The sequence below is a fragment of the Pseudochaenichthys georgianus genome, chromosome 19, assembly GCF_902827115.2.
Source record: "Pseudochaenichthys georgianus chromosome 19, fPseGeo1.2, whole genome shotgun sequence".
Lineage (NCBI taxonomy): Eukaryota > Metazoa > Chordata > Actinopteri > Perciformes > Channichthyidae > Pseudochaenichthys > Pseudochaenichthys georgianus.
Window position 1 is genome coordinate 13,815,701 of NC_047521.1, and position 72,089 is coordinate 13,887,789.

At 40.6% G+C, this 72,089-nt stretch overlaps 1 protein-coding gene and 3 long non-coding RNA genes across 12 annotated transcripts in view; 1 reads left to right on the forward strand and 3 right to left on the reverse strand.

The window, feature by feature from the left end:
- Positions 1-1,575: 1,575 nt before the first annotated feature.
- LOC117465188 (beta-1,4-galactosyltransferase 6-like) lies at positions 1,576-20,639 on the forward strand. The gene is made up of 11 exons (XM_071206731.1): positions 1,576-1,634; positions 2,877-3,022; positions 3,109-3,182; positions 15,616-15,787; positions 17,660-17,773; positions 18,541-18,665; positions 18,821-18,937; positions 19,027-19,214; positions 19,382-19,504; positions 20,367-20,421; positions 20,583-20,639. The coding sequence occupies exons 1-11, from the start codon at positions 1,576-1,578 to the stop codon at positions 20,583-20,585; spliced, it is 1,176 nt and encodes a 391-aa protein (XP_071062832.1). The 3' UTR covers positions 20,586-20,639.
- Positions 20,640-39,203: 18,564 nt separating this feature from the next.
- Positions 39,204-40,059, reverse strand: LOC139435835 (uncharacterized). The gene is made up of 3 exons (XR_011645037.1): positions 39,898-40,059; positions 39,448-39,508; positions 39,204-39,335 (listed from the first exon to the last, which is right to left on the reverse strand). It is a non-coding gene; the product is annotated as an uncharacterized lncRNA (long non-coding RNA).
- A 6,732-nt stretch (positions 40,060-46,791) lies between these two features.
- LOC117465222 (uncharacterized) lies at positions 46,792-50,025 on the reverse strand. 7 transcript variants are annotated; one of them, XR_004554156.2, is made up of 6 exons: positions 49,841-50,025; positions 49,545-49,697; positions 49,117-49,253; positions 48,509-48,612; positions 47,786-48,347; positions 46,792-46,901 (listed from the first exon to the last, which is right to left on the reverse strand). It is a non-coding gene; the product is annotated as an uncharacterized lncRNA (long non-coding RNA). The 7 variants fall into 7 exon arrangements; XR_011645001.1 differs by lacking the exon at positions 46,792-46,901 and having other exon boundaries at positions 47,239-48,070; positions 48,234-48,347; XR_011645002.1 differs by lacking the exon at positions 46,792-46,901 and having other exon boundaries at positions 47,239-48,347; positions 49,883-50,024.
- A 19,725-nt stretch (positions 50,026-69,750) lies between these two features.
- Positions 69,751-72,089, reverse strand: part of LOC117465223 (uncharacterized) — a 2,398-nt gene continuing 59 nt past the window's right edge. The window contains exons 1-6 of one of the 3 annotated variants that reach the window (XR_011644997.1): positions 71,592-72,089; positions 71,395-71,467; positions 70,861-70,997; positions 70,239-70,342; positions 69,964-70,077; positions 69,751-69,800 (exon numbers count right to left, since the gene is read on the reverse strand). The exon at positions 71,592-72,089 is cut by the window's right edge and continues 59 nt beyond it. This is a non-coding gene — a long non-coding RNA (uncharacterized lncRNA). Of the gene's footprint in view, positions 69,801-69,963; positions 70,078-70,238; positions 70,343-70,860; positions 70,998-71,394 lie in introns of all 3 variants that reach the window. The other 2 variants (XR_004554160.2, XR_004554159.2) reach the window with 2 other exon arrangements.

A 72,089-nucleotide genomic window follows, 5' to 3' on the forward strand; every position in this document is an offset into this window, starting at 1 on the left:
CACACACACACACACACACACACACACACACACACACACGAACGATGCTGGCAGTGGCTTTGACAGGTGATGACTATAAGAAAGAATGTGGGCCATACTCTAGTTGTGTCAAAGTGATGTGTGTGAAGTGAAACATCACTCAAACCATGTTCATCCCTCTTTCTACTAGGATCATAGCGATGTCTTGCCTGCTTCTCCTACTGCTCTTAAGGCCAGACTCAATGAAGCTTTAGCAAGAGTGGAGAGTGGAGAGCGAGAGAGGAAGAATGCCATGGCTAGAGAAAAGAGGGCAGAGACCACAGTGAGGAGTCTTTTGGGGGATTTGAGGGAAAAGAGCCTCTTTAATGAAGAACTCAAAGAGAGGCTTGATTTCTACTTAGGTAAGATGAAAGTAGCACTTTGAAATGCATGTACATCTTACTCTTACACTCTTTATTAAACTCCTTTGTTATTATATGAAGGGGACTTATACATTTGTTCTCATACAATTTCAGACTTCAAATAGACTTCAAGGCAAAGCAGGGCCATGAGTACTCAAAGGCCCACAGAGAGCTTGCCCTCACACTCCATCTACATGGTCCAAAGGCATACAAATACCGAGAGACTACAGATCTTCCCCTCCCTCATCCACATACATTACAAAGGTAGTCTTAATGTTGTTCAATTTCATTTTTGGAAATTACGGTTGCAAATACGTTAAATAGCTACTTCTCATTTTTTTTTTTACAGGTGGCTGTGTTCGGTGGATGGCAAGCCTGGCCTGAACAAGATGATGCTGCTGGATATGCTGGAGAGAAGATGCCAGGAAGACCAGGCTGAATATGGATGTGTTGCACTCATGTTGGATGCCATGGCCATCAGAAAACATGTGCAATATAATCCACATAACCAGTCAATGTCCGGTTTTGTAGACATGGGTGATGGAAACAATGAGACCGATGTTGCTACTGAGGCTCTGGTGTTCATGGTGGTTGGCCTACAAGGACATTGGAAGGCTCCCATTGCATATTACCTGACGAAGTCTTTGTCACCTGAAACACAAAGGGTCCTTCTCAGTCATGCTTTGGAGGAGCTGCATGCACGGGGCATTCGGGCGGTATCTGTCACGATGGATGCCTCCAACGTCAGCATGTGCAGCCAACTTGGGTGTGAGCTGAAGGGAAACCCACAGGAGCCACTTCAAACCAGTTTCCCGCATCCCTCGACTGGTGACAAAGTATTTGTAATGACGGATGCATGCCACATGCTGAAGTTGGCATGTAATATGTTGCAGGTAAATGATGATTGTTTTAGACCTATTTGTATAAGTTATGTCTCTGCTGCTAAAAGTTGTATCTAAATATTGTTGTCTGTTCATTTGCACGTTATGGCTGGACGTGATGATCAACATGTTGCTGTTTGTACTTGTTTGAGCAGTGACTGAATCTTTCTCTGCAGGCATACAGTCCAATTGCAACGACCACCGGACAGATCAAGTGAAGGTTCATCAATCATCTCAATGTTGTGCAAAAAAAAGACGGACTGCATGCTGCCAATAAAATCACAGACAAACAAGTCTACTTTGAGAACCACAAGATGAGGGTGTCCCTGAGTCGCTCCGTGTCAGTCGCTCTCCGCACAGTGAGGGATCTTAGGTACTCTCAGTTTAAAGGCTGTGAGGCAACGGCAGAATTCACTGAGGTAAACGGTTAGTGATTATAGAACCAAGTACGTGTTTGTTTTTAAATAATTGATCAAAATGTGATTTGAGCATCAGGAACAATTTGTTGATAATTCTCTAAGTTCAACATGCAAATATTTTCATGAACCGTGATATTGCATATTCATAAATACAAAAGTTTGTATATAACCTTACACAAACCTTCACACATGTTAGAGTGGTAAAGCTCTGCGTGAAATGTGCTGTAGCACAAAGCAGCCTATGGAGAGAAGGAAGTCAAGCAAATACTAAGTTTGCATGTTGCACGTTGAACATACAGTTTAGAAATAAGTACTTTGTTCTCTTTATATCGTGAATAGATGAGTATTGATTACAACTATCTGATACCTAATGAAACACTGTAATGATAGTGATTTAGATGCCGATATTTCTTTATAGATTATTGACAGGCTGTTTGACACAATGAATGGATGCCATCCGTGCCAAAGGATTCAAATCTCCCTTGGGTGCTTTGAAGTGGAGAGAGAGGAAAGCATTTTTGTCAAGAGCCAGGGAGTACTTGCTCACTTTGGTGACAAAAGATGGAGCACCACTTCACCGATCTAAGAGGTCTATTCAAATAGTGCTTGTTATTCATGCAGGAAAAGTTCACGACATGAGTTCAACGATACTCTGTCCGTTATGCATCGAGTTCATAAGATGCTCTGTTCTCTACATCAGGTTCATATGATGCTACCGTTACAACGTGTTTTCCTTTAGTTTGGTCTGCCAACATGATGCTCTTTTATTTCAATGTTTTTCTGTGTTCACTTTTGTTTGTTGGAATGATCTTGTCTTCAGTGTTTTTGAGGTCCCAGATGCTTCTAAATAGTATGTATTACACAACATCAAGTTTTGCAGGTGTCAGAAGGAGGGTATGTATGTTGAAATGATGTTCTCTTGTCTCAATGTTTTTCAATCTGCAGTTTTGTTTCTATTTGAATGATCTTGTATTCAGTGTTTTTGAGGTCCCAGATGCTTCTAATGGTACGTATTACACAACATCAAGCACATGTAGGTGTCAAAATGGTATGTATTGCATGTGTTCTTGCATGTGTTCTTGTTCTCAAGTTATCCCAGTTCTGCAATTACATTGTTCCTAGTTAGATAAGTGTCCTACAAGTATACTGTATATGTTTTGCCATGATCAGAGTAATAACATGTTTTTCTTTTGCAGGTACTTGTCCGTCATCGGATTTGTCATTAACATCGACACGTTGATGCTGATGATTCCTGAACTGCTCCAAGTTCAGCGGTATGTCCTCACCTACAGGTTCAGCCAGGATCACTTGGAGCTCCCATTTAATTCCATCAGAGCGTCAGGTAGGGTTGATGTTCTTTTAATTGCAATCCATTCTGAAAATGACTTATGAGTAATGTATGTATTGTGTGCCTGTTTTCCATACAAGGTGGCTGGAATAACAATCCATCTGCACGCCAGTTCCAGGCCATCTTCCGCCGTCTGATGGTTGGGTGTTTCATAGTGAGACAGGCAACGTGGCAGCCCAAGATCACACTGTGTCCCTGTCTGCGGTCGAGATGTCCTCTGCTGAAACTGCTGAAGAGCACCCATCTCCATTCGCCAACATTTCGGCTGTTGTGACTTGTGAGTGACCACAGCTATCTTCCCACTCGGTTTGGTGGTCTGGTGGAAAATGCGCTGGTCTACATCGCAGGATTTGTAGTCTGGCAGATTCTGCGAAAGCTGTCCTGTGATGTGTGCCGTGCAAGCTTGGTCAGAGATGCTGTACGTTCATCATTTGATGAGAGCTACCACCTTCTAGCCCTGAAAAACAACGGTGGCCTAGTGATTCCATCACCAGGCACAGTGAAGGTGCTGAGAGCTGCAGAGAGGGGGATTCGCCAAGCTTCAACAAGGCAAACTCCAAAGGTGTCGACAGTCACCTTCATCGTCCGGGAGGAGATTGGAACGGAGGATGTTTTTCAGCTTGGGGAACACATTGAGGAGACGCAGTTTGGCATCGACAACCATTATTCCGACTTGTTGTCATTGGTTGTGTCTGTGTTTCTGAAAATAAGACTACACCACATTGCCAGACTGTAAAGAAATATTTGTATGTATTCAGGTTAGTAAACTATCAAGATGCTTAAAAAGGGAAAATGATTTGTGTAGAAAACTGGGCTGGTTTTGGGCCTGCTAACATGTGGTTTTGTGAGGACAAAGGAAGAGGGGGAAGGTGTGGAGTTGACATAGTCATCTCAGATCCCTGTGATAAGGAAGCTGAGCCACTGGGATCGGGGACTTAAGATGTGGGGTGTTGATGATAATTTGGGCAGCCAATCACTGGTCTGGAAGGGAGGCGCAGATAACTCCTCCTTGGGTCAGCGAGGGATATAGACAGAAACCCCGCTGTGTTCGGTCTCTTTCTCCTCTGGCTGGCTGGCTGGCTGGCTGGCTGGCTGGCTGGCTGGCTGGCTCACGTGAGTATCAGGTAAATGTGGGATCCCACAGAACTGTATGTAATTTGTACTGTATTGATTGTACTTGATTGTATTGCATTGTATATTACCATTAAAGTGGATTATTGTTAAACGGTTAAGTGTATGCTCTGGATTCCCTTCATGTAAGATAACAGCTTGTAGGAACGCGAGGAGATTTAAGCCCAAATCTCCTAACAAATGGTGACCCGACGTTTCCGTGTAGACAGGGCTGTGGAAGGTTTCAGAGTGTTTTTGAAGTTTGAATGGAGTATACAATGCATATTTTATACCATGTTAGGAAAGTTATATATAACACGTGAACGTTGATCGTCAGGTATAGAGAGTCCTGCGTAACAAGAAATTAGAGCAGTTTGCGTGGATCTTCAGGTAGTTTAGTCCTGAAGTGGCGTAGGAGCGGTGCAGTTCGTGAGTTTTGGGTGCAAGTCCCAGACGGCGAAACCTGGATGGTCGATATTTGAGATCGGTCCGCCGTTTATAACTGGGGGTAAAATAGCAGTCTGAGATCGAATAAGCGAAAGTATCAATGGACTGCTATTCTGTTAAATCCTTGGGAGAGAGCGCTAACGTCACCTACATTGTGACGAGACCGGCTCCCGTTTCCCTTGTCTGTAAAAATTAATTTGAAAGGCTGACGTAAACATAACGTTGATCGCAAGGTAGGCAGAGAGTCCTGCGTGACGACATATGTAACACGTTATCAGGCCGGACAAACTGTACGGGGAATAAATCTGTGTGATTTTTACCTAAATAACCTGTGTGAGCGATTGTCTGTGGTAATCAGGCATTCGCTCAGAAGAGTGAAGCTCATTTGTGCTCTGCTGCTGCCATCTAGTGGCTGAAAGGGGGGGAAGCACGTTAATTAAGTCAGATAAATAAAAGCGAAGTCAATATATTGCGTCAGAATAGTAAAGACAATTCTGAAATTCCAGGGAGTTATCGGGAGCAATGGGAACAGATTAAGAGATTGATTTTAAGTGGAATCAAAAAGGGGGATAAAGAAAAGGCTTGTATATTTAAATAAATAAGCTGTCTGTAGGTTGTCATTGTTGATGAGTAAAGACCTTGTTTTATGTTGGTAAATGTAATGGTACAAAAGACAGGGGTACTTATGCCCGTTTAGGTTTTCAATGTGCGCCATCACGTTAGAACAGGATTGGTGGCATTTTCAGTTCATTGCTTACTTCCACACGCCTTCCCCCTCCTTGTCTCTTTCACGACTATAGTTAATGCATTAGAACGATTGTCAATTTGCCGTGTTTCTAGGAACACGGCTGTTCCGGAACGGCCTTTCAAAATAAAAGCCAAAGGCCGCTGTTCGCCAGAGATGCCTTCACAATAAAACAGTAATTACCTTAACAATATATTTAACTTATATTGCGTCTTTAAATATTGATTTTAATTCATTACAGATCTAACCTGCTTGTAACACAACTTTGATCAAAATAATAGGATAAGCAAGTGGTTAAAGGGGGTTTCCTGTCTGGCTCATTTGATTTAGAACTGAAGTAAGGGAAAATAGTGTTTTATGAGTCATTCCTCATGGTTTCTGAAGATAAATCATCAGTTTGTCTGAACTTTGATATAGAGATAGGATCATGGTGACCTTTTTTGGTTTCAAATTAAAGTAGAGTTTAAGGATGAAGTAAGCAGGACTTCAACTGGCCAAAAGACATTTTAAAGTTTAATATTCTTGGTTAGCAAACAAGACATCTGATTATTATGTCACACGTGATAATCTTGTTATAGAAACTAGCTTAAAATATTGGAGAAAATATGTAGATGTTCTTTCGTGGTGTGTGGAATATGTGATGCTGGAAACATGTACGTTTTTCAATGTATAGGAGAAAATGTTTTCCTGAAAGAGTTATGTTGGGTACATATGTAGCAATGGATGAAACAATTTTTAGAGTGGGTTTTTGTAATATCATTTGTAGACATCAATTAGGTTGTTTAGATGGCATTTAACAATTAAGACAGATAGTATGATTACAAAGAGTCAGAGTGGAAAGGGTTGGATTTATTTAACCTCAGTGTGCTAGATTTTTATAGGTAATGCGTCCCGAGACCTGGACTCCCCCTCTGAGTTAGAAAAGGCTAAGATCCCGACCCTCCAAGCAGACAAAACACCTAACCCAACAGGAGACTCCTCCTTCTCCATCGAACAGACAGAGAACCAGAGCTGAAACAACAACTGCAGCCAGAACTATCTCCACCTGTGGCATCCAGAACCAAACAGCATGCTGACGGGCAGAAATCTACGCTCATCGGTCCCTCAGATGGGACCATGAAGTTCCAAGCTGAGCACAAGAGCAAAGGGTGGGAGATGAGCAGAATCCGCCCTCCATAAAAACAGCAGGGAGACTGTAAAGGAGGAGATGAAATGTAAAGCAGTGCAAGAACATTGGCATGAGGGTGCATGCAGATGTAACTGGGCCAATGGCTGACAGCGGATGAAGTTACAGCGGATGGACTGAAGAGAACACAGAATCAGAGGAGTTGGCATGGTCGATTAGAAGTGAGGAGGCCGGGGTCACGGCTTGAGAAAACCAGAGGAGGAGAAAAGGAAAACGGGAATGAGTGAGTTTGCACATAAACACACTTATTCACAAAAAGCACATTTAAAGCATAAATACGTAAAGACAGAAAGATTTATTAAATTAAAAATAGCAGTAAACTATTAGAGTAGAATGAGAACACACTGAGGGTTCAGAATACAACCATATTCTTCAATCTTTTCATCAGGTTAACAGAATATTCTTTGACATTTTTATTCACGTGTGAATAAAGTAGTGGGATAGTTTTAGGAACCACTCTATAAGACAAATCTTTATCTGTATGGATAATGTTAAAGGGAGAGCTGGTGCCAAGCCAGATATAGTATTCCAATCTAAATAATTGATTTCACCATTGTAGCATAGTTATTACCATGGGAAATATGAAATGACTTCTGTTTTTAAATCCTTGATAAAGGAGGGAGGAATGGTTGCATGTTCGGACATCCAGGGTTCCACACACTGCTAAAGAGTTTAACATTGGTTTTTAGGTGGACCAGAATTGATGACATGTGGTTGTTATACCATTGTTATCGTGAACAAAACATAAATAAGGACATAGTATCTGCTTGAAGATGAATGGATTTCATATCCTAGAGGGGATTTAGTTATTGTGAAGACTCCACAAGGTATCTACTAATGTATTGTAAAGAACTTGAATTGACTTGATAAATAAGTGAAGATAAGAAGATGTATGGCCCATAAATTAGTCAAGTGGTAAATAAAAATAGCGGAAAAGAGGGGAACTATTAAAGGGAAGTGGAAAATCAGTCTAATACACACTGATTAAAAAAAAGGGGGGGGGCATGAAGGAAGTATGCACTGGATTTTTTATTCGTGTGTGAATTTGGTAGTGTTTTAATTTGTTACAGTATTGATCAGTTCAAAGGGAGAGTTTTAGTAACAGCTCTATAAGATCAGATAAATATGTATTTATATAGGTCATGTTGAAGGGAAAGCTGGTTCTAAACAAAATATAGTATTTCAATTTGAGGTACTGGTTTCATGTTCAGACACCCAGAGTTCCACGCACTGTGAAAGAGGGTAACATTGTTCTTTAAGTGCACCAGAATTGAAGATAAATTGATAGAATGAGTTATGGAATAAATAGCAGAGCTTTACAGATCCTAGTAATGTTTTGACACAAGATAGTGATGTACACATGTTTCTGAAATAGATCTATTAGTCATTTTAATACTAATTAGGTGTAAATGAATTGCAGTAATAGTAATAGTACAATAAGGAAGTGACCTTTTTTTGGCTAGACACTTTTCAGGGAATGTGGGAAACAGCAAGGAGGGGTTGGAGATATCTTGAACATTATAGTTGTAATTGTGAATTAATAAATGATGGCGCTCCATATATACAGATTTGTATAGACGGAGGATGCTGGCCTGTGCTGGAACATCAAAGTCTCTGCAGAGCACAACACATGGCCAAAAAGACTGAGACCAACTGACCGACAGGGTAACTTGGGAAGGCACTGTCAATGACTGACTCTGCGGTGAACCTGACCAAACCTGACTTTACAACCTGACAGTGTGAGTGTGAGTGTGTGTATGTCTGCACCTGATCAGTGCAACTGCGTGATTTGAAACGATGACTAATCAAGCATGTTTTGGACTAACACATTATTTTTGTGTGATAATAATGTGTGAAATGAGAGCTTTCCTAACATTGCACAAAAGGGGAAACCGTATCTAATCTGCTTCATGATGTTTCACTCCCACAGGAGGTGGCTGTTTGCAGAATGTGAAACTCAAACTAGGAAATTTGGAATTCTGTTTCTTTTAGGACTGAATGATGGAGAGAAACACTCTCAAGGGTTTACTGGGAAAAATGTTTGGTATTGTCTTATAATCCATTATGACCTGAAGGTTTTCTTCCCATACAGGTTTTTGTTTACACATGAGAGAATGTGTAAAAAAGGGGGAGTGTAAACTTTACAATGTACATTTTTCATTTAGGGACTGAAAGGAACCTGCTGCCCAACTCCATTGTTCAATCTGACCATTGATTGACAGTTTTAGAATTGACCTGCTCCATATTTGGGGATAGGAGGCTGTTTGGGGAATGTTGACATGTCTCTAGTATTGATTGAGTTATAGCAGGTAACACAGGTAGAGAATCAGAGGCCAAGGGGCTACTGGGAGAGATGTAAGTCCAGAATGAAATACTGGAGAGGCTGACCGGTGAGTAATGTGTCAACTAATGTTTCAACAGGTATTAAAGTAACTGAGGTTTGAAATGTAGAAAGAACATATTTACAGTTAAGCTAAAACATAGTAATGTAATGAGACACAATGTGATTTGGACAACATCATGTAACTAGTCTGGTAAAGAAGTAAAAGCCATAGACTTTATTGTTTAGGTCATTATGGGGATATACATTTCATCTACATTTAGAAAGACATTTGATGACAGTTGGTGGGAATTCTGTATTCATTTTTTCAGTGGGATAATATCTAAGCACTGACGGGTAGAAGCAGTATCACCAGGAAGCCATTCACTTTGTTAGTATTGTGATTTTGGTTGTTTTTGAATCCATAAGATTAGTGTGTTTCTTTACCAGAAACATTAGCAGTTCAAATCATATTTTTAGATTTTTAATGGGATCTCAGGGATTTCATTTAAAAATAAATACAGATGCTTGTCAGAAATTCAGAGCTATTGAAATATGTTATTTAGTTTACCTAAAGATGTTGGGGTTCTTATTTAGTGGGCACAGTCCAAGATTCTGAAGCAGCACAATTAATTTAGAAAACCTGTGCACACACGTCTGTTGTTTTAAGACACCCCACCAACAGGCTCCAAGTTGCCACGCACTGGTGGGTTAAACAGCCGAGGGCCCCAGAGCCCGGAGCGTAGGCTTGAGGGATTTGTATCAGATTTCTCCACACAGGTTGTTGATGCCAAAAGGGGGACAACTGGTACCACTGTGCGGAGCCAGTGTGCGGCGGGGGAAAACACCTGCGAGGACCCTAGACGACATCAGGACGGATCGGGCTCTCATCAGGGAGGTCGACTCGGAGGCTGTCATCAGCGGATTGGAGGAGAAGGACATCCATCATCCATCCAGCAGTCGTCCCGAGAGGCATCATCATCGGACCGGAGAAGGAAGATCGGGAGGACATCTATTCAGCATCGACTCGGAAGCCGCCATCAGCGGATCAGAGGGGACAAAGACACGGCAAGCCAGGACGGCACAGGGGACTCCACTCTCCGCTGAAACAGGAGTGTGGGTTAAGTGCAACAAGACGGTGTATGGAGCCAGCCAGGCCTGCCAAGCTATGGGCAGCCTCTACCATGACAGCTGCTTCACCTGCAGCGCCTGTAGTCGAAGGCTGAGAGGGAAGGCGTTCTACTATGACGCAGGAAGGGTTTTCTGTGAAGAGGAATTTCTGTACTCTGGGTTCCAGCAGTCTGCAGACAAGTGCAACGCAGGTGGACATCTAATCATGGACATGCAGGCCGGCAGGCCCTGGGGAAGTCTTACCGCCCCGGTTGCTTCCGCTGCGTCATCTGCAATGAGAGCCTGGACGGAGTGCCCTTCACTGTGGACACTGAGAATAAAAAGTATGGAGACTCAGCAGACAAGGATGCAGTTTTTGTGCCTTGTGTAAATTGCACTCTCTTTTTTAAGAGTGCAAAAGAGGGAATTGTAAAGAAATATTTGTATGTATTCAGGTTAGTAAACTATCAAGATGCTTAAAAAGGGAAAATGATTTGTGTAGAAAACTGGGCTGGTTTTGGGCCTGCTAACATGTGGTTTTGTGAGGACAAAGGAAGAGGGGGAAGGTGTGGAGTTGACATAGTCATCTCAGATCCCTGTGATAAGGAAGCTGAGCCACTGGGATCGGGGACTTAAGATGTGGGGTGTTGATGATAATTTGGGCAGCCAATCACTGGTCTGGAAGGGAGGCGCAGATAACTCCTCCTTGGGTCAGCGAGGGATATAGACAGAAACCCCGCTGTGTTCGGTCTCTTTCTCCTCTGGCTGGCTGGCTGGCTGGCTGGCTGGCTGGCTGGCTGGCTGGCTCACGTGAGTATCAGGTAAATGTGGGATCCCACAGAACTGTATGTAATTTGTACTGTATTGATTGTACTTGATTGTATTGCATTGTATATTACCATTAAAGTGGATTATTGTTAAACGGTTAAGTGTATGCTCTGGATTCCCTTCATGTAAGATAACAGCTTGTAGGAACGCGAGGAGATTTAAGCCCAAATCTCCTAACAAGACTCACCTCTCTTGACCTGCAGAAAGGGAGCACGAGAAAGAAGCTCTGCAAAACAGTCCTCTTTCAGGGCTTTTAGCTCATTTAAACTTTCATGAGCAACTTTGTGTAAATATGGTTTGGGCGGGGTGGTGTCATGTTCTTGTGTTTAACTTGAAAATTTACATTTTTTATATAAATATAGATGTAGATTTTCATTTTTTCTAACATAGATATTTATTTTTACTGATATATAACTTCTGTCTATGTATAATGTATTATTGTTTCTTCATTTTTCAACTTATTAAAATAGCTGAGTAGTAGGCTTACACAATCTGCTTCTGCTTCTCTATCATAAAGACCATTAGTGTTTTTTTATATGTGTGTGTGTATATATTAGCCTACATTATATATCGTGTGTCTTTTGCAAACCTATCATACATAACATATAGGCTATCAAATACCAGAATATTCTATTGCTGTTAAGCCTACTATGAATACTCAAATACGCCGAATCATGTGTCCGGTATCATGCCTACATATATGACGTTTGTAGAAAGAAAAAAAACGTGAAAATCAGTTTTGTATTCAGCGAGTTATGATTGATAAAATGCGCTGACACTTCATTGCGCCTGCCGTACAGATTACACTGAGTGGAGCGGGTGACCGGTCCAAGATGGCGGCCCCACGGCTCGTCAGCGCCAATAGGCAGCAGCGGTCGATGCGGCGTCTACTCTTTATATGTCTATGGTTTATAACTCTAGCTTCCAACATGGCGGAAACACCCCACAATGCAACGCGGCTAACATCGGTCCGCAAGCCCCGGGACGGCGGGGGGAATAGGTGAACATGTGACAAAGCAGCGTTATAAAGTTAATAGCTTAGAGAAATAAAGCTTACAATAGTCCACATTCGTGTCCCTCCCCCCGTCTCACACACACAGGGGAGCGCCGTGGTTGCTAATTGCAAGCTAATAATGCTACCGTGGATGTCGTCGACTCATACGCCATAATCCACAACCTTACATTATAACAAGATACCAGTTTCAAGATACTTTTTATTTAACTTCTCCTTTTCGCATATTGTAAAAACAACTCACCTCTGTCCCCTAATGCGTCTCCTGTTCGTGTCGAATGTAGGTCTACTCTCCTATAATTCAAGTATACTCATCAGTATAGTTGCAATGGTGAAATTCGACATAAAAAAACTATTTCAAATTGGATTAAAAAGTTACAGATACAAAACATACATATTAAGTAAATAATTACAATTTACAGACATTATTCATGGTTACATCAACCGCAAAACATTAATTTTAATCGAGTGAAACTTACCGCTTTGGTTAGAGAAATGGCTGTCGAAGGTCTTGGATGAAGCTCCTTTGCCGGAAATTGCAATAGAGTCTATCTGCAGACCGCAGCAAGGAGGCGGATCGTATAGGGGCGTTTCCTATAGGGGCGTTTCCTATAGTGAACGACGGGAGCCGGCTCTCGCCCGCGAACGAAACGTTTTTTGTTTTGTTTTTGCGGAGGGATCTAGATCGGCATGAAGGCACATTATGCAATGTGCAATGTGGACATTATCTCGCTTATTACACATGGCCACATTCTCAACAAAGTCACGACATGACTCCCAATAATAATTGAAATGCTTTTATGGATTTAGAAAAAGATTTTATTGATTTAAAAAATAGTTTTTTGGATTGATTTAAATTGACATGCATCCGCTAAGAAAAGTAGTCCGTTGTTACTGTTTGAACTAACGTAACAACGGCAGGAACTGCTTCTATAGTGTTTTTGAGGAGCTTTTTGATTACAGATTTGAAAACATCGTTGCTTGCTTTAAAAGTAGCACAATTCATTATGTCAAACCTTGAAAGATATCCCTGCCCTAATGCCAAAAGTAACTGGCAACTGAATATATGTCGCCGTAGCTATGATGTCTATGTCTGGACCGCTGCGTAAAAAGGAGGGTTTCTGACCCATTACTTCTCTTCCTACTTTTTGTCCCCCTCTTCTCCCCGCTGCAGCCTAGCAGCTGGTCTCAAAGCACGCTCCCCTGCAGGGAGAAAAACTATATTTATATACTTTATATAGGTTGATACAGTAGCCCCTTTTTTTAAATAGTTTTTATAGGTGTTGCCATCTGTTTTGTGTAGCGTGGTTCTACAAGCAAGTCAATGCATTAATTGGGTGGTATCAGAGAGTTACACGGGTCTGTAAATGCAATGAAAACAATTGGCCACAGCAAATAATTTATATTAAACATGTAATTTTTACTTTTGAATACTTTAGTACAAAGGATGTCTTGAATAATTTAAGTGATATATGTGTACACATATAAATCATTAGTCTAAACAGCGCTACATTTGATTGAATTAAAAGGTATAATATGTGGTAAACTGAAGAGCCCTTTGGGAGCCGAAAGAGCCGGCTCTTCTCGGTGAGCCAAATGATCCGGCTCAGCAAGAAGAGCCGGAATTCCCATCACTAGAACAATGACTTCTTCTGCAAGGATTTATAAAAGCAGCTGGATAAAAAAAGTTAGGAAACGCCCCTATAGGAAACGCCCCTATAGGAAACGCCTCCTTGCTGCGGTCTGCAGACAGACCCATCTCGGAAATTGAGGGGTTTGGTCAATTCAACACTCGTCTCCGCGTGTGAGAGTCCTCACAACGACCAAAATGGACACCAACACTTTCAGGAAAAAACTCTCGGAGTGATAGCTTGACTAAACTAAGTGTTACAATAACACTGAACCCTGCTGATTAACACTAACACTGAACATATAACACTGGCACATTTGCTGTGTACCAATGCGTCTCCGCGATTGGTCGGATCCACCTGTCAATCACATTCACCTCAAACGTGTGAATAACGTCTAATCCATGGATGTATAATATAAACGTGTACCCAGTGGTGAAAGTGTGCCGGTCCTACCCGGTCCTTAGTACCGGTAAGAGATTTCCAGGCGGTCCGGAGGACCAGGAAGAATTGACAGCTCCACCCGTGGAATTTATACTACGAAGGGAAGATATTTTGGTTTGGATTACTGGTCTGGGGGAAGCTCGCGAGTGTGTGTATACGTGTGTGTGTGTGTTTGTGTATGTTTCCCGGGGAAAACACGAGAAACACCGGCTGTTGTGAAGCCTGCAGTGACGTTAAATTACTCCGTTCTCCGCTTGTAATTATGCCGTTACAAGCTTCAAAGTTGTATTTATCACCTGAATTTGCCGAAACAAGTTTAATATTCTGAAAGCCAAGACTTTGTTTAATTGAAATCAGATGAAAACAAACTGTCACGGACCCTGCCGTGTTATCTATGATTACTAAACGCCTTACATTCATAATGTCAGCCGGAGGGAGGGGGGGCGGCGCTGTGGAAGAGCAGATTGCGAGGGAGAGGTGCCTGTCTTCGTCCCTTTACAAGCTTCAAAAATGTATTTATCGTGTGATTTTGGAAATAAAAGTTTCATATTCTGAAAGCCAAGACTTTGTTTGTTTAAAATCAAACAAAACACCCGAACCCCGAAAAAATAGTTTTTTACGCAAATCCACGTTTATTTTGAAATGAGCCGTTGAGACTTCCGACTAATTTCGATAGAGCAGATATTTTGCTTTTTCACACTTGATCAGAACAGCGGGAGGAGAAAGGAATAGAGTGACTGAATGACAGCTATAAAATTAGGCTACGTGGTAATTAAAGCAAAAATGCAAACGACGATTCTTCAGATGTTTAAGAGAAAGGAGAGAGATGAAGAAACTCAGAATGTGCTTAAAATCAGAAAAACAACGCCCACAGATGACACAGGTGATGATGCTTATTTAGCCCAGAGAATGAACCTGGCCATGATGTATAATAAGTTAGCTAACTAGCAAACTGTATATCTTAAATATAAACATTAAATATTTTTGCTTTGATATCTTCTATTTTAATCTGCACATTGTTGCATACATTTTGAGACATTTTATTTTATTAGTATTTTAATTTATGTAACCAATATTCTGAAAATTCTAAGAAAGACAGAGATTTGTACATTTTTGACTGTCTGCTGAATTTAGTTATACATTTGTATTCTAATTTATAACAGTTGAGGCCCAGAGGGAGGAAGAGGAGACTCAGCCAGAAGAAGTGGCAGCAGGTCCCTCAGAAGCCACCACAGGTGATGCTAGCCCTACTGCATACCCTTCTATATGGAAAGAAGAACAATATGAACAGTTCAAACAGAAAAATGAATGGATGTATGCTCACAATGGAAGGCTAGGCTGTACCCCATGCCATGATGTGAAGGATAGGTGTCATGGCACCCCGTGGTGTTAATATTGCTATTCAGTGGGCTGATGGAAAGATAATCCCAGCTGGTCAATCAAGGGATGTCCAGCTTTCATCACTGCGCAAACAAATCCGTGAGCACAAGAACTCTGCAGCACATAATGAAGCAGTCAAGATTCTTCAGACAGCAAAGAAAGATGTTCTTCTGAACATGAACGTGAGTAGTCAGGAGTCTTTGTTTGAGTCTACTGCCAAGGTATTCATGACAGCCTATTATGTGGCCAAGAACAACAAGCCTTTCACAGACTTTGAGAGTCTGATTGACCTGCAGCATGCACATTCTGCTGATTTAGGGCGTATTTTGCATAGAAAAACTGTCTGTGTTGACATAATTGAGCATGTGTCATCACAGATGAAAAAGGAACTTCTAAAAAACATAATAGAGACCAAGAGCAAAATCACAGTATTGGCTGATGAGTCAACCAGTGTTGGGCACAAATCAACACTAATTGTGTTCCTGAAGGCTAGTGTTGATGGAGACATGGAGCCCATTGCCTTTCCATTGGACCTGGTTGAGCTGGATAGTATGTCTGCTGCTCATATCAAGGAACAGATTATGGGTTGCTTGCTTAAAAATGGCTTCACTGTTGAGTTGCTGAGAGAAATCCTCATTGGATTTTGCAGTGATGGGGCCAGTGTCATGCTGGGAGTGAAGTTAGGTGTTGGGAAGTTGCTCCAGGATGACTTGCAGGCATCATACTATGGCACTGCCTTAATCACAGACTGGAGCTTGCTGTTGACCAGGCACTGGATGTGACAGGGGGAACAAAGGACTTCCAGGCATTCATGGACAGCCTATATTCATTATATAGCCAGTTTGTGTTCAGGGATTCATGAAGCTGCGGGCGGGAGGAGAACAATATGAACCAATGAAGGGGTAGCATTATAGTACCTGCAAGAAATTCAAACCACTTTCACCCCTGCGTGTACCCATAGGCGGCGCGTGAGGCTCAGGTTTGGGAAGGCTAAATAGCTTTTTTTACCTGATGCGGCCCGCCTCCGGCGTCTATAGAAAAGAGATCAACTCAGTGAAAGCACCGCCTGCTGATCAGAGCTCAGTGTGCGGAGTTTAAATCTATCAAGTCATATTACAGGATAAAGGAAATACAGTTTAAACTGCCGTAGGCCTAAGCAGGGAAGACGGCGACGTGTCGCACTTATCATTCATATCACATCATCAATCAGATCATCGATCATTTAATATCATAATATATCATATATTTCCTTATCTGAGTCAGCTTCTCGAGCCGTATCTGGCCGTGCAACACTTTACATTGTCACATACATTGTCACATACTGTATGCAGAAGTATTATTTTAAGCAACACATTAGGTTGGCGAAACACTCAACTCAAATGTAATTAAAGTCAGATCCACTCGTGTCTAGATGGGGCAGTGATATCATAAAACTGTTGTACGCTTTCAAACACTTTATAGTAGTTTATTTATTTTTTAACCAGTTGTTCTGTATTCACCTTGCAGGTGCAACTATGTGGCTTGTATCCTGGATTATATGTTTAAATCATGGATGTTTAAAGTTCATATTTGTCTAATATTAGTTTACTTTTCATTAATGAAGTATGACGCTGCGCTGTCAGTGTCAGTTCACTTGTCCCAGATACGGCTCTGACTTGTCCCTGTTTGTGATTGGTAAAATGTTGCTCACCCCGCCCCGTTCACGTGAACGCTTTCAGCTGGAGAGAGAAACCCTGGCTTGATTTACCAAGTTGATAACCAGCGTCGTAGGACCGTTTAGCGAGATCTCTATTGTTAGGGTTAGTTAAGATAACTCAAAGATATCCAGGGTCTGTTGAACTGGCTTCGTAGTACAGGTGGCTGCATAGGAGCGTAGGAGCATAGCCTTCCCTAGCCTACAGTACCCGCCGCCCCTGCGTGTAACCTGCAGACGAAGGCATTGTCACAGTCACTCACTACTACCATGGATGTACCAGAAATCCCATCGGTTATGCACACGTGCGCAAATATCGATTCACGGCGTTGATATAAACGTGTCGAAGTTTTTCAAAAACTGTTTCATATCCCAAAAATAATATAATATCGAACTGAGGTCATTATAGAAAGTAACTGAGTAGCCGATATGTAATCAACTATTGTATCTAGCCTACTTTTTGATATTTGTAATTTTTGGGGTATTTTCATTGTATTGCTCATTATCACTTCCGCTACATTTAAGAGTCAACATCTTTTTACTCCCCCATATTTATTTTAATATAGGATTACCTTGCAGGCTGTATCAATTTCCTAAAAATGTTTTTCATTTGACACAATCATGAGAAATAGGGTCCATATTGAAGCCCTATCATCAGTCATTTGATGTCAATGATGTGGTTTGGCGTATTCTGCTGTTATACTAGATGTTGGTTGATTTTTCTGCAGACTATCCTGATGGCAGCAACTCCAGTGAATACCTGGTGCAGCCGACCACGTACCTCCCCGAGAACTTCACCTACGCCCAGAACCTGCCATGTCCAGAGCGATTACCTTCTATGAGTGAGTACAGACCTTTTACCTGACAGGAAACAGGAAAGGGTTGTCGCAGCTTCCTCCCTTTGTTTCCATTAAGCAAGTAGACGCTTTAAACAGACAGTTTTAATGCGTCATCTTTCATTCATTTGTTTTTACTTGTTTGACTTCCAATTGATATTTTGCAACCTGCATGTCGTCAAAAGAAAATGCTAAACTTTTCACATGTTCAACAAAGAAAATTGGCCTTTTAAAATAGTCAAACAAATCAAAACAAAAGAGGCAAAACTCCCATAAAATAATAAACAACTTAGATCGTCTTTCTTCCTTTACTTTGTGTACGATAATATTACTAAACGGTATAAAACTGTTTCTCAACTGTGTCTTTCGCACAGATTGCCTATCTCTGTGTCTCTTAAGAGGCTTGCGCCGTGGGAAATGTAGTCTTTTATACTTCCATGACTACTGAGGTAACGATTCGGTGACAATATTTGACCTTTTTTACAAATTGAAAGACGGGCTCTAACATGTCGTTTCAGGAAAGCCATAATTTAAAATCTACTGCACTTCAAGCTTTGCTGCTTAATTGTTCTGTTGTAAAAATACAACACAAATATAAAATAAATGAGAATTAGCTAATAGCGGTCAGACCAATGAGCTAAGTAGCACAGGAACGAGAGAAAAACAAAGCCCTATGTTTTACGCTGTAGAAAGTTGTTATTTGTTTTAATGTGAAGCTGATTTATGTACACACACACACACACACACACACACACACACAACTCTCTCCACAGAGGGCCTTATTGAAGTAAACATGACAGAGATCCCCATGGAGGAGATAGAACTGAGGTCCTCCAAGTATTTTGACATTGAGTTTGGAGGCCACTGGAAACCAAAAGACTGCAGACCTCGCTGGAAGGTAGGCCTTTTAGAAGTGTATAAATAATATATGTCCTTCAAACTTTTTTTAAACCAGTGATGCAAATAGATTCCTCTAGGGGAAAAACAACAAGAAAGCAGATGAATTTAGTCGAAGGTTGGCTCTTATTTCTTACTCTAATATTTTCCTTTTAGGTGGCCATCCTGATTCCGTTTAGAAACTGTCACGAGCATCTCCCCATCCTCTTCCAACATCTTATCCCCATGCTGCAGAGACAGCGGCTGCAGTTTGCCTTCTACGTCATCGAACAGGTGTGTGGCCCGCACTGCATGCTGCTGTATGAACACGTTGTGCATTACAAGACAGCTTTATTAACGTGTACTCAACTCATGGCGTGTAGAGTGGCAGCCAGCCCTTCAACAGAGCCATGCTGTTTAACGTGGGATTCCTGGAGGCCATGAAGGACTTGGACTGGGACTGCTTGATCTTCCATGACGTCGACCACATCCCTGAGAATGACCGAAACTACTACGGCTGCGGTCAGATGCCACGCCACTTTGCTGCCAAGCTGGACAAATACATGTACATGTGAGTGTGTCATCAGATATCTTTTAAGAACATAAACTGTTTGTCCTGCTTAAGTTAAGTATTGATTTCCTTTGGTGGCAATGACCAATAGATTTCAAAGTGTTTGGACAGGCTATGAACTATACAGATCATGTTGATTTTAACACTTTGTTTGTTTTTGTTTCCAGTCTTCCATATAGCGAGTTCTTTGGTGGTGTCAGTGGACTCACTGTGGAGCAGTTTCGGAAGATTAATGGCTTTCCCAATGCATTCTGGGGCTGGGGAGGAGAGGATGACGACTTGTGGAACAGGTTAGTCTACAAACAAGGTTTTTACAAAGTAATGAGAGCCCTTCATTTAGTTACTCAGCAGTGCTTGTGTTCTCGTTCGGTCATCGGACTGCTTTTCTCTTCTGTGCTTTCCACATAAAGAGAAACACAACGGTGATCTGTAATAAGGGGTGTATTGAGACAGAAAACATACAGCATGCAGAGACCTACCTTAAGTCCGTTAGTGTGGATTTTGATGCGCTAACCAAAGTCCGGCCAAGCATAGAGTTTTTGTTAGAACCACAAATCTATGATGACATGATGCGTGGCACTAAAACACTCCCCTCGGTCCTGAGGAAAGCTTAGATGTTAAGACTTTCCTTCCAGACGTTTGATAGATAATCGAAACTCGGTATCGCTCACATTACACACACACAGGCAACCATCGTCGTAGGATGACAAATACCTTGCGGACAAGAGGCTAATTGTTTTAGCATCTTCCATCTACATTTATCAAACTAAATGATCTGCAAAGGATCCTCCCCCCAAAATACAAATATGAACCTGAAAATGAGCTGAATATGTTCTCTTGCCTTAGAAGGTGGCACCATGTTTCCTAGAACATACTTTAAAGGTAACGTATTTACTCCGTAATTATGGTTGCCATTTTAAGCATTAATCAACCTTAAGCCAAGAAAAGAGCTGTAAGCTGTTTTGCCATGGTTGAGACAATTGGAAGTCTTGTGATGCAGCTTCATCAATCCTCTCTTTTCTAAATAATATTAGGAGAAATATTAGAAAGATGTTTTCAGCAGTGTGTGTGCAGCATCTTTGGTGCAGGACCATAGCAGAAATGTGCTTCACTTTATGATACACTTCTGGTGTTCTTCTTTTCTTTTGAAAGTACAACAGCAGACCCTGACACAGGCTCCCTGTGGTGTCCATGGTTACTACTGAAGGTATCTGCACAGTACCATAGTGAACCTATTGTAGATATCTCCAGAGCAGTAGATGATACCTTTTTAGATACCAGTTGTAATGTATTCACCCATATAGGCAGCATGAATGTCTTTGTGGTAAAAGACCTGGACCTGTGTTTATCAAGCGTCTCTCTTCCCAGTAATCCTGCTGAGAGTTCAACTGGGACTTCTGACAGCTGAGAGGGGTTGGAGCTGCTGCTATGATATTCATCTGCTCCCCAAACCTTCCAGTTTGAATTTGATGTTTTTACCACTTCAGTAATGTCTGATACTGAGTAGTTGTATGTCCTGGTCTGATATTGTTGGATGTGCTATGGTTGTGGTCATTACCACTGTTCTCATATACCATTGCCCCATAGAATGGTGCAATAATGATGTGTTTTTGTAGGTTGACCCGGAAGTGAGCATCGCGGGGGGAAAAAGGGATTTTAGAATATTGCAGCAAAAGATCTGTGGCATACATTTGTTTAGCTGGATAATCTCTACATATTAAACACCACTTTTATGATTTTGGAAGCATAATTATGGAAGCCCATTTCCGCCACTTGAAAAAAATAAAATCCCCATGAAAAGTCGAAATAATGAGATAAAAAGTCATAATTATGAGATAAGAAAGTCGAAATAATGAGATAAAAAGTCATAATTATGAGATAAGAAAGTCGAAATAATGAGATAAGAAGTCATAATTATGAGATAAAAAGTCATAATAATGAGATAAGAAAGTCGAAATAATGAGATAAGAAGTGCGCATGCGCTGCAGTGGCGCTGTCTTCAAAGGTCCCTTCATCACCTTGCTGCTCTCCACCATGCAAACGGCATCTAGTCCTAAATAAGGTAACTATTACAGGTGACTTTTGTAAATGTTAGATGTTACATATAGCCTATATTGCAGCTAAACTACAACAATGCAGTTTATAGCTTTGACATTACCTGTTATGAATATAATATATATCATATATATCCCTATAGTTTTGTGGTAACGTTCACGGGTTAGAGTTAGAGCAACTCACAGCAGCAGTATGCCTACACTATTGTCATTAGTGGCGTGAACGTTACCACAAAACTATAGGCATATATATTATAGTTCATAACAGGTAATGTCAAAGCTATGAACTGCATTGTTGTAGTTTAGCTGCAATATAGGTTATATGTAACATCCAGCCTGTCCTCCTACAAAAAACGACCATATAGGTCGATTGTTCAGCAGCTAAATACGACCCAGAGTCACGTTTTAAAGTGTAGCACATCTAGTGGTCGTGTAAGAAACAACATGCTCCTGTCGATTGCAAACGCTCCGGAGGGTTGTTTATTCACAAATAACCCTCTCTGGGAAATCATAGATTGTGGAATAGTTTGGCCATTAAAATGCTTTTTTATTAGATTTCTAGCGAGAAGTGTATATTGTACTTTTATAATCTACGTCCAGTGGATGTGTAGGATCTACAGTTTGATAGATATACGAAGATGATTTGAGGTCTCGCCAGGAGAACGTGTATATGGGGCAACTTCCATGTAAAGTTAGCGTGGGTGAAAACAGTATTTCCGGTCTCGAAGTTTTCATAATAAAACCGGAAGTATTCCCCACACTGTCAAATGATTACACAGTGATATCTCCATTACTCATCCACTAACAAACATCAGTTTATCCTTGTTAATTACACAATATTGATTGGTTTAAATTGTGTACAATGCTTTTGTGTTTTTAACCTTCGATTCGGAGAAACAAATAGTTTTTTCGGAGTTTAGACAGCTAAGGTCAGAAGAGCTTTATTTAACAGCTGGCCTTATGTCTGTGACCCCTCCTGTTGTTAATTGATAAGCCTGAAACATGCACTTGTCAAGGTTCAGATGCACATTTAGCAAATATGGCAGTAGCCATCGATCATCTTAAGTTAAGATTTTCCGATTCATGGTACAATGCATAAGCTTCACATCGAGAGACTGAAACTGTATTTTCCTTTAACGTTCTGTTTTAATTTCACAATAAAGTGTATAGTCATATTATGTACGATATTATTATGTTTTATTAACTAGACCACTGGTCTAAACCGCACCTCCTAGTGGTTAAAGCACGTTATTGAATTTAGTTGTAGAATAAGTTATATTTGATGAAAACATTTAAATATTAAGAGTAGCCTACATACAAAATAGGGGTCAATGATAGAAATATAGAATGGAAAATATCAAGAAGATACTGTAGTGATCTCTACAATAAAACAGTTTAGTGCAGGACGTCCAAAGATATTAACAGGAGGATGTGCAAAACAGACAAACTGATAAGGCTGAATTTTACTCAGGTGTAACTAAAGTCTGATTTAAGGGTTGTTTATATTTCACATAATTAATCAGAATCTGCAAAGTAACAAAAATAAATATAGTAGAGTAAAAATACCAGGTTAACCTCTGAATTGTAGTGGAGTAGAACAAAGTAGTACATGCTGCTGTAACAAAAACATTTCCCAACTTGGGATCAATAAAGTATCTTAACTTAAGATGATCGATGGCTACTGCCATATTTGCTAAATGTGCATCTGAACCTTGACAAGTGCATGTTTCAGGCTTATCAATTAACAACAGGAGGGGTCACAGACATAAGACCAGCTGTTAAATAAAGCTCTTCTGACCTTAGCTGTCATGTGGGTATATTAATGCTGCCCATTATGGACACAAGCAATTTTCACCCATGTATTAATTATATGTTTTAAATTTGATAACACCAATGTGTTTCGTATCCCCTAAACCTCCAGGGATGTATACAGTTTAATACTGGCAACTTCTAATTGTGGGAAATACGAAAACGTCTTTTAAAACTACATTTCCCAGTAGAGACGTGCCATAGAACATGTTGCGAAACACACAATAGCCAGCAAGTGTAATTCTGGGGGGGAGGGCCGGGCTGGACCCGTCCAAGTCCAGTTTTGGATAGTCTGGCGTGGTTCCATTCCATTTCAAAGAGCTGTTTGACAGCGTAACCTTGTCGCACTGCCACTCCAATATCCAATCACAGAGCTTGAGGGCTAATCACGGGGTTTGTAAAGCAAGGCGGATGTTGTAGTCCCAAACGATAGCTGGGGATTCTGGGTAGTGTAGTGTCTTCGGAAACTCTGTAGTGTCTAAACTCCGAAAAAACAATTTGTTTCTCCGAATCGAAGGTTAAAAACACAAAAGCATTGTACACAATTTAAACCAATCAATATTGTGTAATTAACAAGGATAAACTGATGTTTGTTAGTGGATGAGTAATGGAGATATCACTGTGTAATCATTTGACAGTGTGGGGAATACTCCCGGTTTTATTATGAAAACTTCGAGACCGGAAATACTGTTTTCACCCACGCTAACTTTACATGGAAGTTGCCCCATATACACGTTCTCCTGGCGAGACCTCAAATCATCTTCGTATATCTATCAAACTGTAGATCCTACACATCCACTGGACGTAGATTATAAAAGTACAGTATACAATTCTCGCTAGAAATCTAATAAAAAAGCATTTTAATGGCCAAACTATTCCACAATTTATGATTTCCCAGAGAGGGTTATTTGTGAATAAACGACCCTCCGGAGCGTTTGCAATCGACAGGAGCATGTTGTTTCTTACACGACCACTAGAGGTGCTACACTTTAAAACGTGACTCTGGGTCGTATTTAGCTGCTGAACAATCGACCTATATGGTCGTTTTTTGTAGGAGGACAGGCTGTGGAGGAAATAAGTATTTGATCCCTTGCAGATTTTGTATGTTTGCCCACTTACAAATAAATCAACAATCCAGAAATTGACATTATATAAAAGATACAAATTGATTTGCATTTAACTGTGGGAAATAAGTATTTGATGTACAACATGGATGTATAATAAGAACGAGGGACTGTAAACTCATCTAGACTCTGCACCGTGCTCTGATGCTGTTGTTTTATGCTTTATGAACGTGGACAACAGAAAAACATATTCTTCGTGACCAAAGTTGGAATTTAAATACAAATGATCCCAATACGTATGATTGTATAATCCGTGTATCTACCGTCCAATTGTTTTTCTTTATTAAACACGTAAACGGAAGAGCGTTTGAGAGGCCTTTTTGCTTTTTGCTTTTTACCTTACTAAATGGTCTAATGGTCATTGGAGCGAGGGGCGGGGCGAAACTCACGGAAGTGATTTCAAAACAAAGCGGTGATAATATTATAAACAAAGGGAAACAAGGTGAATTTAGCGATCACAACGAAAACGGCCAAGACACATATTGAGCCCAGAAAATGGATGTTATTAAGGGCTGTAAATATAATAAGCCTCTGTGTAGGAGCCAAAATGCTTGTTTTTGCCTTACTTATTATTTGTATTATTATCTTGTATTTCTGTTTGCATCGCGTTTCATTCTTGTTGTTTATCACTTCCGGCAATGGTCACGTGGGTGTGGTTTATTGGTATTTAGTCACCTGTTGGATGCCGGTTGGGAGGATATGATGTAGGAAGAGGGTGAATTTGCTCCGATACTTTCTGTTGACCGTCAGGTCTGGAGTCGTATATTATTTGTTTTCGTCTTTATTAAACACCATGGACTACAAATGACTACGGACTCTTATATGGAACGCGTCACAGCAAAGAGCATCTTTTAGCCTCTCAGCAGCTAACTCATAGGGAGTTATTGCCGCTACAATTAGTCAACAGAAAACTGGATCGCCGCATCGAAGACGCGACGCAATGGACCGGATCCTAAGCAGACGAAGCCAGGACGTTCGGGAGCACGGAGTTGGAACACTGAGACAGTTTCCCCCTCGGCGAAGTGGAAAGGAAAAGCCACAACTCACCGTGGCCGCAGGCGGAAACTGGTTGACTGGAGCACATCACAGCCAGTTGAGGCGGTGGGCACAATTGCGTTCATTCTGTGTATGTTTTATTTTGGAACACAGTTTGGAAGTGCCGCCGTTAGTCCATTGGGGACTGCTATTTGGCCTGTTTTGTGCGTGCTGGTTATGCCGATATCGGCGAAGGTTTGGATTTCCGGAATTGTTTGTAACGTGCACAGCTGTGATCACTGATCAGGCGCCACGTCTGTGACAAGATTGACATGAGTGAACTGTTGTGTGCATATTGGAACATGCAAAATGAGTGACGACAACGAAAATGAGGATGGAGTGGACAGTGTGTTAAATATTGGAAACAGAACTAGCAAATTTACTTTTCATGGCTCAAGATCCAGAGGAAGCCTTTCAAGAACTGCACCTGCTTATATAAAAGCTCAGGCGGAAGTGGCCGCCCTGATGGTTTTACAAAATCTACTTCAAAAGAAACATGCTTTAGAAAAACAGGAACATGCTTTAGAAAAACAGGAACATGAGCTGAGGAGAAGAAGAGAACAACTGGACCTAGAAGGAGACATCGCCGACACCATGGCTAACATGAAGGTTCTTGCTGCATCAAAGAAATCCAGTGTTCCGAGGAGCTGCACTACAGGATCTGATGGCAAGCAGTCATATTTTGTAAATGAATTTAAGGAAAAGAAAACCCGTCATATCAAAACAGATCCTTTTGTACCCCAGCCACAAGTTATATATACATCTGCACCAATCATTCCAGAGCACAGTGTAGCTAATCTAAAAACATCAACAATAACAACCAAGGACAGAGCTGACACTGAAATCATCACATCTACCATAACACTCGAGTCACAACCTCATCCAGTAGAAAGCACATTTGCAACCATGAAAGCGGGACAAATTAAATACGACATAGAAACAAAGGAAACTAAGATGTACAGAAAAGAACCAGCCTCTTTGCATACAAGTGGCCTTACTGGGGCCGGTGAAGGGGACTGCAAACTCTCAGAGTCAGTGATGGGTGCCAGCAGGACGTCTGTAAGGACAGTGGATATGCTGTGGAAACATCAATTTAAGATGCACTATCCTGAAGGTGGCAGAGACATCCAGAGACTTTCCATGGGGAATCAGCGGTTCCGGGATCCAGTCTTAAAATCTGCCAAACTATTGGAAGGCTCAATCACATTAGATTGGAAAAGGACAAGGAAAAAAGGACTTGTACTTGGGATTCAGATGAAGACAAATAGTGGCTTTCTGAACATACCCCTCAGCCAAGTACGCCTTTTTCATGTGGCAGAGAAACTTTTGCCATGTCTAAATAATTTAAAATGTTTGACCTTGCTCCTTGCCCCCTGCATACAGTGACTATTTTTGCACCCTGCACTCACAATACACACACAGCAGACTTGATTGCTTGTATATTGATATATGAATACTGGATTTAAAACATGATGATCTGCATATCATTAGAATATACAGTGCTTTATTGTAATTGGTTTTGAATAATTATTATAAATTGTTATATAATAATTAGGGGCCGGAATGTAGGAGCCAAAATGCTTGTTTTTGCCTTACTTATTATTTGTATTATTATCTTGTATTTCTGTTTGCATCGCGTTTCATTCTTGTTGTTTATCACTTCCGGCAATGGTCACGTGGGTGTGGTTTATTGGTATTTAGTCACCTGTTGGATGCCGGTTGGGAGGATATGATGTAGGAAGAGGGTGAATTTGCTCCGATACTTTCTGTTGACCGTCAGGTCTGGAGTCGTATATTGTTTGTTTTCGTCTTTATTAAACACCATGGACTACAAATGACTACGGACTCTTATATGGAACGCGTCACAGCAAAGAGCATCTTTTAGCCTCTCAGCAGCTAACTCATAGGGAGTTATTGCCGCTACACTCTGTCTAAAATGGACAATGTTGTTAGGAGATTTAAACTATAGGCTACAGGGATTCTGCACTGCGGTCAACTCCGCCGCCTCTCGATTTTTTTCAAATCAGCTGCTCTTCATTCCTGCTATATTTGACGAGTGATACAAATATGTTTTACCACAAGTTCTTAAGGAAACTGACACTGTTGGACTCGGTTCTAGTTTGACTTCTACCAGAAATAAAGTAGCCTACTTTTACTGTGTAGCCTACTTTGTGAGTAATCCTCTGTCAAAGTCCCCTCCTTAGTAGCCTACATAATGCATGTTTTTCTGCTATCTTTGATGAATGATAAGAATATAATGTTACCATTAGTTCTTAATGAAATTGATACTGTTTGACTTTGTTTTAGTTAGCCTACTACTTACAATACATTGAAGTACTTTTACTGTGTATTTTTTGAGAAATACTCTGTCAAAGTCCCCTGCTGAGAACAAAATCAAGCCACTAAGTTTGATGAGGGAATTATTTTTTGTTGCAATTAGTTCTTCGTGAGGTTGATCCTGTTGGACTCAGTACTAGTGAAACTACCCCCACAAGTACTATGAAGTACTTACTGTGTACTGTTCCAGTACTCCTCTGTCATTGTCCCCTCCTGAGTACAATAATGCATGTTTCTCTGCTATTTTGATTAAGCGTTAAAAAAAACTTTCTTCCTGAGACTGATATTGTTGGACAGAGTATTTTAAGAGGATGGTAGACATGATATCAGCAATACTTCCAGTCAGTACTCCGGCAGCAGCATTTTACACCTTGGAAAGTCTTTAGAGTCTGGCCTGGATAGCTTGTCTGTCCTTCAGCACACTGACACACCCTGTCACTCTTGTTGGCCTCTTATGATGCTGCTGTCTTTTAATATATGATTATTTCTCTGCTCCTAGTTCATTCCTCGCAGATTCTTCCTTCAGTCCCAGTCATTGCATGTCAATCAATAGACCTTCGAAAAATGTGTCCAATTCAACAAAATGTTTTTTTGTGAATGAAGGCCAGAGCTAAATAATAGATTGTTTGATTGTGTAATTACAAGGTGAGAGAAAATAAATCCACATCCTCCTATGAAACGTATTTTATTTACTTTTCCATGTTATACTTATACTTACTTGCATTAGAACATTTGCATGTTGAACTACATGCTGGATATTTTCCCCAGCCTCAAGGAAATACATTAAAATAAATGGATTCATCATTTTAAAAATTGATAAAAATGTATAAATTAATAATGTTGTGTGCACACATTTCAAATTTAAATATAAATTGAAAAATAAGTTTACTTTTGAAATGATTTCTCACAAAAACCTTTCTAAATTATAGTAAATTATTAAAAAAGGGTTTAGTCAATATACGTTTTTCTGCCTAAAATAGTTGAAATTGAACGTAAAACTATATCAAACACCACATGCATGGCAATTAACCCATTTTTGCCCGCTATTTAAATTGACTTTGGTTAGTTAATAAAAATATTGATAATCATATATAATTGATGCAGTCTTTCTGAACACTTTTTTAAAAAAATACTGCAAATGAAGAATATTTAAAATTTTAACTTACGTTGAAAAGATTTGTGAAAGGATACATTCTTCATGGGCTTCAATGGCTCTAGTAAAGGGTGTTTTATGGTTGCTTGTATTATCCTCAGATAGTGGTTTGTTTAAATAACTACTGACATTTTAATAAATATTGCAAAAAAGGGCTCCAAAAAAGGCATATATAACCAGTTAACCAGTGTGTAATTCTTCAAGCACCACAAGATTCAGAGTTTATAAAGTACAATTTATACGCAATTTGTACCGCGTTCACACTGCGGTACTTTTCCCACAAAGGTTCATGCGAACTTAGTTCATGATCGCGTTCACACCAAAAAGAGCCGGTACTAAAAGTAGTTCATGCGAACCTTTTTACTCCCTAGAAAGTCCCTGCTTCGAGCGGCTCTTTTTTGAGAAAAGAGCTATATTCCTGATTGGCTGGGCGAATTGCAAACCACGCCCCGTAAAACTCCCAAAAAGTTTTGTGAAGCCGCCATTTTATTATCCTCGCATTAGCATTATTAGCATTATTAGCATTAGCCCAGCGCAGAAACGCAGAGAGACTAACTTATGGCAACACAAAATAAAACATGGGAGCGGTGGAGATGAGGAGGTGTCGGCGTTCTGGCGATTTACTCGGAAGGCTTCAGTAGAAGCTGCTGGGACTCCCAGCAGCTTCTACTGAAGCCAGTCCCCAATTCCGGGGACTTCCGGCCGGGGACTTTGGGCGGCAGTATACGCCGTGAAGTGGGTTGCGGCCTGCCAGTAAACCCAAAGCAGAAGAAGAAGAAGTGACGTCAGCGGCTTCATTTGCCTAATCCACCCCCAGGGACTTTTTCTGGTGTGAACGCGATCTGTACTTAGTTAATGCGAACTCTTTAGTTCGCATGAACTAAGTTCGCATGAACCTTTGTGGGAAAAGTACCGCAGTGTGAACGCGGCTATTGGTGAGAAAAATAATAATATAATAATGCGTGGCCACGAGTTAATAATGCGTGGCCACAAATTAGTTATTATGTTCCCACACATTAGTAATTCGTGGGAACACAATAATTATTACGCAATAACTAAATCCCGATAGCAGGCTTGGAATTTCGTCATTTTAGGGGCAAGGCCATTTGGCCTTCCCGTTCACATTTTTTTTAAGGGCACAAAGGCCACATGACAGGGCACAAAGGTTGTTTGGTTAAATTACGCTGGTCAATCAACATGACTGAAAAGTGTAGCACTAACGTCAACACCAGTCGTTTTACAAACGGCTGAATAGCAATAGTGTTTCTTAAACGTATACGTTAAGTTCAGCCATAAACCACATAAGTCAGTCAGGGGTAGACAGTAAGGGTAACATTGTATTGTCACTGGCTCCACCATTGTAACCACTGGCCCGGAGCATTCGTCCACCAACAAAGAATCGACTAATAATGAAGAAAATTAACACATTTGTTGCAATAGTAATGTATGCACTAACTACATTACTACTTTACTACAACATTTTAATCATCAGTTCTTCCTCATTTTCCTCAATTGTTCATATTTGGTTTATTAAAATAATGATATTGTGGTCATTGTTAAAAAATGTCTGCTATTATTATGAGTATTATTATTTGTATAATGCACTTTCTGCCTTCCTGTCATTAGGAGTTAGACATGTAATGGCTATATGTAATAGATTTGATTAGAACCTTCATTATCCTAAACTGCTGGGACATTTCGCCAATACCTTTATATTGTCTACTCTTCACTTACTTGTCAGCATAGGTCGGCATTGATGTACAGAGCCGACAGAAGACCTTGTTTATACTGGCATCATATTGAGAGGTGCAGTGACGCGTCCTGAAACCAGGAAGTAAGCTGCTGGTTCCCTCCACAGAAAGCAACGGCATTTCTCCACAGGGTTTTGGAAAATAGCTGGAAATAAGGTCTGTGGAAAACAAACCTGTTTGATAAATGCACGTTTTGTTCAGCCGGATAATCTCCACATGTCTACCCTACTTTTATAATTGTCGAATCATAAATCTAATCGATAGATTACAAAAGGGTTTTAGGACGCGGCACTGCAGCCAACTCCCTGTCTCTCCTTTAACTCCTCCGGTGACTTTCTTTTATTAGAAGATTGTTTTTTGCACGGCGCTTGGCCGGTTACCGCTCGTATTAAAAACATTTTGGCGAATGGTTAGGTGGCGCGATAGTCTGTAGTGAAGAAGGAGCGCCCTCCCGCTCACCGGAGCCTGCTCGCGCTGTGCTCCGCAGCAAACAGCTGTTTGCTTTTCCCCCCAACAACGACTCACGAAACGCTATGTTGTAGCGTTGATAAACGAAACAATTTAACTAATGGCGCATTTCCACTGCAGCGGGTAGCCCCGTTTAAGCGTCCTGGACCGTCCTCAAGCGGCCAGGCCAGTTTTTGGTGGCATTTCCATATAGCCTAGTACCGGCTAGCGGGTACTTTTTCTCTCTTTTTCCGGCCCCATAAAATCGTGGTTCTATCAGACCAGGCCAGGGCTGTGACGTCAACACTCGACTGCTGATTGGTCAGAGAGAATCGTCACAAGATCGCGCGCGAGATCATCCCTCGCGTCACATATATATCAAGAAGCAAGCTTGCAGCATTTTGTAAACGGAGGAGCTACAAAAATGGCAACGTCGAAGAAAAGCACACCGTGGTCGACCGAGGAGGTGACGACGTTCCTACATCTCATTGGGGATGATACAATCCAGCGGGAGCTCGACGGAACAACGCGAAATGTGAAAGTGTTCCAGGATGTCTCTGCACAGATGTCCGAGCGCGGATTTTCGAGGACTTTCCTGCGATGTAGGGAAAACGGAACGGCTTTACTGGAGTCCCTGCAAGGTACGCTCACTTCTAACAAAGAAGTCTATTTTATCCTTACATTAATGTTCGACAACCCGTGCTTTTATGGAGCCCCAAAGAGCTACATAGCTAGCTAAGGCAGATAGCCTAGGCAGATAGCCTTAGCTAGAGCTATTGTTTGCTAACACCATATGTGCCATTGTTTACGTTCAGTTTTTCTTTTCTATAGTTGCTGTTGCTATTTAGTATTGTGCTGCAGTAGTTTGTGGAATTAACAAGTCATTTTGCTGTTCTAGATGATTACATTGGGACTCGTGAGGAGGAACATTCCCGAACAACGGGTGATGGCAGTGTTCCGTCCACATCGTCAGTGAATCCAGAACGGACCCCAGCCGAAGAATCGACACCGACTCAACCACCAACACCGAGTGCCATCACGACACCGCAGCGTGTGGTTCTAGGTAAGAAATAGAAATGGCAAAACGACTGGAATTGTTTTTTTGTTTTTTTAAACCGTGGATCATCCATCGTCAGTAATTAAAATAAGCTATATCACGGTGTGGAAATGCTCTGTTACAAGTAAAGTCTTAGCTAGTAAGCAGCTAGTACAGTTGTGTGTGACATCCTATCATATACATATATTTATATTCATTATCAACAGGCTGGACATAATGTAATTCACTTTCACAATCATTGTAAACATCTAGGGCCAGAACTTTCTTTAGTTCACCTTACTGTTGTTCTGTTTATACATGTTATTCTTATATCCTTGTGTGACCTGTACCTGTACTGTGTGTTTTCCTTATTGCTAATTATTATCTTATTGTCACCCAGGCAAGAGGAAACGAGGAGGAGAGGATCGGGCCCAACAGGAACGGCACCATGACTGGGCAGCGTCTCCTCCATGATACTTCAAAAAACCTTAATAGTTATTGTACATATTATATATTTTTTATCTAGTTAATTTTTAAATGCAACATTTGTACTTCCTTGTTTATTTATTTTCTTTAAAATGTTCATTTTATATTTACAATTCCATGTATATTTATGCTGGCTGCAATTAAGTTTTACATTTTTTATTTGTATTGTTTAATGGCATGCCTTTGATACAACATTTGTATTTTTATACTGCCATCAATAAAGTACTTCTTTGACTTATCTTATCTCTTGTTGATAATGAATGGCACCCAACATAAAAAAATCATAAACATACATGAATTTATAAAGCAATAACAAACACCATCAGTTAGGAAAAAGCCCCTTACTTTTAAGAGATTTAAAGCAAGAAATTGAGTTTGCTAGCTTGAGGTCCTACTCTAAAACATTATTACATGTTTATTTTGTAATGGTATTAAGAATACATGATAAATACATGTAGAAATTGCTCAATTGTAATACCCTCGTTCTACTACACTCAAACAACACATTCCTTATATATTTTAAAGACCAAAATAAACCTATAACCCATTCAAGCAAGCTTTTAACATGTCTAGAAGAAAGATTGAGGTTATATTTAATATATTATTTTATGTTGTGGATACTTTAGTCTCCATCCATGTTTACAATTGTCCACACTATTTTACACTTGCATTTATGAATATAGTTTTGCTGTGTTTTACACTTTAGTATTTATGTTTATAGTCAGCTTTGATATTTGCTTAATTGATTAGAAAGATTTTCTTTCCATGATCTGATATTTCCTCAAATGTTATTATGGGGCAGTACTTACTGGTGCTTGAATTTCAAATATTCAATTCAGATAATATTTGTTTAAAACATTTGACAAACACATGTATATGAAAAAAAAAGAAGGATTTATTTATGTTCAATACAATGAATACAATGCAATGCTTGCTGTGATCACTTTCCTTCTTGCTGTGATAACAAGCCACACACCAAGAAACAAGTAAACGATCGCTTCCACATCCTCCATTGTTGTGTGTGTTTTGTGAGTTGTGTCGCATTGAAGATGACGCCACTGCAGTTTTACCCAGCGTCGCTCCGCCCAAAAAGCTGATCGCCCCGCCTACACTGCGTTGCTACCCCAGGTCCTAAAGTGTAATGGAAATGCGCCACGGCCTCGGACGGCCAGCGAGGCAGCCCGAGGCCTGAGCGAGGACGCTTAGGGACGCTTAAACGGGGCTACCCCGTTGCAGTGGAAATGCGCCATAAGTTGCTAGTCAAAATACCAATACCACAGGACATTTTGTTTTACTTTTGACAGGGGCACAAAGGCCACTTTGGCCGTGAATTGCATTTTTTTTAACAGGGCATCACGGCCAAGGTGCGGGGCAACGACGGCCATGGCCGTCGTGGCCGTCGTGAAATTCCCACCCTGCCCGATAGTCTATAGAAACTGATGACTGAGTGACAACCATAGACTGTATAAAGGTGACAACACTAGCTAAACTCTGTACCGTAGGCTACGGCTATTATCGCGAAGCATGAATCATTTTGATTTGATTTGGGTATAAATTATAATGATATTCTGCAATCCCTTGCAGTTAAGCACAGTGTCATCCTTAGCAAAAGGCACTTGATTCGGCTGCTGAAAATGCACGGTTTGAAACGTAGTTGAGTAAAGTTATAACGATATTGGCAGATTCGGATTTCACGGATCAATAACTCGTGAACAAAACGTTATTCAGACACAAATGACGTCTCCCAAGTACCGTGGTAAGGTTGACAACGAGCTACAATCACATGTTGATAAAAAAAAGCCAATATGCGCCGTCCTCGCTCCGAGCTGGACACATTACATTGGTCTCTATCTGCAGCCGGAGAAGAAACGAGTGCTCAGGGACCGTCTGCAAAGTGCAACTCCGAAAAAAGTGAATATAATAATATTCAATCACTTCACTATTCTACAGTATATTACTACCAAACTCATTACAGAGAGTTTGGAAGAATATGGTTAGGAATAATTTTGGTGAATATGTATACTGTATAATAGTCGTTATTGAAGATGATGCCATATTTATTGAAGATTTTACACTATAAATATTCACCAAAATTATTCAAAAGCACATTCTTCCAAACTCTCTGCTGTAGTATGAGCAACATGAGACTATTGATGTATGTAGTGAGTTTGGTAGAAATATACTGTATAATAGTGAAGTGATTGAATATTATTTTATTCTCTTTTTTCGGAGTTGCACTTTGCAGACGGTCCCTGAGCACTCATTTCTTCTCCGGCTGCAGATAGAGACCAATGTAATGTCTCCAGTTTGGAGGCAGTGTTTCCCCTAGGATGGAGTCATAGCAGCGGTGCTAAGGCACGTGGGCCCAGTATAATGTGAGAGCGCGGAGCGCATGGAATTTTTTAGTGTGTGAGCGTGCGAAGTGCGCCACGCCAATTTGTTTCTATGTGTCAGCACAAGAAAGGCTCTTGAGGCCTAGTACCAGGGCCGGTTCTAGCTAATTTGCTGCCCTAGATTTTATATGTAAAGAATAAATGAAACATTTCTACAAAAGGCAAATACACTACAAAAAACAGAAACTTGTTGACATAGGTCATATCCGTCAAAATGGCTTCAAATGTATTCAGTATTGTATGAGCTTGTTCTAATTGGGGGGTGGACGTCACATCCTCTAGGGGGGTCCGGGGGTATGCCCCCCCGGGAAGATTTTTTTTTTTTTTTTTTAACATTTTAAAGTAAAATGCTTCAATCTGGTGCACTTTGAGCACACAATTACTAGAGACCTGATCTAGGGGTTACAACTCTAAAACACCCATATGAAAAAGATCGGTTTACATTTTAATAATCAAATAAGTATGTGTAACCTACCATAGCCAATAACAAATACATGTCACTTATTTTATTTTTGTTGTTCATTCATATCTTATTTGACCTAGTTAACATTTATTTATGCATATTTTTGTATCTCTCCAACTTTAAACGATATTTTTGGTTTATAGTATACATTGGAATGATTTCAAACCTGTTTTTATTTATCCTAATAATTATAAAGGAGTGCCTTGGTGTGTTTACATAATTTGTGGTCAAAACGTTTGAGACCCACTGAGATAACTTAGACTGAAATGAACTATCTAAACACTCAGAGTCCCTTACCTCACTGAACCTCTCAGTCTGACAGGAGAGCTCTCCTCCACCCTGGTTGGAGAAACATCTACTTCTTATATCCGTTAGCGCAGCTAGCACCAGATTCTAATAACAACAGCGCCGGTACCGGTGCGCCCTCTCTCTCTCGCTCGCACTTTGGCTGTGAGCTGCAGGCGCCTGATAAGCCAACATCCCCCACTTTCATCACTTACAGCGCCTATCGTACAGGGCAAATGGAAAGTGTAACCGGGGTGAAAAGGGTGTTACATTTACTTAATTATGAATGTTGTTACATCAAGGCCGAAAATTAGGATGAGCGCCAACGGTCAAAACATTTGTTTTTCCTCCCAGAGCTGTCAGCGCAGCGCCTCCACAGATCTGGTGCCCTATACCAAAAATCGGCCCTGCCTAGTACAAACAGTGGCAATTTCTCAACATTTAGCAAAAATACACCCTTACTGAACATACAGTAACAAAAATACTACAAATCCACATAACAAACAATGAAAAATGAAAAAGGGTCGCCACTTATTATTATTTTAATTTAAAAAAAAAAAAGATTTTTTATTTTTTATTTTTTTTTGGGTACCTAGCTGGCGCCCCCTAGCAGCGGCGCGCATATTTCAGCAGCGGCGCTTCGCCGCCACTATTTGTATATAGGGGAAACACTGGGAGGACAGCACGTATTGGCTTTTTTTAATCAAAATGTGATTGTAGTTCGTTGTCAACCTTACCACGGTACTTAGGAGACGTCATTTGTGTCTGAACAACGTTTTGTTCATGAGTTATTGATCCGTGAAATCTGAATCTGCCAATATCGTTCCAACTTTACTCGACTTGTTGTCACTCAGTCATCAGTTTCTAAAGACTATCTGGATTTAGTTATTGCGTAATAATTATTGTGTTCCCACGAATTACTAATGCGTGGGAACATAATAACTAATTTGTGGCCACCAGAGGCGGCGCTAGGGGATGGCTACTTGGGCTCAAGCCCCGGATGTTTTCTGAAAAGCCCCGGATATTTCACTTAAACATTTAAAAAAAAAAAAAAATTAAAACGTCTCGGGATTAATGTGCAGTACTGGAGTCCACCAGAGAGGCAGCCACTGTGGGACATTAGCCTGCGTACTGCGTAGCCTGCCCTGAAGAAGAAGTGATCCTTCCTAGTGCCTGACGAGTTTTAAGCTAATAGCCTCTTCAGTTATGGATATTAGAAAGTTATTGTCATCGAAGCAGCCGGCGCCACAAGCTGCAGTAGCAGCAGCAGCAGCAGCAGCTGACAACAATGTCATCACCAGCAGTGAAGAAATGGATGATGTTTCAGGTTTGTTAATCTAATGGTGATATCTGCACTGAGTAAGAAGTGAAAAAGAGTGATGTAACGTTAATGTTATAGCTAGTAAACATGGAGTAACCACACTAAGTATACCCTTATATGTTAGTATGTATACAGAAGATGACTACAAATTATCCTAAGATGTAACGTTACCCCTTCATACCTCAGTCTACTTTTAAGACACTAAAATAACGTATTCCAATTTGTATTTTGTTTTCGCACGTGGAATTATACCGGCTCTCGTTTCAGTACACATAACAACAGAACTGACAGGCAACCCTCTGAATCAGACTCCGATTGGCTGTGACTGCATCCACTCAGAGTGTCCGATTCAGAAACGTGACTCTTACACTCTTTACGTCACAAACAAAGATGGTGGATGAGAATAGATCTATAAAACGATAAGCAATGCGCCAGAATCAAGGTGAGACTATCCGCATCCTTTAAAACTCTACGCACATTCGTTTCACCTTAATAAGTAAACGACTATTTGAGTGAGTTAAGGCATTAGTTTGCTTCATTAAAGGGTGTTAATGAGTGTTCTCCAGTGCCTTTTGTCCGCTTTAAGGTGTTATTAAGGTAGGGTTAATGTTGCTCTCAAAGTGCACCAGAGTGATGCTTTCAACTTCAATATTTAAAAAAAAATCTTCCCGGGGGAGCAAGCCCCCGGACCCCCCGAGAGGAGGCGACGACCCCCCTAAAGGATGTTCTGTCCACCCCCGACTTATAAAAAATAGCACTGACTCGACTCCTCGGTCCTCCGGTAGTGACCCGGAAATGAATTTCAGTGCGCCATGTTGAAGGACATCTCATTTCTCTAAATGCACTTCGAGGACCGAGCGTCGAGGAGGCTCTCTGGAGGAGCTATAACCGAGGATACACTGATGGGTCCTCCACGGTCCTCCACGGCTCCTTCATGGATGCATTTCCGGCAACAGAGATGTTTCAAAGAGTCGTGACGCACGGCCGGACTTATCTCAGCCAATGACAGCTCTGCATGCATCCCCTGGATATTATTGTATTAACTGCTTTCATCTCGACGCGATGTTTACAGTGAGAACAGCTGTGAGGTCCGTGCAGAAAGCAGAGCAGTGTGTATAATATATATCACTCAGTATAACAGGCCTACATTACTCTCTGTATTTGCTGTAGTTTAGTAGATATCTACAAACAAAGAGTCGATATTTTTCTAAAACCATTTAGTGCTTCACAATAAAATACACAACGGCTGTAGCCTGTTTTAGGAGCTGTATGTGCGTGTGTGTGGTGTAGGTGTGTGCATAGATGCAGCGGACAGACAGGTCTCAGTTGGTTTGGTGTTCTCTGCTTACTTTTAATACAACTTTTGGACCGTAATTTATTTCCCTCATTGTAGCGACCAGAGGGGAGAGGGGGGGATATATCCAGTCTCTGATAGTGCTACGTTATGAGTGCTCTGTTTGATTCTGAAATTGTATATATTTATATAAATATATACATATATGTGTGTGTGCGTGTCCGCATCTGTAGCCTGTTATTGTCTCATTATACCGCACTGTGAATGAATCAAAGTAAATATATAAGTCATCATGAACACATCTGTCCATCAGACAGAGGGCTGCTGTGCCTTCTGTCATCATTAATGGACGTCTCTTTAAAATGACCGCTCAGAGGAGAGGAGTTCTCATTTCTCTAACCCAGAGCTATTTAATAGAAGAGTTACGACACCGGAAGTCCAAAAACGGTTATCGTCACGTGGTTCATGTAGACGAGGGATCGTTCCCCGGAAGTTCATGGCGGGCAATGTGATTGCATTGATAACAGGAGATAGAACTACGATTTTTGTTAATTATTAGTGAATAAAGGTTTTGATTTGCAATATTTATACAACAAATCGATGTGTATGTATTTACATCAATATGTTTTCAAAAATAAAATCGAATTTGCTAATATTAAGTGATAATATTAGGATTAGTGTGAACTAAAGCAAATACATGGAATTCAATAAACATTGAATAGCATATCATGCAGTTTGTCGGTGCCTTTTCCTCCGTGTTGTCCTGGTTTGCTGTGCTGCCTCCTAGTCGCCACCATGGTTTGCTGTGCTGCCTGGGGATGCTCAAATCTCTCAGAGAAAGGAGTACGAATGTACGGCTTCCCCACTGACACAGAGCGGAGGAAAAAATGGCTGGCTCAAGTCAGCAGGAGCAATTTCACGACCAACAGCAACAAAATATGTGATTTATATACAAACACTGCATTTGCACTTTTTCACAAAACGAAAACCACACCATTGGGAAAGCTTAATGTTTTGTTTAATACAAAAAAACAGGGAAAGGCTTGAAAAACACAGAGTTGAGACTCAGGGTGCAGGGTGAGGGTCTCAGTGCAGGTATTCAGGCTCCATTGAACCCCCCTCTGGTTCTTGTGCTGAGAGAGGGAGCAACAGACAGGAGAAAGGGTTATACACACCTATATAGCACACCTATTGCCTTGGGGAGATAACGTGTTTACTTATATAAAACAGTAGTATTAAACGTACCTTGTGTTTTCACTCTCACTTAAGTCCCTCTCCCTTTGCCATCAATCCAGAATCAGCTGGGCTGCAACATTATACAGACAGGTAATAATCAACAGAATCACAAGGACACAATATGGCTCTGCTAAAAACACTCACTCTTACACGCACCAAAGTTATATTTATCTAATATTTAACTCCCTCCACCCCCGCATACAATCCCGTTTAGAAGCCCCTCTTCTCCAATTCAACATGTTGGACGAAATGACATAGAGAGAACGGAATTTACAATTAAAAGGCTGTTCAACGTGTGTTGCTAACTTGCTTCGGTATGCTAGCTTAATCTGTTATCTGTAAACGTTCCCTAAATCTACTAATTTAGGGATAATCCACTGACATCCTTTAATACACATGTTCATTTGAATCAGATGTACTGATAATATCCGCAATATACATCTTTAAATTTCTTCTTACCTTTAAAAGTCCGTCACGGACGGTCTATTATGCTGCAACTCCACAGCTCTGCCAGCCTTGGCGCTAACTTCCGGGGAACGATTGACAGGATCCACGATCCGCCATTGCTGTAAAAAAGTGGTCCATTGGAGTGAACGGAGATGTCGTAACTCTTCTATTAAATGGCTCTGCTCTAACCGCCTGCTGCTTCCCCTCCTCTTTCCTTGGTTCCCCTCCTCGGCTCCTCCGCTCGCATCTCCTGTGGGCGGGACTAAGTATCGAGGATAGGAGTCGAGGAGGGGAGTTCGAGAAATGAGAAAGGGCCTAGGGCTGTACCCGAATATTCGTTCGTTGGAGTACTATTCGGGTTTCAATTTCGTTATTCGGAAATTCGTTTTGTTTGTTTTTTCATTTTTTCCCCCGGTTTTTTTTTCAAATTCAATTTATTGAAATCTCCAATATCAACGTAAGAACTTGTGCCTCTTCGAGGGGTGCTAACACTTAACCATAAACGTTATCGTTTACTTTCTCCGTCTGTAGATATTACTTTTCTCCGTTAATCTCCGTCACGTTGTTTCCAAAGCAACAACAACTTCCTGTCAACAGCGCTACCTCTCCTTCAAAATAAAAGCATGTCCACAAATAGGAAGCCAAGCCAAATTACACTTAAGACATATACAACTGCAACGAAAGTAACAAACACAATGCGATATCGTTTTCAATTTCAAAGAACACAAATTGGGTTACATTAACAAATAACTATAAAACAACAATACTGTAGAATAACAAAATGAATGCCGTGAATACACCGAAACACACGTGTTGAAGTGGTTCGCTGCTGATTACTATTGAATTGTGTTACTCCAGTAAGATGGAAATATAATACTTTGTTTATTCATGTTATGTTAAGCTGTTGTTGTTCATTGCATTATTACTAGACTAGTTAGTCTTAAGGCTAGAATTCTGCACTAAGCCACATTTTTATTTTATTTTATTATTTGTGACTGAATGTGAACTTGTGAAGCTCGTCAAGCTACCTCTTTCCAGTAGAGTTATTTTTGTTTTGTTACTGCACTATCTGCACTCAATTTGTTTACATGGTTATTTTGTGGTGGACCACTGATAAGCTTTATTTTGTTTTGATCCAATGCTGCACAACTGAACTGATCCAATACTGCTGTGAAAAAAAGAAGCTATATCCACAGAGCTGCCAAGTCTCACCCTTTGAGAGTGAGAGTCACGCAATTTAACCTCTTCACACGCCACACTTGCCATTTCACACGCTTTCCCCCCCCCCTCTCACTACTTTATAATTATTTTTTTATTTAATGATATATTTCCATAACTTGTTGCTTGAGGTTTGCCGTAGTTCGAGTCAGGGATAGGGTGAGCCCGCCCTATTCTGCCCCCGATTGGCTGACCGAGAAAGGCACCGTATACAAACCAATCAGAGGCAGCTTAGGGCGCGTCATTGCGTCTGGTCTCTATCCTATGAAGAACCCATTTTCATCTGAAGCGGGAGGTCAAACGGTAGGTAATCACTTCATTTTAATTTTACAAACGCATTATTTTTATTGTTATGAAGTCAACGGTGAGTCTGACTACGTGAGCGTTACACAAGCTGCTGGTGAGCAGTGTGGCAGGTTGCTGCGGTGGGTTTAACAACAAACAACCGTGAGTTATAGCCGTGTTAGTTAAATCATCACGCGTGTGTGAGCTAATGGATGCTTGCTATGAGCTAAGGGAATTTACAGTACTGTACCTGTGTTGTTTGCATTTCTGTATAATAAAATATTCAATCAATCAAACAGTAACATGAGATCTTTTAAGACTGGATCATTCATTCCTTAACTGTACTTCGATTTCTGTCTGATGTTTGTCTGTTAGTTTGAAAGTCTGAAAGATGTCTGATAAGAAGAAGAAGAAGAAGCAGCAAAGAGATCTGCTGTCATTCTGGGCAGTGGAGGGTCAACCACCCCCTGCCAAACTTGCCAGGTCAGAGGAAACAGTGGAGGAGGCTTTGGATCTCTCAGTGAATGACAGAGCGGAGGAAAAGGAGTGTCCAGAGGGCACAGAGAATGAGACTGCAGAGGAGACAGAAGATGATGATGATGTAGAAGAGATTAAGGCTCCAGAGGACACAGAGGATGAGACAGAAGAGCCAGCAGAGGAAACGGTGGAGATGAGAGTAGAAACAGGGAAAAAGCAGAGTGTTAAGAGTGGAGCAGCCACCTACAGGTGCACTTTTAAAAGGGAGTGGACAGCAGAATGGCCATTCATCACTATAGGCACCACCACCTCCTACTATTGGTGCTCTATATGCAGACATGAGAACAGCTGTGCCCATCAAGGAAAGGCAGATGTCATCAGGCATATGAAAAGCAAAGGGCATCGTGCCAAAGAACAGGCAATACAGTCAACAACCACGATTGCACCTTATTATGCGCCAGTCTCTGTTGGTGGCATGACAGCACAAGAGGCCAAGGTATATATTATGAACAGTGGCAGTGGCTGAATTGCACTTGTAGGTTATATCAGCATAAATAATAGTAAATGAAACAAACTGTCACAAATACCTTGTCTAACATGTTAATTTGGACTCTTTTTATTTATGTTTATTGTTGTATGTAATTGTGTATTTCTAGGGACCTTGAGTCGGCAATAAATGCATTTATTCAATCCAAAAACACTTAATGTTTTATGGAATGTTTTTACATGATTTGCTCTTTGATGACCCCCTTTCTGTTGCAGACAAGGAGAGCTGAGGTAAAGGTGGCAGTGTCAATGGTCGAACACAATGTGCCGTTTGCAGTAGCAGATCACTTCAGCCCATTGCTAAAAGAATGCTTCAAAGATTCCCCTACTGCACAGAACTACAAGTGCGCCCGCACAAAAACATCGTGCATAATAAATGAAGCAGTGGCCCCACATTTTAGAAAGGAACTGGTCATGAAGATGAGGACCAATCCTTTCACATTAATCACAGATGGATCAAATGATACAGGTCATTACACTTTCCACACTTTCCAGCACCCATTTTAGATATATTATTAACCATAGAACACACACACAATTTCAGTCTGATGTGTACCTTAATCTGACATATATGTACCATATCGTTGCAGGAAGAGAGAAGATGAACCCACTCACTGTGCGGGTATATGACAGTTCCACCAGTAAAGTTGTCCACAGGTTTCTGGATATGTGCCCCACCAGCGGGCCAAGCTGCGGCACAGCTGAAGTGATATACCAGAAGATGGACGAGGCCTTGCAAAAAAACGCCATACCATGGAGAAACTGTGTGAGTCTGTCTGTTGATAATGCACCTGTCAATACAGGAGCAAGAAATTCCATCGCATCCAGAATTCTTAAAGAACATGGCAGCATCTACATCCATGGGTGCCCCTGTCACGTCATCCACAACACTGCCAAACAGGCTGGCCTGGGCTTTTTGGAGGTGAGTTGAATCATGTATGATTTCTATGACCAACCATATCCGTTAGGCCTAATGTCAAGTCTAACAGGTTGTTTGTTATGCTGTGGTGTCATGTGATTATAAATCATCATGTATTGCAGGTGTGTGGATTTGATCCAGAGGATCTGACTGGATGTGGGATACTGGTTTAAAGGAAGCACCAATCATAAAGGTTACCTGACAGGTATGTGCAGTCCAAATGAAATGCAGAAGAGTTAAATTAAATTGAAATTAAGATGTTCCATTCTTGTCATAGAATTCTGTGAGCTCCATGGAAGCGAGTATTTAGAAATACTTATGCACGTTTCCATTCGATGGTTGAGCCTGGAGAGGTGTTTGACTCGTATCCTGCAGCAGTATGAGCCACTGGCCAGCTACTTCAAGTCATCAGGTAGGCATTATATTTCAATGATCCAAATGAACGAACGATTATTATAACAGACTGAAAAGTAAATGTATGTAGTATGCACAACCTGTGTTTTTTGTATTTACAGATGAGAAACAACCAAGGTTCAGGAGGCTGTTGGAAGCATTCTCTAGCCCAATGACAGAGGTGTACCTGCTGTTCTATCAAGCAACGTTGCCAGTCTTCTCCACCTTCAACCTCCTCCTCCAGAGAGAGAAGTCCTCCATCTTCCTTCTACATGATGAGGTAAATTGGGAAGGTTGGGATACAGCATGCTAGTAATACAGTATGCTAGTAATAATGTACTATGTTTGTTCCTTTTTTCATTAGCACTCTACTTCTAGGTTACATTTAATTTTGAAAATCTTTTCTGAAATACAAATTTGTAGATACGGAGTTTCCTCCGCAAGTTGCTTTCAAAGTTTCTGAAGCCCGCAGCACCAGGAATTGCATGACATCCTCTATAAGGACCCATCAAACCAACTGCCAGGTAATCTTCCAAGTTTCACATCAGCAGTTGCACGTACACTATCCACTCACTGATCTCACTCACATCGTACTGTTGGTGTTTGTTAGAGGGCTGCTTGTGCAGACAAGTTATGAGTTTGATCATCTCATCTCATCACACACGACCACAATGGAAACAAGTCCACAGGACTTTCCTATGTTATCCTTTTAGCCCAAATGAGTGACTGTACCTTGTGTCACTGATGTGATGAAGATACTTAAAGGGGTGCTTTCAAGTTAGCTATTGTGGTTGTTGATGATTGCTAAAGTGACTCAACACCGGTCTTATTCCCAGTCTCATACTGACATGTTGGTGTTGGGAATGAGAACATATTGCATCAATCTTTCTCCAGAATCGCATACAGCACCTTAATGAGGTGACGTTGTTGATTTATTGTGTCTCTCGTAGGAGAAAAGCTGGTGATCGGCTTCACTACTCGAGGTACACTCAACAGGCTCCTTGATGCAGGAGACATTACACCGCAGCAAATGCAGAGGTTCCAGCAGGCAGCAGTGGCGTTTCTGGTGAGGGCTGTGGAGTATGCCATGAAGAAACTCCCCATGAGAGAGCCCCTCATAAAACATGCCATGTTTCTGGATGTCCAGCAGAGGGTAGAGTGTGGAGTGGAAGACGCCTTGTACCTTGTCGACAGGTTAGTTGGGGTATCAAGTCAAGTACATTTATCTATAGTGCCAAATCACAACACAAGTTATCTCAATATACTTAATAAGTAGAGCAGGTTAAAGACTATTGGCACATTTTCTTAATAGATTGTAAAGTTTAATGACCACATCTGAAAAACAACCTGTTTCAGCTACATTACTTTACCAGATCAGTGCACATTGTGTTCTTTTTAGGTTTCCTGAACTTCTCCCATACAACGGACCTGATGAGCGTGACAAACTGGGTGAGGAGTTTCTGGACTACCAATCCATGGACATTGCCATGCCCGAAGACCCAGCCACGTTCGACATAGAGAACTTTTGGGGGAACATGGCATCAATGAAGAATAAGGTAAGAATTATTCTGCACCCTTTGAAATACCCATTGACGTAATCAACTTAATTCTATACAAAAATACTTGAGAGTAATTAGGCTTCCTACATTTTTCAAAGGTGACCGGGATGAGCAGATTTGGGAGGCTCTCTCGTATTGCCAAGTTGGTGTTGGTACTTCCGCATTCAAATGCTGATGCTGAACGATTGTTCTCTGTGGTGGGACTGAACAAAACCAAAACCCGAAACAGTTTGGCTCTTGATGGAACTCTATGATCCATCATGACTGTGAAGATGGCAAACCTTGAGCCACAGTGTTTCAAATGGGAGCCCCCTCCCTCTGTCATCAAGGCATCAAAATCAGCCACAAACACCTACAACATGAGACATGTCATGTAAAAGAAAAAAACATAAACAAAGACATGCACTTTATTTTTTTATAATATATATTATATCAATATATTATTCAGGTTCTAATGTTGTTACACTTAAAGAAAGAATGCACTAAAGGAAAAGGCTGCTATTGGTTCTTAAAAGGCTGCTATTGTTTCATTATATTGACATTTTATAAATAAATGTATTTTATTTGTTAAACTTGTTCTTGTTACAATTGTTTTCATTTCTACTTGTGCTGGTCAATTATTAACACTATATAAGCATGAGAAGGCCGACAGTGCAGGGAGAGCAGCTGGCATGGGGGTGAAGACATCACAACAGTCTTAATGTTAATTTAAATTGAGATATTCCTCTAAATCGACGTTAAAAAAGGCCAAAAAAAATCGCCGTCGAACACATCAACCCCAAAAGTCTCACTCCTACTTTTTACTGAAACTTGGCAGCCCTGGATTATCCATGTTGGGTACTGTCATTTAAATAAAAAAAATAACCTTAAGGGACCCAAGCAACACACTCTCACTCCATAATCGTCCAGGAGCGACGTTTGGTCAGTGTCCGTGGCGTGCAGTTGTGACGCTCCTAGGCTCCTTCAGCTTCATAAAGGGACGCAAATAGCTTTCAACTGATTGCAATGTATTCCCATCTGCGGCGGGATTTGACGCTCATGGAAGCACGGCATTCGTTTGTGTCGGCTGCCCTTAAAGGCAATGTGAGCGTCCATTCTCATTGGATAACGGAGAATTGTACGCCCGGAAGTAAGTATTCCCCTTACTGTCGATTGATTTTACAGTGATATCTGCACTACTCATCGACTAAAAAACACCAGATTATCCTTGTTAATTACACAACATTGATTGGTTTAAATTGTGTGCAATGCAATTGTATTTTCCCCTTCGATTCGGAGAAACAAATATTTATTTATTTATTCGGAGTAAAGGATGGCAGAAGACACTACACTACCCACCCCAGCTATCGTTTGGACTACACCATGTGCTCTGTTTGACAAACCCGTGATAGTCCTCAAGCTCTGTGATTGGAGAGTGTACTCCGAGGGTTACGCCGAGCCTCGAACAGCACTTGAAATGGGATGGAACCACGGCAGACTGTCCAAAACTGGATTTGAATGGGTCCACCCAGAGCCATAGAGAGATAAGAGTTACGACACTCTTTGATGTCGCCGCCAGCCGGTCACGTGGTTTATGTATGCCGGGATAGTTCAAAACGCACTTCCGTGGCAATGCTTCTCTATGGCAAAAACAGCACAAACATGGTCAAAATAGTCATAGATTAAACCAACGCTGTTATTTTTTAAAGATTGCTTTCATATTTACATGATGTGGTTACACTTTGTATGGATTGGCAATATTTACAAGTTTCGTTATTTAACGATATTTTGAGGGGAAAGTGTGGTAGCACAAGCAGGCTATGTTGCTGTCGCTGTCAGGTCAGTCACGTCCGTAGTATAGTTGCGCTGCGTTGTCATGTTCTTCTATGGGACAGACAGACAGCAGCGATTGCGTTATTGAATGGTAAATATATATATTAAAAAAACACACACACCCAAGTACTTTTTTGCATTATTGCATACTTTTTATTGACAGTTTTGCATTTGGAGAGGCAGGGTGACAACGGAAAGCTTGGTAGCCTATTACTTATTAAGAACAGTGTATGGAAAAAGTGATGTGTGTTAGAACAAAACAAAGTCAAATGAATGAGAATGAGAACAAAGAGGGTTAGGGTTCAACAGAAAAAGATTAATTCAGCCAAAAAACACAATTTTGATTAATCTAAAGTGTAAAACAATCTTCAACACAGACCAAATTAGTGCCCTTGGACAACAAAATATATGGTGGGGCAAAGAAACGATAAATTAAATTGAGAGAGTGGGAGACTGAAAATGATTACTATGATAAATATTCAAACTATTTACAATTGTTTTTACAGAAGCTCCTGTTGAACCATGGTTCAACAGAGCAACACAAACAGGTTTGTCAACAATAACAATTAAAATGACGAGGCCACTTTGCCAGGGGGAGGTGATCCAGCGACGAGACAATAAAGCAATTCATATTAAGTTCTGTTGAGACACCACAGGATATAAAAGCTTCCAAGCGATGACCTCTCCTCACCTTTCACCTGTATTTCCTCAGGAGACTCAGGTCCTTCAACGTCTGCAGCACAATAAGCACCCACCCACAATTGTTGTTCGCACAAGCATAATTGTGCGAACAACAATTGTGGGTGTGGGGGGGGGGGGGGCATTTTACAAATATTTACAAACAACTATTTACAAAAAAGCAACTATTTACAAAAAAGCAATACAGAACTCTAGTCTAGGGCATCTAGGGGCCTAACCATTTTGAAAAAAACAAGAAGGTTCCTTTGTGACATCCTCTTCATCTGTTTCCTGGGCCCTAAAAAGCAGAGCAAGAATAGGAACAGTGGTGAATAATGGGAGAGAATACAGTTGGGAGCAGACTGAACAGAGGACATAGCAATATTCATGTTAAAATGTTTGCACAATAAATATTATGGCACTTTCGTTTATATTGCATTTTAATAGATCAGTTGTCATACATAGCATTTGGGTGCTCTAATCGATCCGAGAAGGGGTTCCGGATGTATGGCTTCCCTAAGGACGGAGAGCGAAGGAAGAGATGGATGGCAATGGTCAACAGACAAAACCTGTGTCTGAAAGAGGACAACAACAGCAGAAAACTCTGTCATGTAAGTAATGTTCACAGAGGTGACATGACTTATTAACATTTTAAAGGGCATCATATTTCCAAGTGTAGAGAATTATGACTCTTCAATGACATTTGAAGTGTGCAGGGGAAACTGATCAAACCTACCTACCCACAGGTACACTTTGAAGACGACCAATATATTGGCAACAAATCAGGAGGAAATTTGAGGTTGAGGCCAGATGCTGTTCCAACAGTATTTATACATCGGCCTAAACCGAAAAGGAGAAAATTCACGTCAAGGAGCATGCCTCCAGCTGTCAGGAATAATGACCACACCTATTACTGCACATCAAACATTGGTATGATATATGAAGCGAACAATGTTATATAATTCAAGGATAGACTACACTCCTAATACAACTTTCAGATTATACAGCTTCAAAAATACCAGGGTTCAGGGATTCTCTGAAGACTCATATACCACATGTACATAATCTACAGATTTCTTCATACTTTAACATCGCCAATAGGCGAACTTAGATGAATGTCACTATAGGAGTATAGTGTACCCTTAAATGACAATATGTGCACATGTAAAGGCAGCATACACAAATAACAGCAATTGCCTTGTTATTGTTACAGAGATTCAGGGAGATATTGAGGTGGAGTTCCAAGGGAATGAAAGGGACAGTCAGAGAGAGAGAGACAGACAGATGTCAGCAGACTGCCAGGGGCCAGTATGTCAGGGGCCGACAATCAAGAGGCCACCTTACCAGAGATCAGTGTGCCAGGAGCCAGTCAGTCAGGGGTCAGCTATGAAGAGGCCAGTTTGCCAGGGTCAGGTGCTCCAGGGACCAGACTGCCAAGGGCCAGTTGTGACCGGGCTCACGTGGAGGATCTAATGAGGCAACTGAGAAGGGAGAGATGACTAAGAAAGAGAGCCGAGAGGGCTCTGGTAAACCAGAAGAGGATTCATTCGGCATTACAAAAAAAAAACACAATTTGATTAATCTAAAGTTTCAAAAAATCTTCAACACAGACCAAATTAGAGCACTTGGGCAATCAAAAAAAGGTAGGATAGGGTGGGGGAAAGACACCGTGAAAAAAGCAATACAACTAAGGTTCTGTTGTGGCACTACAGGATATAAATGAGAGAGCTGGTCTGCTGGTATTAAAATAATTTAAAAGGGGTGCACTTTACCGTCCATCAGATGAGGTTTTCACCCTTGTTCAGAACGTGGAGCAGCTGTTCCGTGTGAGGACGAGCGATTCCCTCATGGAGTCCTCAAATGCAGTGTCACAGCTGGAACAAGAAGCCATGTTGCTGGACAGCAACCTGCCCTCATGCCATGACCTGAAGAAAAAAATCCTCTCATCATACATCAGGCTGAGGTTAAGGATTGCATCAAAGTGCATCAGGGCTGAGAGGAAGGATAAACATAAAGGGTATCTTGGCAGCAAGAGTCAGAGTAAGAAGGCAAAGAAGACCCAACAGACCTCTGCACCGAAGGTCATAACATCTAGGCCACTGCCAAACACCTTACTCGTTGCCATCGATGTATTGGCATCTCCATTCCCGGTCCTCCGTCAGCAGCCTCCAGCCTCCTCTTCCTTCAGCAGCAGCACCCTCCTCCAGCAGCAGCACCCTCCTCCAGCAGCAGCACCCTCCTCCAGCAGCAGCCCCCTCCTTCAGCAGCAGCAGCAGCAGCAACAGCCATATGAGGCGGACATATGAGGCTGAATAAAAAAAAGTGTTTATTTTGTTAAAAATAAACATTTTGGATGCATGACCATGTTTTAGACTCATCCTTCATTCACTGCTGTAGAGTAGCCTATTCAGTAGGCTATTATATTTTTAAGACTGAATAATACCTTTGAAGAACAATCATTAAATTAGTGTGTATATTACAATACAAAGGAATCTATCCTAGCATGCCATCAAGCATTAAAAAGTAGCGCTAGGCTAGTTGTACAGTACAGATAAGTTAACACGGAACAGTACAAAAAAAAACTAAGTACAGTCAACATGTCACATAATGAAATGTTAGTATATCCCAAAATGCAATGAAATATTTATCACAAACGCCACCTCATGTATACTAGTGCTAGCAGTTAAGTCATATCATACAGAAAATGCCGACTAAGGATGGCTGACACGGTCAGGTTCAGCAGATAAAAACCAAAATAACAATAAAAACACATAATCGGGGACTTCCTGCGGACAGCTGAGCAGCATGGTCGCTTGAACAGTGAGCTCCCTTATGCCAACAGAATAAACTCCGCCTAACTCGAAAATTAAAACATAAAAACATCCTGGACAGTTGATAATGAGCGGAGGATCAACAAAAGCAAGGAATAAGAAAAGCGAGAACCGTCAAGGTAAAGAAAAAACTAATATTAACAAAGAAAAGGACAGGCTAACTGCAGAAGCTAGCACAGCAATGGCTAAACCACAAGCTAATCTGGACAGCATTAGCAAGCAAATTGAAGCCATGCGGAGCGAGCTGAAAGCCGACTTGACCATCTTTAAGGAGGACATCGCCACTCAAATAAAAATCGAGCTGACAGAATTCAAAGAAGACATTAACCAGAAACTGGTAAAAATACACACAGAAGTTGGACAGCAAAATGATAAAATAGACGCCGTTGTGAATCGCACGGAGGAGTTTGAGCTCTGGAGTACCGAGGCAAAAAGCGATATGCAGGAAATAATAAAAGAACACAAGTTTATGACTGAAAAGCTGGATGATTTGGAATCGAGATCCAGACGGAACAATTTGAGAATATACGGCATACCAGAAGATGCAGAGCTGAAAAGTGACACGGTGGCGATGTTTGTGGATAAATGGCTGCGGGACGAGCTGTCAATAGAGACAGATCTCCAGATTCAACGAGCCCACAGAGCCCTGGCACCGAAACCAAAATCGGGACAACCTCCGAGGTCGATCATCCTGAACTTTCTGCAGTTCCATGTAAAAGAGATGGTCTTGAAGAGGGCTTGGGAAAAGAAAACTGTCAAACTCGGAGACAATAGGATATATTTCGACCACGACTACACCGCAAGGATACTGCTTCAACGCAAGGCATACGCGGGCGTTAAGAAGATCTTGAAGGGAGAAGGCATCCGTTTTCAGACACCTCTCCATAAGATGCGTATTCACTGGGCTAATGGAATGAAGACATATAACAGCGCAGAGGAAGCAGCCAGTGATATGCGGGGAAGAGGATATGAAGTAGAAGACACCACCGCTACAAGAGGCTCCGCTGGCCGTGGCGGGCTCAAGTCCACGGCGATCGAGACTTGGACACGCGTCGGAAACAACAGAACCACGCAGACAGGCAAACGGGCGAGAGGACTGCTGCGAGAATTCGAACATTAAGAAAACAACGCAGAATGAAAGTCTTCTTCTTCAGCCTGACGCATAATGGAAAAAGATAAGAATATATCCTTGTAATGTTAATCAAAAAAATTAAGAACTGTTAGTTTTGAAATGAGAAGTGACATGAATACATATTGATATCTGGCATGTTGGCTTAAAAAGGGAATGAAACATAGCTGCCTATGTTATAAGCCTAGTATGGGCAGTTTAACTCAATTTGGGTTTTATCCTACTACTAGCTGGGGGCCCTTCCCATATGGAAGACTTTCCCCCTCAGAACAAGAGGTGAGTCAACATCTGAGGGTTGTTGACACCTCTATTTGGAGGTCGCCTTTTCTGTTTATAGTTACGTTTAGAAATGTTTTCTTGTTTTCAATGTTGTTAAGTGCCAATAGTTATATCACTGTTAACCGGAGTGGGAGACACTACAAAATGACTGAACCAAAATCAACCTATGACTAAAAAACAAGACGGAATTAAGCTTATGTCCCTTAACGTTAATGGTTTGGGAAACCCGATAAAAAGAGCAAAAATTATAACGAAAATCAAAAAAGAAAAGTCACAGATTACTTTCCTACAAGAAACCCACCTTTCACAGACAGAACATGACAAATTAAAACAATTTGGATTCAAAAACACCTTTTACAGCTCCCACACTAACGCACGTAAAAGAGGAGTAGCAATTTTAATTTCTAATGCAGTCAAATTTGAGTACCAAAAAGAAATAAAAGATAGAGAGGGACGATACATTATTGTGAAAGGGACAATTGACAAAACTAAAGTAACATTGGTGAACATATATGCACCACCTGAGAGTGATAAGTATTTCTTTGGGGCCTTGCTTGATCTGATTGCAGTAGAAACAGAGGGAATATGTATAAGTGGGGGAGATCTCAATTTGATAATGGATTATGATCTGGACACAACAAACTGTAAGAGAATTAAAAAACCTATTACAAAGCTAGTGAAAAACACTTGGGAAGAAATGGGATTCTTTGATGTATGGAGGGACCTTAATCCAAAAAAAAAGGATTTCAGCTATTACTCGGCAGTACACTCAGTATACTCACGGATAGACTACTTTTTTATGCAAAAGGAAAATAGGGATAAAATACAGGACTGTCAAATTGGAGTGGCTGACGTGTCTGATCATTGTGCAATCTACTTGAATATTAAACTGGGGTGCAGACGGAGAGACACATTATGGAGATTGAACGTGGGCATATTGAATAACAAATTGGTTGTTTAACAAATCAAAGATGAAATACAGAAATACTTAGAGGAAAACAATAACGACAACACAGACCCAGCCATATTATGGGATGCATTAAAAGCAGTAATACGAGGAAAATTGATTTCTATTACAAGTAACCTCAAAAAAGTAAAAGAAACTCAATATAATAATCTCACAGCCGACCTGAAACAATTAGAACAAAAACATAAAGAAAAAAGGGATAGAAATACACAAAAACAAATCAAAGAGGTGAGAAACGAAATCAACAACTTACTACATCAGGATATGGAGATAAAAGCAAGATATCTTAAACAAAATTATTATGAATTAGGCCCCAAAGCTACAAAGTTGTTGGCAAGACGTTTACGAAAGCAACAGGCAGCAATCACAGTCAACAAACTACATGACCCTAAAACAAATCAACCTACATATGAACCCAAAGAAATTGAAACTATTTTTAGAGATTATTACAAAGATCTTTACATGCAAACGTCTACAACAAATCATATGCGTACAAAGTCATTCCTAGACTCACTGGATCTGCCCTCTATAGGTAAAGTTCAAAATGAAAGTATAACAGCAAAGATAACTATAAATGAAATCCATAAGGCAATCGGAAAACTGAAAACAAACAAAGCTCCAGGTAGTGACGGATTCCCATCTGAGTGGTACAACAAACTAGAAAAAGAACTGTCTCCACTGCTACTAGGTGCCTTTTAATTGGATCATGTCAAAAGAGGATACTCCCCCCTCATGGAAAGAAGCAATTATTACAGTTATCCCCAAACCACTAAAAGATAAAGAATTTTGCCAAAATTATAGACCAATCTCAATTCTTAATGTTGATTACAAGCTCTACACTACGATACTATCAAACAGGCTACAAACAATAGTACCAGACCTCATAGATGAGGATCAAACAGGCTTTGTTTCAGGTAGACAGACGCATGATAATATCAGAAGAACGTTACACATCATACATAGAATACAAAAAAATAAAATACCAGCAGCACTGATTAGTCTCGATGCGGAAAAAGCATTTGACAGGGTCAATTGGGAATTTTTATATCTAACATTAGAGAAATTTGGATTCAGTAATAAAACAATTAAATGCATTAAGTCTATTTATAACAAACCAACAGCTCGAGTTAAAGTTAATGGCTCACTAACAGACAGATTTACATTGGAAAGAGGAACTAGGCAGGGCTGCTGTCTCAGCCCTACCCTGTTTGCTCTATATATAGAACCATTAGCCCAAATGATCAGACAGGAAAGTGCTATTGCAGGAATAGAAATTAGTCAACAAAAACATGTTATTAGCCTTTTCGCAGACGACGTCATGATCATGCTGAAAGATCCAGTAAGCTCCTTTACAAAGCTAATGCAAATTATCGAACAATTTGGTGAATATTCAGGATACAAATTAAACATATCTAAAACTCAAATCCTTATGTTTAACTGCGCTCCAAATCAACAACTAAAAGAATTAAATTTAAACTGGGAAGCAAAATCAATTAAATACTTAGGAATAAACATAACCAAAAATGTAGCAAAGCTGTACCAAAGCAACTATGAATGTATTGACAAAGATATAAGGAAAGATTTCGAAAAATGGTCAACTTACCCGATGAGTTTTATTGACAGGATAAATACAGTGAAAATGAATATTCTATCACGCTTGTTGTATTTATTTCAATCCTTGCCGATAAATATACCGCAGATTCAGTTCCAAAGCTGGGATAAGCTTATATCAAGATTCATATGGGGGGGTAAAAGACCTAGGATAAGATATACCACACTGCAATTGCCTAAAGAAAGAGGGGGCCTGGCACTTCCAAACTTAAAGGAATATTATCATGCAGCACAACTACGTCCTCTCATTTACTGGTGCAACTCCGATTATATAGCCCGCTGGAAAGACATTGAAATACTTACATATGAGTCCCCAATTCAACCACTCATAGGGCAGAGAGAAATACCTCCCCATGTTAAAGAAAAGGGAGACCTAGACCCAATAACAACATTTACACTAGAAAAATGGTATTCTATTATTAAACAATTGAAATTGGGAAGGGAACTTGGACTATTAAACTGGATAGCCTATGACAAAGGATTCAAACCAGGAAGCTATGACTGTAGATTCAAGCAATGGACAGAACAGGGTTTAACAGCCATATGCACGGTTATCCAGAAGGGAGAAATGAGAAGCTTTCAAGACCTGAAAAACCTCTTTGACCTAGAGAACAAAGACTTATTCAGATATATGCAAATGAGGGACTACTATACAAAAAAGGTTAAGAAAAATGAAGATGACATACAACCTATTGTAAAGATTATTGCACGAGCTTACCATGATGATGTTCGCAAAGTTGTGTCAACCCTGTATTCGTGCTTGATGGAAGCCAAAAAAGATTCAACACTCTATGTAAAAACTAAATGGGAAAAATAACTAAACGAAAGGATCTCAGATGAGATGTGGTATGATATGTGGAAAATGCACCAGACCACTACACAGTCACACGGCTGGAGAGAATTTCTGTGGAAAAACCAAATTCGTTTCTTTTACACACCCAAAATCACTAGTAAACAAACTAACACTCAACAATCATGCTGGAGACTTTGTAAACATCAGGAACCTCACCATACACATGTGTTTTGGAGCTGCAGTAAAATACAACCTTTCTGGGACTGTGTACACTCTGTTATATGCAAGGTATTAGGCTATAGAATCCCTCGAACATGTGTGGTATTATACCTGGGACATATGGAAGGATCTGTACATGTCGGAGATCAATACCTGATCAAGATCCTCCTAGCTGCAGAAAAGAAGGCTATCACTAAAAACTGGCTAAAGGCGGAAACACCAAGCTACAGACAATGGGTTAATATTATTGGTGATATCCTAATAATGGAGAAAATCACATACAAGTTGAAAGTAATGGAAGACAAATTTCTTAAGGGCTGGGAAAAATGGTTAAGGTACATAACAAATGAGTCATAAAAAAAAAACAAGTAATATTTGATAACTATGTAGATCGTCTCCGTACAGGCACTGTTCTCTCTGAAATGTAATATTTGTTGTGTGTAATTGTACCTTGTGAAAAAATCAATAAAAGAAAGTAATAAAAAAAAAAAAAAAACACATAATCAATCTAAATCCTGCTTGTTAGTTACCCAGCATCATTGATATATAAGCTGCAAGCGATTCATTACTGAAATCTTACCTTCAAATCAAAGCTGACGAAGTCGCGCTAGCTAACTAGCAGGCAATGCTAGCAAAATTGGTTGTAACAACCAAGATAAAATATAGATAATTACGCTGTGCATATACAAATGAAGACCAGTATAAGCATCATAAAGGGCCTCTGATACAATATAGACAGTTGATAATTCAAAAGAGTTCGATATTTCAGCAACTTACCTCTGGAACTAATCGACGCGCCGTAATGTAAGTGAATGCGGTCCAACGCCCAAATGACAATATTTTGAACTATTTCGATGTCCATACCCCGGAAGTAGGCGCCGCCATTTTTTACAACGGAGGTCTATGGGAGTGTCGTAACTCTTAGTATCTCTAGGGCTCTGGTCCGGCGTAAATATGTATAAAAGTGAAATCTGAAAATAAATATTTTATTCAAAAGAATTGCTGAACTGAATCAAAATAATATTCAACCTGAAAATTATTTCAAATACTTATTTTTATTTTGAATACATCATTGTATTTTTCAAAGTTCAGAATAAAAACTTGAACTTTCAAATACATTTTTTTTTTTGAATGATCAAAACTTATGACCCTGAAATAGCTCCATACAAAAGCCTGTAAACCAGGCAACGTTTTCAGACCAAGGAGGACCCCTTGGCTGAGAGAGAGAAGAAGCAGGGACACCCACTGCATATTGTATAAAATTGTGTTGTAAATTAAACATTTTCATAGATTTCTTAGACAGCTTCATAGACTTTGACAGCACTATCATCAGTGTATGTTCCATTAATGTGTATTTTCAGATATTTAACCACTTGAGCCATCAATATTTAGTCTTTTTCCCCCCCTCTACACCAAACCTCTGCCAAAAATAGCAGATCTGTAGTAACTCTGGGGACCCCCTAGGGGTCCCGGACCCCCTGTTCAAGACCCCTGCTGTAGACTATATGTTGAGCCAGCTACGCTTTTAGGCGCGAGCAACCGTAACAGAAAATAACAGTACAGTGTTTGCTACTGTGTCACGTTAATGTTGATGTATCTGCACCAGAATGGGAGAAGAGTCCGAAAAGAATACTCTGTGAGATGGAGACCAATGACGAGGCTGACACTACTAAACGGGTTACCAAGCCCAATTGGCGATACGTCGACAGTGATGAAGAGGAGGAGGAGGAGGAGAGTCCTGCTAATAAGAGGGCTCATCTGGACGAAGAGGAGAGACCTATTTCCAAGAAAAAGCTAACTGACTGCATCCATTGCGTGTTGTAAAGGTAAGTTTAGATTTAGCTGCATAACAGTAACTGTTTAAGGTAAACAATCAACGTGTGTGTGTGTGTGTGTGTGTGTGTGTGTGTGTGTGTGTGTGTGTGTGTGTGTGTGTGTGTGTGTGTGTGTGTGTGTGTGTGTGTGTGTGTGTGTGTGTGTGTGTGTGTGTGTGTGTGTGTGTGTGTGTGTGTGTGTGTGTGTGTGTGTGTGTGTGTGTGGGCTGTAAGTGAGATGCAGAGGGAGCAAGACACTTCAATGTGGGAAAAGAAAAAAATGCAGCAATTCCAGACAATTAAGTGCTGTGGGGGGTCACACATTGGATAATATATTGATTTCAAACCATGTCAGTGGGCTGCAGCATCAATTATTTTTGAAAGTGTAATACATAAGAATCAGTTGATTGTTACTAGGGGTGTAACGGTACACGTACCCGTACCGAAATTATTCGGTACGGGCCCTTCGGTTCGGTACACGTGTGTACCGAAGTGTACCGAACGAATATAACGTTAAACGTAAAAAATTGAGAACGTGAACAACTTCTTGAAAGTAATCTCAGGTGCTGCGTCGCAGCATTCAGAGTAATTTGCTCCCATTGTGTTCAGCACGTCATAGAGCGAGCAAGTCATTTCATTGGACGAGCTGGTCAGAGGGATGCGTTCAAATGTAGTCAGTAATTTGAGGAACTGTCGAAATGGCGAACGCAGATAAAGTTGAGCTCGAAAATCCTCCAGCATCATTGAAGTCTCCGGTTTGGGAACATGTTGGTTTCGCAGTTACGTACAAGGATGACGGACAAAGACAGGTGGACCAAACCAAAGCTGTTTGTCGGCATTGTTCAACTACAATGTGTTACGCGGCTGGCAATACATCAGACTTGCACACTCATTTGAAAAGGCATCACCCGAACGTGAATATCACCGGTACCAAAAGACTGAAGTGCAAACCCAACTCCCACTAGCATTTAAGCCTCCACCGCTCGCAGAGAGTTCAGACCGAGCCAAAGCTATTACAAACGCCAAATATCCTTATGTTGCCATGTTAGCAAAGCGCTACCTGGCTGTATCTGCTACCTCTGTCCCTAGCGAGAGGGTTTTCTCCACGGCAGGAGACATTGTTAGTGCCAGCTGATCTGTCCTTTCGGCAAGCAATGTGGACAAGTTCATCTTTCTTTAAAAAAACATGAAAATACAATGACAAGCAAGTCATAATGTCAAACTGGCTGCTTAGGAACTAGTACAGTACAAATACAGATTATTTCAGTTCATCGAAAAGCTGCACCTTAATGTTTATTATATTATATTTTATATTTATTTGAGTGAATATTCATAGTTTAATAATAATTAAAACCCCAAAACTAATATTTTATGTTTTGTGAGTACTAGTACAGTAAAGTTCAAATACAGATTATTTCAGTTCATCGAAATGCGGCACCTTAATGTTTATTTTATTTTGTATTTATTTGAGTGAATACATTATTCACAGTTTAATAATCATTTTAAAAAAATATGTTATGTTTTGTGATAATTTGTTCTGCTGTACCGAAAACGTACCGAACCGAACCGTGACCTAAAAACCGAGGTACGTACCGAACCGAAATGTTTGTGAACCGTTACACCCCTAATTGTTACTATTAATGATCAGAGATTCATGTGATTGGTTGTTGGTCGCGTAAAGTCCCCAAGCTCAAGACACGCCCACTGCCAAGCGTCAACGCACACCGCCGTGTGTAGGGGCCGTAAAGGTTTTTGGAAATGCTTGAAGTTGTCCTCTACGTCTGCATGTTTAAGCAGAGCTGTAGCGGAAAAGGATCAACCTGTAAAAGATCCCATGTCATGGCCATTTCTACTGATCATAATTCCATTGTTGAGGAAGACTGAACTCCATTTAAACGAAAGAGAAGCCCCCGTTTCCACTTCAAAACACTCTGAATCTGAAATTGTACAGAAATAATGTGTGTGTCAATCAATCGTGTGTGTGTGTGTGTGTTTCCTCTGTACCTTGCAGGGTTGTGTGTCTTCATCACCAGGTTATTCTGGATCAGAGTGCTCACTGAAGACCAGGCTGTGTACTTACTGCCCAGATCTGGCTACAAACACATAAAAGTTAACTGAATTAAAATACAAATATTCAGGACGCTCTGATCAGGGTACCCTGTGCCGTCATATCAGTCAATAGATGGCCAATAAAAAAATGGTGCTCAAGCTAATTTTGTACCAAAAAGATTAATATGTCATGCCTACAGACTCAACTTTTTTTTTTAATAAAGAGTATTATTAGGAAGTATTTTCAATTGGAGTATTTTCTCTGCTTTTGATGACAATTTGTGAGTAATAATAATGGCTTATTGTTAACAGGACATCCCAACACAAGTCCCTTTTTATATATTAGTTTCAGAACATCGGTGTGTTCATTTTCACTACATAATCCTCCACAAAGAACTCCCTTAATATTGAGTAGAATAGAGAGTAGGAGTCAGCCATCTTGTTGTTGTTTTTTCAAAAATGGAATGCCTGGGCAAAGTTACCCAGAATGCATCTTCACTGTTGCCATGGCCACATCTCTACATGTGAGCATTGTGCAGAAATTCCAAGTGATGTCACGATGACGCTGTAATGTGCTTTGTGACATCAACGATAGTTCCAAATGAGAACCTGCGAGTAGACCCGTTTGAGTTTTAAGCCACAGCATATCTTGGCTTAGCAGAAACCACCAGTCCGACGCTGACAACACACCACGAAATTCTGTTTTTTCCCCGTGAAGAAACAGTTAGGTATTACCAGTTGCTACTGTGTGTGTATCATTGTCATCTTAAAAAAACATGTCCTGCAATAAGGAACAAGTGGAATTGGGAGGTGACTACGCTGGAGTTAGGAGGAGTCTTGGGGAAGTTCAAGAACATCTCAAGACCCTACAAGTGGAAATACAATCCATACAAAAACAGTTCGGCAGCTTTCCAGCGCTGGGGGAGCAGTTTGACGCTCTGAAGGCCGAGGGAGATGTCGCGACGCGCAAGTGTGCCTACCTCGAAAAAGTAGTGAGGGTTCTTAGTGAGAAGATCGAAAATAACGTTACCGTAGAGGCGATGTTCCAGGGACTAATCCAGACAAACAAGGAATTGGAGCATGAACGACAGATCCTCGAGGGACAGATGTTTGACCAGATAGATAAGCTGGATAGCATCGATGCGATCAAAGCCGAGCATGAAGCTGCACTACGTGGACGGAGAGAGCTCGAAGCACAGATTAAAGAGGTGCGTTCATCGATCCAATGCTATTCTGCTGCAGAGGAAACGCTCGATGCATTGAGAAGTGACGCAGAGGAAACCATCAGAGTAAATGGTGGCCTTGAGGAAGAACTTGAGTGTCTCAAGCAAAGGAAAGAGCAACTTCAGGATCGTTTCCAAGTGTCTAAGGCAGAGATAGAGACGGTTTTACAGAAGAACCAGGCTCTGCAGCAGGAAGTGGACGATCTCCGCAGGGAGCTTGAAAATGAAAGCATGGTGCAGTTTGAGATGGACGAAATGAACCGGTCGAAATATGAGGAAAGGAGCCAAACCGAAGACTTGCAAGAAGAGATCTTTGAGCTTTCAAAGAGGCTTCTGGGTTTCGAGGATCTTCAGGTGTCATACAAAATTGCGAAGGAAGAAAAAGAGTTGATTTTCCAGCAAATCCAATTGTTGCAACAAAAGAAAGTCGAGTTGTGCCAAGAACTTGAGAACGAGGACACCATTAGGGAAAGTTACAACGCAATGGTGACAGAAAAAGCCGCCATGAGCCTCGAACATGTCTCCCTTCGAGAAGAAGCTTTGCAGCTCAAGAAAAGGCATCTGCGTTTCATGGAGCTCGAGGACTCTTACAAGGAGGCGAAAGCTGAGAGAGAGGACGTTAAGAGGAAGAACGAGGCTTTGATGAACAAGATCCAGGGTTTGAGCAATGAGGTTCACAAGGAAAAAAATCTCAGGATCAACTACGAGGCTTTGAAGGCATCCAACGAGACCTTGGGGTGTGATAGTGCCGCCATGGGGAAGGATCTCGTGGAACTTAACCTAGAGATTGGTGTTTTGAGGAAGGGTCGTTCTCAGAACAAAACCCTGCAGGAAAAGATGAACGACCTGCAGTCTATGTGTGATGAGCCGCTGAGGGAAAGAAACACAGCGGTTCAGAATCCTAACGGCGATCAGGACCGAATGAACAGCTTGAATGTGAACAACGTCACCGTTCACAATGACTTCCTTGAACACATGACAACGTTTGGGGAGAAAAGAGCTCAGCAGGCCAAAAACACCGCGGATCAGAATCCAAACGGCGATCTCGGACAAAGGGTCCAAGAAGATCAAGACCGAAGGAACGGCTTGAATGTGAAGATCGTCACCGTTGACAATGACTTCCTTGAACACATGAAAACGGTTCAGGAGAATCGAGCTCAGCAGGCCAGGAGATAAAAGCCACTAACTTATCCGTGGCATAGCGGGTTTTCTCCGGGAGCGCCGGGTTTTTCCCAAAATGTACGATTTAAAAAAAACAAACATTAGTAAAATGTCTTAGCATGACATCAGGGGGCTTAGATATTCTTCCAGCAAGCTACAATTGCCACGAGATAAATACCACGGGTTAAAGTTCATTAACTTGTCCGTGGCATAGCGGGTTTTCTCCGGGAGCGCCGGGTTTTCCCAAATGTACGATTTAAAAAATAAATAAAACATTATTAACATAATAACTTTATTTTAATTCAATAAAATTGATCTCTTTTTTTATTATTACATGTTACTTGTTAGACACTTTTATGCAAAGCGACTTACATACTCAATACTGTGGACAATCCCCACAGGAGCAATTTGGGGTGAAGAGTCTCAGGGACACAACGACATGCTGACTGCAGTGGGGTTTGAACCTGTGACCCCCTGATCCCAACACCTAGGCACTAATCCACTACGCCACACGCCTCCATCTTAATCTAGAGCTTGGAGTTTTGAAGAAGGGTCGGTCTTATGTGGTGACATTCGATCACTTGGATGGTTTGAAAGCGGAAAATGACCTCCTGCTAAATAATCTGGATGATGTCAACGAAGAGATTGAGGTTCAACGGTGACTTTTAAACATTATTAAGATTGTCTTAGCATGGCATCAAGGGGCTACACATGTTTTACCAGCAAGCTACAATTGCCAGGCCTTACATTCATAATGTCAGCGGAGGGAGGGGGGGGGGGGGGGGCGGTGCTGCGGAACAGCAGAGTGGCGAGTGAGAGCTGTCATCTTCCCTTTACAAGCTTCAAACATGTATTTATTGTGTGATTTTGGAAATAAAAGTTTCATATTCTGAAAGCCAAGACTTTGTTTATTTTAAAATCAAACAAAACACCTTTATTTTTACGCAAATCCACGTTTATTTTGAAATGAGACTTTGCGACTTCCGACTGATTTCGGTAGAGCAGAGGCCTGTACTACGAAGCCGGTTCAACCTAACCTGGATATGTTTGAGTTAGCCGGTTGGCCTAATCCAAAAAATACGCGCTCTCGCTAAACGGTCCTACGACGCTGGTTATCAAGTGGATCGCTCAAGCCAGCCGTGCCCTATCTAGTTAGGTGCACGTTCACATGCAAGGGGTGGTATTTGGAGCATTCGACCAATCACAAACATGGAGAAGCGTACTGACAGCGCAGCGTCATACTTCCTGAATGAAAAGTTAACTATAATATTAGACATATGAAGAAGTTAAACTTTAAACATCCATGAAACACTTGATCAGGATCAAAGCCACATAGCTGCACCTGCAAGGTGAATACAGCTGGTAACAGAACAAGTGTTTGAATGCGTACATTAACAGGTTTATGATATCACTGCCAAAAAAACACGATCTGACTTTAATTACATTTGTCTTGAGTGTTTCGTCAACTTAATGTGTTGCTTAAAATAATACTTCTGCATACAGTATGTGACACTGTGAGTGTTGCACGGCCAGATACGGCTCAGCTGACTCAGACAAGGAGATATATGATACATTATGAAGTGATATGTCGCGGACTGTACTTAATGTTACTCTGATCCGGTTACTTATGTTGTGGCAGATATGTAAGTAAGCTTTCTTAACGCTAATGTTATAATAGTCAGATTGCTCTGAAGATGGGAGGTGATATTCTAACAATTCAGGAGTTGAGGGATGCAAACTTGGCCCTGAAAAATGAAAATGATCATTTGAAAGACCTCATAATAAAGCGCAAGTATTATTGTATTGCAATATTGGTTTAATTCAATCGGATAGGACTTTTCTGTTTTGTAAATGTGCTGTCAATGGACCGTGTGACAACTTAGATGCAAATAGCATCCAAGTTGCTTGCAGCTATGGTGATCTGATGATTGTAATTGGTGTGATTTTATTTTTTCCCTTCTGTCCAACCCCACACGAGATATTCCTCAAATGAAGGAGGACATTGCCTCGCTTGCTGGAAGAGTAAGTTCCTCTTATTTGTATCACTTTATTTTACTTGTTACTTAATCAGAGGAGGAGATTTTTATGATGTTAGGCTGATTAGGGCAATTCACCTGCTGTTTGTATTTTTAATTGTTCAGAAATGATAACATACTGTCTTCCTTCTCTAACAAGTGTGCAGCAACCTCAAAACAATTGCAGGTGAGTAACATTGTTCTTGTTCTAAGGATGCATATTTTATGGTGTGACTCTGTAGGAGTCAATAGTCTACAAATGTGTGTTTGTCCAGGGCTAATCTCAACAGTGCCAAATTGTTCATTGCCAACAGGCCAAGAACCTCCGCTTTCACATGTGTATTATATCCTAATGGAAATCAAATCAATGGACAAAAACCTTGGACAAATTGGTCATATGTCATAGAAAGCTAACTACACAATAATTTCATCCCCCTATAGTTCATCTTGCTTCTCTTGTGAAAAGCCTCAACATACATACGCAGCTGCAGAGCCTCAGAAGAAGCAGCCTGGTGATGACGATGATGATGGTGGTGGTGATGGTGGAAATAACAACAAAGTAAGTAACAAGTCAAAAATGTATCTATAAGCTCTCAAGGCGGGAGGCGGGAAAACATATAAATTGGCCTACTAATACATTTATATGTGATGTATTTTTCAGATTGAAATTGTGAAGGGGTCAGGAGTCTTTTGCGTGGAAGGCGTCCGTCCATACCACCTCTGGCACAGCAATGGTGCGAACTCTCCTCCTCGGCACATTTCCCCTTGAAGCCCTGCTTCAGAGCATCCTCAACGGTAAAAAAAAAAAGCTACTGTTCAAAATCTCTTTAAATCAATCCTGTCATTAATAAAGAAAGGCAGTTTACACATGTGTTTTCTTTCTAAACTGATTCACCTAAGAATGGAAAAACTGAACTATTTTCTTACTCTCTGTTTTCGCTGCTGCAATTTGTTACGAGTAATGTTTTTTTTACAATTGTCCCACACTCGACTCTAGCCCAGTGGTTCTCAAACTTTATCATTTCAAGGACCCCCATAACTCAGAGTGTATGATTGGAAACCAAATGTGTATGGGTCTATTTGGAACACCCCCAAGGAACCTTGAGTGTCATTTGTCCCTGGACAACCACTCTAGCCTAAAGTGTGGGCCATTAGTATGTAAACATTAGCTGCTGCAGATCAGCAGGATTACCCACTTTTCATTTGCAAAATAATAATTATGAAATATGACATTAGGTGGCAAGCCAAAGCAAGGTGATGGGGAGCAGCTGGAAGCCCTGGACCCAGGGAGAAAGGCGGCCATAATCGGTGAGTAAAAACGAATGAATTTAGAAAGGAAAATAAAAGTTAATAGAGATGCGTCAAGTTGACTACTTTAACCATCCCTGTTTCACTATTTATTAGCTATCAATGGTAGGATCAGGATCAGCATCAGGTAAGTGAGGAGGACACCCGTTAATGGTATCTGCACGGATTAGCACCTATAGGGTGATCACTACATTTTCAATGGCTCACTTCTTGATCACAGCTCTCTTCTAATAGAACCCATGTTCTGGGCTAGCGTGCTTCCTCTGTGGTGTCCTCTGTGTTATAGAATGTGTAGTCGTTAATAACCCCATGACACTAATTGTTCTCCTCTGCAGTGTTAAATAACCAGCATCTTCACCCTTAATCAATGACCAGCCCTTTGTACTGTGTGTGTGCCATATCATGTCTTTAATTAATGTTCTTGATTGCAATGCATATGTTATTGCTCTTCTGGTAAACAACCTGTGCTGATGATCTCTGTTGTTTGTATACAAGTGAAGTTCATGTGATGTCATTTTTTTTTAAACAGTATTTTGAAAAGCCAAACTTTACCTAATTCCAACTAATAATTGTAAACTTAGCAGCTTCTTAGACAGATTTGGTAAATGCACTGACTTTTCAGATAATTCAAAAATAATAGTAATGATATATGAAACAAATCACTAATAAAATAGATCATCTGTTTGAATAAAGGCTTTGGGCTTTATCTGCCAATAAACTCACAGGGGAGCTCGTGTACACTACACCGGGTGGTTTGGCAACACTTTGGAGTGGAATGCTTGGAGTCTGTAGAAGACTTGGAGCATTTTTACACTGTCATCTCATTATGTCCTTTTCTTTTCTCTGTAGAGGCAACAATGAAGAAGTGGCCACACACAACGAAGGGCCAGCTGGGTACAGCCATCAACAGCAAGCTGACAGAGCTCAGGGCTCGCCAAAAGCAGACTAAATAATTGACATTTATTGACAATAAATGTATGTTAATGACTTGTACATTTTGTGTGTTGTATTTTTTATGTAAGTAGGCTATGTATAAACCTTGAACATAGGTGTAAATAAACATATATGCACATATAGGATAAACTTATATCCACATATATGTTTTACATATATGTGAAACATATATGTGAAACATATATGTGCATATAAGTTTAGCCTATATGTGCATATATGTGCAACCTATATGTGCATATATGTGAAACCTATATGTGCATATAAGTTTAGCCTAAAAATGATAAAATACGGCGAAGATATTAAAATATGTGTTTCCATTATTCATACTTCTGAAATATATCTGTATTAACTTTATATCATCGTATGTCCGTGTTTATTGGGTATTTTTGCATGAAACAAAGACTGGCATATAGTTTCAAGCCAGTACTTTCAACAGAAATACACATATACATCCTGTTGAGCAGGATCTACAGTTTCCAGTATTTTCCGTTTCGTAAAATGATCAAATACGGCGAAGATATTCAAATATGTGCCTCCATTTTTCATACTTTTGAAATGTATTAACTTTTATATCATCGTATCTCCGTGTTTACTGGGTCTTTTTGCATGAAACAAAGACTGGGATATAGTTTCAAGCCAGTACTTTCGACAGAAACACACGGCAATGTTGTCCGGACTGTTGTTTTTATGCGGCACCGGCTTGAACAGGTCATGTGATCTGATCACGCCGGCGTGACGGTCGACTCCAAAGGGTTAATATTAAATACATATAAGTATTTTTACAACTTGTATTTAGAAATACTCTGTTGTAATTATTGATGCACATGTGTTCATCCATTAAATGTGGCATCTGCTATAATGGGGTTAATGTATGATATTACTTAATAATACAATACATTATAATATATGATATGATAATTACATTTTAGTTTTATTCATTTCTTATTTCATAGTTTCTCATTATTATTATTTTTATCGCTCATCTTATTTTTGATTTTATTAATCTGTGTGAATCTGTGCTGTCCTGTTTTTCACTCTCACCCTGTTGCTGTTTGAACTACTGAATTTCCCCACGGGATTAATAAGGTCCATCTTATCTTATCTTAATGTATAAGTTGATTTACTTCAATCTACTGTACTGTGTAAAAACACCCCAACAATATTACAAGAAATATACTGCATAAAGCAAACTATATACTTTATTTGATCTAAAATATTGATGTTTCTCCAACACCCAGCTGTCTTTGTGTATTTTGTGAATGAAGCGCCATCTCATGGTTAAATCCTGTAATTGAACAAATGGGGAAATTGGGCAACGCCCTCTAGCAATTTGGCAACACCCCCAGCCACTGGCATCCGCTGGGCTTTTGACTGGGACACACCCATATGAGTCCTATCTGGGGTGCTACATCTGTAGGGAACAATTTAAACAGTTGATTTTGTGATATATCAGCCGGGGTGAGACAAGGCAAACCACAAATGGACTACAGAAGGACACAAAAGGACACATGGTACAGTTTATATTATTCTTGGTCTTTTTTCAATAACATATTTCAAAGGTTCTGGATTTGTTTACAAATCTAGAAACTAAATACAAAACTAGGATGATATGAAGATCTCATGTCAAAAATAATTGTGATAAATTAGACAGAACTGGCCTGTCTGTGAGCACATTTTATGTTGGTTTGGTTCTTCTGATAAAGGTGTGAATATCTAAATAATATACCAACATATGCTATTGTCATTAGTTGTGTCCCTGTTCTTCAAGCTAAGGCATTGCTAAATTAACAACTCTTGGCTTACAGAGTGGTAACATGAGACCGATTTTTATATATAAAATATAAATGTATTTTAATTTTATAATTTATTTATAATTTATTTAAAATATTAACAATATAATAAAATAAATGGAAATATATACACCGGCAAATATTCAATATAAATACCTTGTGTGTGTGTGTATAGCTTTATCTGATTAATGTTATTTTCATATGAAAGTCCATGATTATAAGTATGCAGTATCATAACTACATCTTTGATGTTTATAAAAACCAAACCGTTTGAAAATTGGTTGAAAATTGAGCAAGCTATGGTTATTTAAATAGTAAACCATAATGTTATGAATGAGAGAACTCCCTGTAGCAAGATGGCGGCCAAGTGGCAACGTCGGTCTCCATTGGCCAGCAGCGCGGGTGAGTCATCTAGTGTTTATATATATCTATGGGAAAAACCAGAGCCATAGAGAGATAAGAGTTACGACACTCTTTGATGTCGCCGCCAGCCGGTCACGTGGTTTATGTATGCCGGGATAGTTCAAAACGCACTTCCGTGGCAATGCTTCTCTATGGCAAAAACAGCACAAACATGGTCAAAATAGTCATAGATTAAACCAACGCTGTTATTTTTTAAAGATTGCTTTCATATTTACATGATGTGGTTACACTTTGTATGGATTGGCAATATTTACAAGTTTCGTTATTTAACGATATTTTGAGGGGAAAGTGTGGTAGCACAAGCAGGCTATGTTGCTGTCACTGTCAGGGCAGTCACGTCCGTAGTATAGTTGCGCTGCGCTGTCATGTTCTTATATGGGACAGACAGACAGCAGCGATTGCGTTATTGAATGGGAAATATATATATTAAAAAAACACACACACCCAAGTACTTTTTCATTATTGCATACTTTTTATTGACAGTTTTGCATTTGGAGAGGCAGGGTGACAACGGAAAGCTTGGTAGCCTATTACTTAGATACGTTTTACATTTTTGGAGGAAAACGCTTGTGTTCATGTTAGCATGGGTAGCATGATCATGTTAAGACTATGAATATCATTTTACCACAACAGTGGATGAACAATTGATATATGTGTTTGAACAAGAACAACAGGAAGAACAAAGTAAAAGGGACAAACAAATGTGTGAACAAGTATTAAGAACAGTGTATGGAAAAAGTGATGTGTGTTAGAACAAAACAAAGTCAAATGAATGAGAATGAGAACAAAGAGGGTTAGGGTTCAACAGAAAAAGATTAATTCTGCCAAAAAACACAATTTTGATTAATCTAAAGTGTAAAACAATCTTCAACACAGACCCAATTAGTGCCCTTGGACAACAAAATATATGGTGGGGCAAAGAAACGATAAATTAAATTGAGAGAGTGGGAGACTGAAAATGATTACTATGATAAAAACTATTACAAACTATTTACAGAAGCTCCTGTTATGTTCAACAAGCAACACAAACAGGTTTGTCAACAATACAATTAAAATGACGAGGCCACTTTGCCAGGGGGAGGTGATCCAGCGACGAGACAATAAAGCAATTCATATTAAGTTCTGTTGAGACACCACAGGATATAAAAGCTTCCAAGCGATGACCTCTCCTCACCTTTCACCTGTATTTCCTCAGGAGATTCAGGTCCTTCAACGTCTGCAGCACAATAAGCACCCACCCACAATTGTTGTTCGCACAAGCATAATTGTGCGAACAACAATTGTGGGTGGGGGGGGGGGGGGCATTTTACAAATATTTACAAACAACTATTTACAAAAAAGCAACTATTTACAAAAAAGCAATACAGAACTCTAGTCTAGGGCATCTAGGGGCCTAACCATTTTGAAAAAAACAAGAAGGTTCTTTGTGAAAGGGACATCCTCTTCATCTGTTTCCTGGGCCCTAAAAAGCAGAGCAAGAATAGGAACAGTGGTGAATAAGGAGAGAGAATTCAGTTGGGAGCAGACTGAACAGAGGACATAGCAATATTCATGTTAAAATGTTTGCACAATAAATATTATGGCACTTTCGTTTATATTGCATTTTAATAGATCAGTTGTCATACATAGCATTTGGGTGCTCTAATCGATCCGAGAAGGGGTTCCGGATGTATGGCTTCCCTAAGGACGGAGAGCGAAGGAAGAGATGGATGGCAATGGTCAACAGACAAAACCTGTGTCTGAAAGAGGACAACAACAGCAGAAAACTCTGTCATGTAAGTAATGTTCACAGAGGTGACATGACTTGTTAACATTTTAAAGGGCATCATATTTCCAAGTGTAGAGAATTATGACTCTTCAATGACATTTGAAGTGTGCAGGGGAAACTGATCAAACCTACCTACCCACAGGTACACTTTGAAGACGACCAATATATTGGCAACAAATCAGGAGGAAATTTGAGGTTGAGGCCAGATGCTGTTCCAACAGTATTTATACATCGGCCTAAACCGAAAAGGAGAAAATTCACGTCAAGGAGTATGCCTCCAGCTGTCAGGAATAATGACCACACCTATTACTGCACATCAAACATTGGTATGATATATGAAGCTAACAATGTTTCCCATGTTATATAATTCAAGGATAGACTACACTCCTAATGCAACTTTCAGATTATACAGGGTATACAATATAATACCAGGGTTCAGGGATTCTCTGAAGACTCATATACCACATGTACATAATCTACAGATTTCTTCATACTGTAACATTGCCAATAGACCAACTTAGATGAATGTCACTATAGGAGTGTAGTGTACCCTTAAATGACAATAGGTGCACATGTAAAGGCAGCATACACATATAACAGCAATTGCCTTGTTATTGTTACAGAGATTCAGGGAGATATTGAGGTGGAGTTCCAAGGGAATGAAAGGGACAGACAGAGAGAGAGAGACAGACAGATGTCAGCAGACTGCCAGGGGCCAGTATGTCAGGGGCCGACAATCAAGAGGCCACCTTACCAGAGATCAGTGTGCCAGGAGCCAGTCAGTCAGGGGTCAGCTATGAAGAGGCCAGTTTGCCAGGGTCAGGTGCTCCAGGGACCAGACTGCCAAGGGCCAGTTGTGACCGGGCTCACGTGGAGGATCTAATGAGGCAACTGAGAAGGGAGAGATGACTAAGAAAGAGAGCCGAGAGGGCTCTGGTAAACCAGAAGAGGATTCATTCGGCATTAAAAAAACAAAACACAATTTGATTAATCTAAAGTTTCAAAAAATCTTCAACACAGACCAAATTAGAGCACTTGGGCAATCAAAAAAAGGTGGGATAGGGTGGGGGAAAGAAACCGTGAAAAAAGCAATACAACTAAGGTTCTGTTTTGGCACTACAGGATATAAAACCCTCCAAGCCATGAATATGCCTCTGCCTGACATCAGGACCATTCAGAGGAGGATGCAGCACGTCAAACTGGAGCCAGGAGTGTTGGGGGAGGTGTTTGATATGCTGAGGCTGAAGGCAGATGGCATGAGTGAGATGGAGAAGAAAGGTGTGCTCACCTTGGATGAGATGTCCATCACCCCTAGCGTGGAGCTGCATCTGGGAACAGGGAGGCTGTTTGGGAACACAACACTACCTGGCCACAAAGGCCAGGCCACTCATGCCTTAGTGTTCATGCTGGCTGGTGCTACTACGTGGTGGAAACAGGTTGTGGTAATTCTACTGACGGTGCAGTGTACAGGCCCATAATACTCACCATCGTTGAAGCAGCGGCATCTATAGGGCTTCATGTGGTTAACATCACCACTGATATGGGGAGCCCCAATAGGGCTATGTGGAAGTCCTTTGGGGTGACCTATGACAAGCCGTGGATAGCACATCCTGTGAAGCCACACCAGCACCTGTACTTCATGCCTGACGTTCCACACGTGGTGAAGAATTTAAAGAGTGCCTTAGTGAATGGTCACGTCATCACCATACCACAGGATGTGGTGGACAAAGAGAAGCTGCCGTCCAGTGTGGTGTCTGTTGGCCCCCTGTGTCAGGATTATTATGTCATGTCACTTTTCTATGTCTAGGTGTGGGTGTTTTTCCGTTCTCCTTGTCATGTTTTCCTCCCTGTATATTGTCTGGTCTCTTTTCCCTGTGTTTTCATGTCTGTCGTTAGTTTCCCTGGTGTGTCTAAGTTCCTGAGTGTTTTCACCTGTCACTCCTTGTGTGTCTCCTGTGCTCATCAGTGTTGGCCCCGCCCCTG

Bases quoted from the DNA above. Each gene is read 5' to 3' on its own strand.
- LOC117465188 (XM_071206731.1), top strand. From the start codon at position 1,576: ATGAGGGTGTCCCTGAGTCGCTCCGTGTCAGTCGCTCTCCGCACAGTG. The intron at 18,938-19,026 runs GTGTGTGGCCCG...CATGGCGTGTAG, and splicing joins CCTTCTACGTCATCGAACAG to AGTGGCAGCCAGCCCTTCAA. The intron at 19,505-20,366 runs GTTAGTCTACAA...TTCTTTTGAAAG, and splicing joins GATGACGACTTGTGGAACAG to TACAACAGCAGACCCTGACA.